The sequence below is a fragment of the Candoia aspera genome, chromosome 10 (assembly GCF_035149785.1).
Source record: "Candoia aspera isolate rCanAsp1 chromosome 10, rCanAsp1.hap2, whole genome shotgun sequence".
Taxonomy (NCBI): Eukaryota; Metazoa; Chordata; class Lepidosauria; order Squamata; family Boidae; genus Candoia; species Candoia aspera.
Window position 1 is genome coordinate 25,908,330 of NC_086162.1, and position 66,103 is coordinate 25,974,432.

The window sequence follows — 66,103 nt, forward strand, 5'->3', positions numbered from 1 at the left end:
CTCCAATGCCCCAAATTCCTAGCCAGCCTGATCGCTGGCCTGCCAGACCAGAGCCAGCCGATAAGAGTCTAAGTGTAACTTGCCAGCAGTTGAAAAAAGAGCAAAGGACAAGATAGGGAAGCAGCTGTAGGTGCTGGGGCTTTTATCAGGATCAGCAGCTTCTCCAAAAATCTCTGAAGAACAGGAGGGCTGGCTATGAAACCCTCATGCCCACTGGCACTCACGGGAATCCATGCCAAGCATCCCCCGCAGACAGTTGTCCAGCTTCTGCTCGAGCACTTCCAGCCACGGGGAGCCAGCCCACCAGCCCAAGAAATACACACCCGTTTTGGGAGTGCTGAAGACCTCTGCCTCCTCTGCGTCTGAGCCCTGGGGACGAAGGTCCAAAGGCACAGTCCAGCTTTGTGGCAGGAGAACAATGGGTCCTGGGATGCTCGTTTGCGGAGGAACAGAGAGCTTGTCAGGCCACAGGAGCCCTCGTACACAATGGAAACACACAGATGAAATACTGACGGGCCATTATTCATGGCCACTGAGCACATCACCGGGTTTTAAGGCAAACAGTTTGCTCTTGGTAGTGAGTCACCAGGAGAGGCCGGAACGGATCGGGAGGGAGGGCCGCTGGCCGCAGTTGAGGTGGCTTTGTCTCCTCAACCGTAGGCTTGCCTGGGGAGGGCCTTCTCTCAGCCCACCTCACAGCAAGAACATCCTGGCTTCGTTGGCCAGACCTTGGCCAGGCGCCTCTCCAAATGGTTGATTCCCTGTCGTTCAGAGGTAGGCTGCACTTGCCCCTGGAGGTTCCCTTCAGTGCTTCTAACCAAACATCCATCAAACATCACTTTCAGTGTTCTTTAGCGCCAGTGGGGATCCATCCTGCCAAAGGGAGAGGACTAGAAATGGGAAAGGGTGATCTTCCCTTACGCTGGAATGCACTGGCTGCAACTGGTGGAAGTAACACATGCATGTGCGTGCGCGCACACACACACACACACACACACACACTAATCCTTGCAATTTCCTGTTCTCGCTTCCAGCACGCCTGCTTCTCTCTCCCCAGCAGTGTGTTCAATCCCTTCCTCGGATCAAATTTCCGCTCCAAGGGAGGGCAGCTTTGGCTCCAACGCTCCCTTCAAAGGGCTGCTTCCGAAGGGCCTCTCTTCTCTGAGCTCCACATGGGCCCTCCACATGGACTTGCAGCTGCGGAGGACCCGAGGCTTTGGAGAGCTCACTTTCACCACGTCTCTTCTGAGCTGGCGTCTCAGCACACCTGCCAGTCCCCTTTGCTCGCTTGCTGGGTGCTGCCCCTTGGCCTGGCGGGCGGCTGGGGGATGCCTTCTGCCTGTGCTCCATCCCACGGCGTGGGCATTCCCTGGGCACAGGTGGGGAGGGCAGTTCAGGGGAAAGGCAGAAGCAGGGCGATCGCTAAGCATTCTCTCCTCACTGCTCCAGGACCAGGGCAGCTCAAGGGCAGATCTGCCTGGGATACCTTCAACCCTTGTCCAGATGCTGCCTTTGACTCTTGCATTTCGCATCTCATCTAGCCCAAAGAGGCTTCTGGGCATCACAGACGAGACCTCGCCAACTTTTCTCTCCAGATAGTTTGGGCTCCAACTCCCATTGCTGCAACCCGGGGGCATCCAAGAAGTCATGATAGCAGCTGGGACCACTTGATTAAATCCTGCCCCTTCTGTTACCTTCACGCAACATGCACATAAAAGGGGCGGGACTCCATTCATGTGACCATGGCTGCCATTGTGATAGTTTTCTCCCCCCTGCAGATACCCCTATTAACGCTGGCATACTTTATTCCTACACCCCAGAAAGAGTCATAAGATTCGGTACTCTTGCACATCTCCAGATGTTGCAAGCATGCCTGCTGGAGGACACATCCAGGGGTGCAACAAGCAGCCCCTCGCTGGCTGCTACTTTCCCTTCTCTGCCTGGCCCATCCTGCTTTTAGAGGGGTCTATGCAAAGCTTCACCTTGAAACCCCACCAGTTTACAGCTAAGCTCTGACAGTAACCCTCAACTCTTACAGATTCTTAACTGCCTGCTTCCAGAGTGGAACTGGCAGGAAACTGGCATGCATTTGGCAAGCAGGCCCCAGAACCCTGAAATGCTAAAGGCAAAGATGTGGTGGGAGGTTGCAACCCTGAGATCACTTAGGCCAAGGTCACCCTTTCTCCCCAGCAAAAGAGAATCCAGATGGGAAGGTGATCCAGTGACAGAGAACAAGCACGTGAGCTGCGGGTTCTGCATACATTGCGAGAGGCAGCCGGTGTGGGAAAGTCTTTGGCCTGAGTCTCTGAGCAATGGGGGTGAGAAGCCGTGGTCAGACTAAGGGCCGCAGAAGAGCCTGCTGGATCCTAGGGGAGACCCAGCCTTTCAGACAGCCAACCGGGTGCCCCAGCGAGAACGCACCGAGTTCCCTGCCCTGCCTATTCCCAGCACCACCTTCGGGCCCTGCAACCAACATGGAGCCCTACTAGCTCCTGAGAGCCTTTGATGGCTCCAGGTCATCCTGCCCCATCCAGGCCCCTCAAATAACCTGAATGTGGTCAAATTTCCCATTTAACACTGACCTGGGAAAGGGAGTTTCTTGCATTTTCCACCCTTCACATCCACGGCATGACTGAGGAGCGCAGATGGTCAGTGAGAGGGGGAAAGCCTTCTCAATGCTTCCTCTCAGCCTGCCATGCAGAGCCCACTGCTCTCACCCCCTCCCTATTTCTCCCAGCCAGCACCACCCATGTTCCTCACAGCCCCACGGTCCTTGGGCTGCCATTTCTGGCATCCTTTTCCATGCATGGTGACCCAGAACTGGATACAGTAAATGCAGACCTACCAAGGATTTGGGTAAAGAGTTGGAGCCTCTGCAGGGTATGGTCAAAAAAGTCAGGGTGGCTTCAGCTGTTTTTTACGATGTACCTAAAAAGCTGGCAGAGCTTTGAACATACCATCACGGCCATCTTGATGTTTTTGCCCAACAGACATCCCTAAGCATTAGTTACGGAAAAGAGCCCCTTAGCAGGATGATCTGATCCTCTGTGAGCCCAAATCTTGTGTGTGTGTTTGGGAGAAAGCAGGAGAGCACCAAGAATAAATGCAATTGTGGCCATCCTTTGTGCTTCGTCCTGGCTCATGCAACGGCTGACATGCGGAGTGCAAATTCTCGGGGGTGGAATTGCCATTTGCCACCCCTTATAAAGCCCCCTTCTCTGGGCCAGCCCCTTGGACCACCAGCTATCCAGAAGCCCCTTGCGGGATGATAATGCGAGGACCCAGCACAGCGCCCCCTGGCAGCCCACAGGAGATGGCCCCGCATCCTTGACCTGTGCCCCTCCTGCACGAAGAGCACTGAGCACTGAGCATGCGTCTCTCCCGGGGGAGAAGCCTAAAAGCAGAACTGGCGGCTGATCGCACGTGTACCAGGGACCAGGAACAGGTCGGAGCTCTGAAGAGGAAGCTTCCCACACTGCTGAAACTCCCCCCCCCACTTGCCTGGGGAGGGTGGCCACCCCCAAAAGCAAGCCAGAGAACAGCGCTGACGGGCGAGGCTGCTGCATAATTGCTTGCAACTGCTTTCCTATGCCATTGCATTAATCCCAATTATTCATTTGCTATTTTGGCGGGTTTATCAATGGGGCCGCCTGGCACCGCTCTTCAGGCACCGGGGTAGAAAGGGGCCCACCAGGTCTGGGGTGCTTTTGCAATGGGTGCCTTTGCGCACACACGCACACACACCCCGCAGATCAGGCAGGTAGCTTTTGCGTTATGCAGAATGCCTCCCCACCGATGGAGCAGCCGCCTGCTCCCCTCGGTGGAATTCCTCCAACACCAGCTTCAATCCACCCCAGCCAGCCAGCCAGAGGGAGTTCCCCCAACCAGGCACCTTCGGGTCTGCCCTGAATTTATGGCCAGTCCAGAATTCAAGTATTGATCTTCATCCTCTGTCAGCTGCGATGCATCATTTTGCAACCTCCTTCCATATTTCTGCCCCTATCTTGCTTTGCATGTTACAGTCCCCCCCGGGCTACTCGTGATGACAGGACCCTTTTGGGTGGCACCCACTCCACAGGCCCCGCTCCTGGCATGGTCCTGGCAGGTCTGCCTCGCCAGGCCTTTGGGAGATTGATGGCACTGGGGCTGGCTGGGGAAATCTCGGCCAGCGATCTGGAGAAGCATCGTGATTCTTCCTCGGATGCTCGGTCGCTCCCTTGCAGCCTTTCGCTTCCGCTGCTCGGCTCTTCTCAAGCGGCTTCACAGCGCCGCGGGTCTCCGACTTCCAGAGGATCGTTTTCAGGCTGACTGTCGCACCGAGGAAGCCTCGTGTGGCTTCTGGAGGGCCCTCTGGGCGCAGAAGGAGCGCGGGACGCCGGGCACGGTGTGCTGAGCATCGCCGCTGGCCCACTCGAAGGCAGAGCGACCCCCACCTCTCCCACATCAGACACGCTCTGGGGAAGGTCGTGGGCTGGGGGGGAAGCAGGCCAGGCTGGGGGTCTCCAGCCCCACCCGGCCCCCGGTCCTCTTTCCCAGGCTTCTGCCCGCCCAACTTCCTCCCCTTGGCCGCCGGAGAGTTCCCGGGAAGGCGGCTCGCTGGGCCTGGCTGGAAGGATCACTCCGGAATCTCAGGCGCTCCCCGCCGGCCCCTCCGCCTATTGCCCTCCCCCTCCCCCGGCCCGTTCCCCGCTCGCTCCTCCCCCCCGTTCGGTGCAGCAGCCGCAGCGCTACAGCCTTTCCAGGGTGAGCGACCTGTCTCCGCCTCCCGCTTGTTGCCCCGCCCCTTCGCCATCTGCAGAAAAGGGGCCGCCCCGCCCCGCCCGGCGCCCCCGCCGCCCCGAGCCGAAAGGGACGGGCCCAGGGCGGGGCGCTCCTCCAGCCGGGCGCCCCCGCCGCCGCCGCCGCCGCGTCCGGCCCGGCCCGGCCGCGCCAGCCCGCCCCGGGGCGGCGCTTCCGCGCGCTCCGCCTCTCCTCCCGCCGGCCGGCCGGCCCAGCCCAGCCCAGCCCAGCCCAGCCCGGGTTCCGCAGGGCTGGGAGACGGCGAGCGGCGGCAGCGGCGGCAGCGGCGGCGGCGGCGGCGGCGGCCCTTCTGCGCCCGAGCGCCGCGGCCCAGCCCGGCTGAGGGGCGCCCCCGGCCTCTTCGCGGGCCGCCGCCCGCCTCGCCTTTGTCTGCGGATCGCCGGATGGAGCCCGCGGGGGGCCGGCCCGGAGGCCCCAGGATGCCGCCGCCGCTCGGCTGAGAGAAGGCTGCTCCCGGGTGAGTGCCCGGCCGGCGGCGCTGCGGGGGGCCGCGGGGGGCGGGCGGGCGGGCGGCGAGGGGTCGCCGCGCGTGCGGGAGCCGGCTTCTCCGCGGCGGCGGCGGCGGCGGCGGGGGGGCGGCGCGGGGGGGGCAGGGCGAAGGGGCGGCCGCCGCCTGCCGGGGGGGCGGCGCGGGGGGCTTCCCGGCGCAGCGGGAGGGGCGGGAGACGCCTGAGCGGCGCGCGGAGCCGGGCGAGTTCGGATGCGCAAAGGCGGCGCAGCGCGGCGTGGCTGGCGGAGCGCCCGGCCCGGCGCCGGCCTCTCCCGCTTCGCCGGCCCGAGGGACTGCTCCGCGCCTGCTTTCGCCCACCCCGGCCGCTGCCGGGGCAGAAGCGCCTCGCGGAGCTCCCGGCGGCGGCGGCGGCTCCTTCTCCTCCTCCTGAGCGGGCAGCGGGCAGAGAGGACGGAGCCCCTCCGCCTGCACGACCCCCGGTGGAGCCGAGGGGCGCCGGGAAAGGCGCCGCGGCTCTGCGGGGCGGGCTCGGCTTCTCCCCGCCGCTCCCTGGAAGCAGCCGCCGGCGCGCCGGAGTCCTCCCGGCCGGGCGCTCGGAGGGAGGGGGCGGTTTGCCCGGGCAAGGAGACCCCGCTGGGGAAACGGGTGGCGGGGAGGAGGGGGTCGGCTTCGCTTCGCTTCGCTTCGGTCGCCCCCGATGCGCGTCCCTGCAGCCCCCGAGCAGAATGGCGGGGCGGGCTGGTCCTCCCCCATCCTCCCTGGCTGGTCCCCTCCTGCCCTCGGGCTGACGCCGGAGGCCTCGCAGAACGGGGCGGAGGGTGGGCGCCTGGCTGGGAGAGGGCCCAGGGGGGCTGCGGTCTTCTCCCCAAGAGCTGACCCCCCCCCCCCCGCCTCCTCCGGAAAGCCCCTGGAGCCCTGCTGGGATTGGCACCGCACGTCTGCAGCGTCCTTGCTTTCCTCGCTGCCCCCCGTCCCCCCCCCCCTCGCCAGGGAGAAAAACACATGCTCAGCTGCTTAACCCGCAGCCACGCACTTCAGCAGTAAAATATGCACGCGGTTAACACACCCACAGGCGTTTCAGGATGTGCCCAGAGCCCGGCCGGCCTTTGCTGCTCATTATTGTGGGTCCTGGTACTGGTGGCCTGTGGTAGAATAACATGAGCTAGAAGGGGAGAAAAATGAGGCATTGTGCACTCTGGGGAGGAGGGGGAGGGAGGCAGGTGGCACTGAGACCCCCTTTCCGTGGCAGGGTGGCCTCTCCATGTGTTGAGACAGCAACTCCCAGAATTCCCAGCAGAGCTAAAGGAATTCTGGGAGCCACAACTCAATGCATCTGGAAGGGGGCAGGGCATTATAACTGCTGGGTCAGTTTGGATGCCCCAAAGGGTTCCATGCAGGCCTCGAGACCCACCCAAACCCAGGCATTGCCGGTGGCAGAGTTGCGCAGGGCTGGCATGTCTAAGCTGAGGCTTGACAACCCAGCCTTCCTGTGTTGTTTCTGCACGTGGGCACCTGGATGTCTGCTCCTGTCTGTTTACATGGCCGAGCGCACTGGCCCTGCACTGATCCTTTCTGTTTAAATTGGCCCCTCCCTAAATAAAGGGATGATGGTCTCTCTCGCACGGACCTGGCTGCACCCTTTTTCATGCAGGGACCCTCTGGATCCTGTTTACTCACATGGAAACCCCGCTAGATGCATACAGTTTTCTCTTTCCAAACTGTAACTCTCCAGACCAATCTTCCATCGGGAAGATTTGTGGGGATGAAGTCCCAGTCGTTTGGAGGGACCCTGACCTACTGTAGCTATGTTCAGATGTAATAGTAAACCAGGGTTTTAAACAATCTTCTGTGGACAAGCCACAGTAGTCTGGTACATGCATAACACCAGACTCAAACCAATTGCAATATGTACTTAATATAAAAGATGCAGCTTTCCTTTCTATTTCCTTCTTGATTTGTATGTATACTATTCAGGGTAGCTAATGACAACGAAAACCACTACAAAGTTAGTATAATTTAAAAGACTCAGCTATTTCATCCAAACCAGTAGAAGAGAAGCCTACCCATTTGCAAACACATGTCTAATAAAAGAAGGCAGCTGACATTCAAGTAGCTTTGCATGTCTGGGGAAAGGCCTTCCTAAAGAGCAGATTCTTCTCCTGGTGGCAAAAGAGCACCAGCCTGGTCTCCTGAGGCAGGGAGTTCCATAGTTGAGACATGGCCCCCGCAAAGGCCTTTGCTTGTCTCTCCGCCCCACCCCCTGCCCGCCTTGTGCTTCTGCCAGGTTGGGGCAACAGAACAGGCAGGCTGGTAGGACAGACCGGGCCTTCCTGAACCCTGGGCTGGGCCTCATCTTGATTCTGGGTCCTGTCCCGGGGAGGGGAAGGCGCCCCTCCTTCTCTTCCGTCGCCCCTCCTGCTTCTCCTCAGGCAGCAGGTTGGTGTTGCACACTTGATTAGTGGCACAGCGTGTGCGGTCTTGCTGGGTTTGGGGCTGTTGTGCCCCCTTGTCGATGCTCTCCTTGTGCAAATGCCAGGCTTCGTGGGTGTCACCTGTGGGCATCGTGCCAAAAGCAGAAAGAACAGAATCTGAAGGGACTTTCCACACTGTCGCCCTGGTGGGTTTGCTCAAAACCAAAGGGCATCTTACTAACGTGCCCCGTGGCCAGGACGACCCTTGCCTTTCTTCCTGGGCTCCGGCAAAAAGGAGGCAGCCCGGGACAGTCCTTCTAGTGGCCTAACAGGTGCCTTGTGGGCTGTTTGCCTCCTCCGACCTCCAGATGGGCTGGACTACAAATCCCACAATCCTCGGGCGGAGAGGAGGGCCCCACGACTTGCAAAGCTGCCTATATGCCTGCTTTGGAAGAGGATGTCGCCAGTGTGCCCGTGTGCCTGTCTCTAAGAGAAGGGGGTCCCTGCAGTGAATGCCACAGTCCACTGGATCACTTGCTCGGGAGCAAAGCTCTGCAAGCAGAGGGGGAGAGGGAGGCTGCCAAAACCGGGGCAGGATGGTCTTCCTTGTGGGTGGGCGGAGGCGCAAGGGCTACAGCCCAGCTCTTGCTGACCAAGAAGCATCTGACTGTTGAAGGCTTGCAGAACCGGAGGAGCGTGGCCGCAGCAGAAAGGCCCCTTCCTCCATTACCTCCTTTCCACGGCTATTGGTGCCCCCCCAGGCAGCCGCTCCAGATGGTTCCGTAGGGAATTCTCTGCCAGCGTTTGACAGACAGCCTTGACTTCCCCTCCGCTTGGGCCCCCAATTCCCTCCGCTGTCAAAGCGCCAAGGAGCAGCAGTCAGTAAACCTGCGGGGTTTACTCTGGGGAGAGACAGGGCAGGCTCCCGGTTCGAGACCCAGAGATCTACATGGTCAAATGGCATCTTCTTTGCACATTCCTGTCGGAGGCTGTGGTGAGATGAGCAGGGGGTCTGCCTCATCTCCTTACTGAAATGGGTGTTCGTATTTACATTTCTAGGCTGGTTTTGAGGATAGCCTTCTCCCAAGCTGGTTTACAGCACATCTGACGCATAAGATCAAAATCTCAACAGTGCACTTTAGAATCGCCAAGTACACAGCTTGAGCTCTGAGGCTGGAATGCACGTTCCATCTTCCTGCTTGCAGGAAATCCCCATTTTGGTTGACTCCCGTTCTGCAAAATGACCGCCAAGCTGTAGAGCAGGGTCCCTCAACCTTGGCAACTCTAAGCTGTGAGGACTTCAACTCCCAGGAGCTGGCTGGGGAATTCTGGGAGTTGAAGTCCTCACAGCTTAGAGCTGCCAAGGTTGAGGGACCCTGCTGTAGAGGACTGGATGTGCTTCTGGGATGCCAGAGAAACCCTGCTCAAAACTTAATGTGTGTTCTAGTATTTAACCAGCAGCAGAAGGCTCTGGGTGAAACCAGGATCGGCAGAAGGTTATGAAAGCCCCCAGACCTCAGTTTGGATTTGCCCAGCCCTTAAGTCCTCAGGCTGGACTGACAAAACATGCTGCTTGCTTTGATATGTGCTGTTACCTGCCCAAACAAGATGTGATGGCCTGGCCCACCAATTGGGCCACCCCGTTTTAGCCTTGTTTGGTGTTTAAACTGGGTACTGAATGAATCCGTTCCTTGGCTTCACACAGTAGTCTCATCCAGTGACCTGCATTCACACGGCACGTCAGGCCACAAACAAAAGCTTACCAGGGTTGAAGCCAGCCAAGTTGAGTGTGTTGTGTGAGTGTAGCGGCTGGGCTTGCAAGCTGCACGGGTCAATGTCTGCTGTAACTCGGCCCCAGAATCCTTGAGTTCTTCTCTTTCCAGATAAGCAAATCTATTCAGCTGCACAATTTGGAGCACAGTGTTCCGAATGTCTTGGCTTTTTATGATTTTACAAATATCTATACCTTTTGAAACTAAGCTTATGCATCTGTGAGACTCCAGATATGCAGGAAAAAGGCTCAGTGATAGAGAATTTCTGTACAAACGAGGTCCTCCCCATCTTAACCCACCAGCTCTCTTTATTGTAGATCACCTGTTAAAAAGCAAATTGGCTAGCAGAGGAATGAGGCTTACAGGAAGTCCTCGCTTAATGACCATAACGGAGGGTCCAGATTACAGGAAGTCCTCGCTTAATGACCATAATTGTCATGAGTACTGATGGTGAGCAGGAGGGGGCCCCTATCCAGGGGGGAAAACGCATGCGTAGTTCAGAGGCTTTGAACTATCCTTCAAAAAAACTCAGAGCTGACCCGCCTTGAGTTTTGGGTTTATCTGTGTGGGTTTCCCACACTGTGGGAAGGATCAGTCTGGCAGGATTTTCTATCTACTAGAGCAGTTCAATGAACACTAGAGACCAACTCACTGTCCGGCATGGCTCTTCGCTCTAAGTTGGGACAATAATTGATGGAATGACCAGATTCCATCTCTTGTGGCCTTCTGAAAACAACTAAAAACCTGGTTCTGCCACCTGGAGATGGTTAGCACCCTAAATGGCTTCTTAGACATATGTGAATGATTTCCCAACTAGCATCGTCATCTGGATTTTATACTGTATTTATTTTTAATATTATATTTGTATTTATATTAGGGTATTTTAATGTTTTATCCTGGTTGTAAACTGCCCAGAGTCCTCCTTTGGGGGGAGATGGATGGTGGCAAAATTTGATAAATAAATAAAATAAATAATTGGGACCGGAATTTCAGTTGCTAAGTGAAGCAGTCATTAAACCCAATTTTATGACCTTTTTGCGGCGGGCATTAAGTGAATCACCTCGGGTGTAAAGCGAACCACAAAGTAGTTCACCAAATCACATGGTCCCCCATTGATTTTGCTTGTCAGAAGCCGGCCATGAAGGTTGAAAATGGTGATCACGTGACCATGGGACACTGCAATGGTCATAAATGTGAACCAGTTGCCAAGCGCCCAAATCATGATCGCGTGACTGTGGGGGAGTGCTGCGACGGGGTTAAGTGCAAGGACCAGTTGCAAGTTGGGTTTTTTCAGCACTGTTGTAAGTCTGAACCATCACTAAACGAATGGTTGTTAAGCGAGGACTACCTGTATTTGCCAAATCACATTGTAAAGTAGCCATCACACAGGGTGGCATCTCAGCCTCTCTGGAAAGTCAGCATTTCCCCCTTTCCTCCCAAAGCTGGCTGTTCTAAACTGTGTGCAATACACCCAGAGCTGCCAGGAACTCTTGCGTTGACTCACGGACTGTTGATCTGGATGAAAGGCAGAACCGGTCACCTGGGCGGCCCACTTCTCCTTGGACAGGTGGAAGGAGTGAGAGCCTTCCATGACAGTGTAGGCAAGGCTGCCAGAAGCAGGAAAGGCAGGCCACGGTAATTCGCCGTGTCCTGCGTGCAGGTGTTTTGTACATGTAAGGAATAACTTGTGTTCTGCTCTTCAGGGAGAAAAATCTGAAGCACGTGAGGGTGGGATTAAAATAGACTGGAGTTGCTATTCCTGATATCCCAGTGCATATTCTGACCCTCGCAATGCAGGAGCACCTTGCCTGCGCCAGGTGCAGCCAGTGTTCTGCCTTCTGCACCTCCGAGAGGGACAGTTGATGCTGGCGGTGGGAGGCCAGGTCTTCTGCCAAGTGGCCGCCCTTCAGGTCAGTTAGGAAGGCAGGAGGGGGATGTGGGGAGGAGCTGAGAACAGGTAGGAGGGCAGGATTGGCTGGTTCCCCCCTTTCTTCTCCCCATCCAAAAGGGAGGCCAGGTTGGAAAAAGCACACATCAGATGACAGACTTCTTGCTGTCTGCCTAGAACAGCTTTTATCTTTTTTTTTTATCTGGCCCAACAGTGGCACCAAAGCCCCCAGCCCCTCCCTTTGAGAAATTTGTCCAGCTTCTTTCAAATCCAGGGGTGAAATTTGCCCGTTACTGCTTGCTTTGCTCCCGGCCCTCTCCTCCTCTTCCATGGGCACCATCATCTGGTTGCTGCCCGGTGTGTTGGGGGGGGGCTCTTCCCCCCAGCCTAGGCTGCTTATGTGCTGGTTCTCTCATATTCTCCCTGACTTTATTTGCTCAGGGCTGGTTTTCCTCTACTTTCCGGATTCCAAATTTAAACCATTCCGCTTGGTGAGGGCACCGTCTCCTTATAAATCTGAGCAAACAAACGAATTTTGCACATGGGGTAAAACCCAGCCCGTTGCAGCAGAGGGGAGCTGGGCCCACGGGGTTTGGCACCCAGCTTGTGGTCTTCCTGGGAAATGCCCCTCTGGGAACTAATTCTGGGCCAGCTGGGACTTTTCCCTGCTCCATCAAGGCTCTTCTTGCATTCCTCCCACAGCAGGCGTGTCCCCAGGGTGGGGTCCAAAAAGTCAAGATGGTGGCTGTGGCAGCGTGGTCGAAGCTCTACCTGTGCAGGCAAGAAGCAGAACTTCTGCAACTGCCATCGTGACTGTTTTGGACCCCATCCCGGTCCCACGGCCTGCCTCCTGGGTGTTCCTGCCAAGCCAGAGAGGCGGGCATGGGCAGCTGTGTCCAGGAGCTTAGGCAAAGAGTCTGTGGGGGTGGTGGGGCCTGGGGCACCAGAGCAAGCAGAAGGGGAATGGACTCTCCCCAGCCCTGCTGCTGCCCCTTCTGGCCACACCGCCCTTGCAGAGCCAGGTTCCCGGGTGCGGACTGAGGATGGGACCTGGCTTAGCGTGGCCCTCTCCCCCCCACTTCCCAGGTTCTGCCCCGGAGACAGGAGAGGGACGGAAGCTGAGCTGAGGCCTCTGGAGCCGGGCGGGGGGGTGAGAAGGGCTTCCACTCCATGGTGTTCGGGGACAGCCCGGCCGATAGTCGTGGGCTTTTCACATGCACAGCCGGTCGGGCTCTCTAGTCTTTTAGCCTCAAGGTTGGGAGAAACCAGACTTGGTTCTCCGGGCTTCGGGAGCGGGAGGCTTTGCGGGGTTAAAAAGTAGGTCAAGTTTGCTTCCCACCATCTACCACGAAGAGGATCGGTTAGCCTTTTTTGAAAGAGATCTTTGAGTTTCCAGACGCAGGCCTTGTTTGCTGCTGTCAAATGTGACTTGAGATCCCCGGGGATGACAGCCACAGTCCAGCCTGCCTGACCTCCTGGGCTGGGAAGGTCCCTCCGTTCCTTCCCTCCCTCCTTCTCTTTCTTTTCCTTCCTGCCTGCCTTCTCTCTCTCCTATCCTCCCCACCCCCCCATCATTATTCCCCGCTTAATGCTTCCCCTTTTAAGGGAGGGGAAACGCTCCAGTGCGGCTGCTCCAGCCCTCCCCTGCCTCTGCGCGGGTCCCAGCTCCCAATTTAGTGGATTCAGAGGCCCTGGGCTCGGAGGCAGAGGGTCCTGCCCCCCAATGGCCCTGGGAAGGGCCACTGGGGGCTGCCTCCGTGGGCCCCTCCTCTGAAGACCGCAGCAGCTCTTGTTGGGGCCTCCCCTTCCAAGCCCGCTTGCATTTCAAGCCGCCACCGCTGTTTTCTGTGGCCTGCGTGAGGTGGCTTCCGGGGGAACGTGTGAGGCGTGCAAGTTAATTAAGAGCCTGCCAATGCTGTTTAATGGCTGCTCCTCCCGGGCCCCTCGGAGTGTTGGGTCTGCCGTTGCACGTTCTCCTTCCTGCGTCTTCCGGTTCTGTCGGCTGCCCTGCTGGGACGGTGAGCACGACCACCGGAAAGCCCCAGGTGGGGCGGGGGCTGCAGTGCCAAAGGGTTATGGCGGCTGCCCCTGTTTTCCTCCCACGTGCATGCCGTCCCCGTCTCCAGCTGCTGGTAGCAAACATCAGTGGCTGGCAGGGGCTTCCAAAGCAAGGCAAGGCCTTGGGATCGATGGTGCAGGAGCGCCAGCAGAGCCCGGCGGGGAAACAAATCAGGCCTCAAGACAAACTCACGGCAAAGGTTGGCCTTGCTCTCGGCTGTCCTCCGGGCCTCCCTTAGCTCCGCTCTAATCTTGGCGAGGCAGCCAGGCAGGGGGGTACGTGCATGCGTGTGCCCATGAGGATAAGTGCAGATGTTACGTAAAGGCCCAGATGTGAGTCCAGCTACTCTGTAACCCCAGGGCTGGGGCAATGAGGTGCAGGAAACTTCACATGGTAAGCAATCTGGACCACTCAGACCGCCAGGGTGGGACTCTTGTTTCCCAATCCTGCGCTACTTTCACAGAGAAGAACGGGGGCAAACTCCTGCAGGTAAATACGGTGCATTCTCTCTGGCCTAGCATCCGTGTTTCTGGAGTGCCTGGCAGGGATGATCTACAGCGAGAGGTTCCCTTGCCATCCAGCCCACCCTGATCTTTGCAGAGGTTGAGCACGTGCGGTCCTGCAGAGGGAAGTTGGGCCTAATGTGGGGGGGTGGATTTGCATGGCCAAAGGAATCAGGGCAAGCCAGAGCAGGCCTTACAAATCTGTGGCAGGCAATGGATATCACAGTGCCCAGAGGAGAGGAGCTGAAGAGCCCTCGATCCTGTGTCCGGGGATCTGGAAGCAAGCTTTGGTATGGCAAGCGACCGTCTACCCAGTCCTACCAGCCTGGCCAACATCTGGAGGACCATGGTTTCCTGTTCCCCCAAGACAGATATAGCTTCAGATCCTATTCACTTTCTGTGGAGCATTGCAGACAGGCCTACAATTAATTCAGAATCTACAATGGCCTTTATCAGGGCTGCCAAGTCAAATTCTTCACCCAATGAGATCGTGGAAAAACCAGGGGGAAGCAAGGAAGTTAGGCCAGATGTTTGGGCCACAATCATCCTGCAGCTAGAAGGCAGTCTGGAGAGGGAAGAAAGAAATTGGGCACATCTGCAGCAGCTGGAATGAGATTAGAGGAGAGCCCTGGCATGGGCTGTTCAGACAGGTAGAAATCATGATTATTGGGACTTTTTCTGCTGATAACTGGCACCTGGGTTATAGAGTGGCTGAGTCCATACAATGCCAGGAGACGAAAAAAACGTTGTGTTCGCATGATAGGCTGTGCCCAAGGAACTAAACCATGGTACATCCTAAGACAAGGGCTGGGCTCCCCGGCACGCTGAAGCCAAGCCCCCTATGTGAACCTGGCATACCTATCCTGGGAGGGAGGCAGGGAATTGCTAGCAAAAAATCTTGGCAGCAAAGCACCTTTTCCAGGCAGTTTAGAGAACTGGCATCGCCTTGCCACCTTCCTCTACATCTCCGTGAGAGCAGAACGACAGCTAGGCACTCTTGTTTGCAGGATGGCCTCAAAAGCCACCCAGGGCCTTCGGCCCAAAATATAGCAAATAAACTACGGCTTGATATGGATTGCTCACAAACAAGCAAAAAGCCAATTCAGAGGCAGGTTTTGTTTTGTTTTGGAAAAAAAAAAAACATAAAAAGAGAGCCAGTTTGGTCTAGTGGTTAAGGCGCCAGGCTAGAAAGCAGGAGGCGGTGAGTTCTAGTCCCGCCTTAGGCAAGAAAGCCGGCTGGGTGACCTTGGGCAGTCCCTCCCTCTCAGCCCAACCCGCCTCACAGTGATGTTGTTGTAGTGGGGAAAAGAGGAGGAGGAAGGAGGACTAGGTATGTTCCCTGCCTTTATAAAAAAAAAAATAAAGGCGGGACAGAAAATAAATAAATAAATGCATCGCTGTAATGTGCCTTGGCAAATCTAGTATTTTCTGTGGCTTTCCAATGAATCAGTCTGAGGGATCAGTGCCTGTTTGAATTTTGCTTTCAAGTGTTACTGTAAACCGCCAAGAGGCCTCTGTAGTCATAAGCGAAAGAAAGAGTTGGTATGGTACAGGACCGTCTACCCCAGGGTTTTTCAACCTCGGCAACTTGAAGAGGTGTGGGCTTCAACTCCCAGAATTCCACAGCCACCTGGGGAATTCTGGGAGTTGAAGTCCACATGTTGAAAAGGGTCCCCCTTTTCGAGGGAGATGGGGCAGTGTAAATAAATAAATAAACCTTCAAGTTGCCAGGGTTGAGAAACACTGGTCTACCCAGTTCTCTCAGCCTAGCCAACAACATCTGGAAGACCATGGTTTCCCGTAGGAATTGTGTCTGAAGAATCCCGTCTGTCTTCTCAGGTGAACTTTCCCATTTCCTGAGGTCTCCAAAAGGCCGTGGTTGTGGTCTCTGAGGACCGACCGTGGAGCGAGTGCTGGGTGAGGACCAGGGCCCTCAGGGCTGGCTGTGGTACCCTCTCTGTTCCTCAGAGTTCACCCAGGGCCTTTAGCTGAGGGGTCGCTGCTGATCCCCTGTGCTGAAATGTTACTGCGTCAATATTTTAAAGAGAGCTTGGGAATTCTGCTTTTTGTTAGATTTCTGCTTTATGCATGCTAGGCGCCTTTTGGAGGTTTCCCGCATCAGGCCTGGAGGACCCTGCAGCAAAAGTTTGAGACACACCCCCTCCCCCCATTCTTCACTGCTGTGTTTCATCTGCAAGGCTCCCAACATGCTCACTGGCCTTATCTACCAAGCCTGGCAGTCTCAAGTGTGTTGGGAATCTAGTCCAAAATTTCCAGGATGGGCAAGTTCCCAGCTAGCTGGCATGCTGTAGTGCCTCCCCCCAACAAATATCTGGAGGGCATCAGGTTGGGAAACATCCGCTGATTTAACCAGGAAGGTCATGAAAAAAAGAGGCTGAGTCCAGGGTGTCTTGAGTTTAAATCGAATCTCCGTTGCCACCTATCTATCAATTCCTTCCTAAAGAATTTCATTTGATTTTCTCCTTAGTAGGTTTTAACAGTCAGTTAAGACGTTAAAAAAAAAAAGCCCTGAGCTTTTGATCTTTGACACTCCAGTCTCTGCAGATGTTATTCCCTGCTCAGTTTTCCGGCATTTTAGCAAGATTTTGAGCTGCTTAAAAAGTCTTTTCTAGGGTAAGAAAGTGGCATATTAATGGATAAAGCTATATTAGTAAGTGTATAAATAAATATATTGCTAAATGTCAAGTAGCTGCTTAGCTGTATTTTAAAGAACACAGTCACACACACACCCCTCATCATTTATATATGATGCACAAAAGCTGCTTTTGTTATTATTGTCATCAGTCAAATGTGTGGTTACTATTTATCAATGCGTTGTACTCCCTCAATGAACAATAAAATGTTACTAGTTTCACACTTTTGTTTTCCTTTCTTGTTCTGCAATTTAGCAATAATTGCACATGAGTTCTCTTCAGTCTGTGATTTGTTTATGCTCTGTACATTTGCTAATTCCTGGGCTTTCTCTGTATATTCCGGCAGCACTAAGTGAAAAATCGCAAAAAGCTTTTGCTAAAATTGGGTTTTATGTTTTGTGAGAGGGCTACTGGGTCTTCCCGCAGGGCAGCCCGTGGGCTGAACTTCAGGAAGCGCCGAGACCCAGCTGCCCCCGCCCCATCCGAGGCTGACCATCCCAGCCTTCCTCATAGGGTTGCCCTGAAGGTAGCTAGGAAGCCCTTTGATTGCTCCATAAGTCTCAGCATGATCCTCATCAGTGTCCTATCAAATGTTGATGTTCCCCATTCCCTCTTTGGCATGTTGTATTTATGAACACAAGCTGACTGGATTTCTTCGTTCTGCTCAGGCGCCAGTTTGAATCCTTTTTAAAATGGGATTTCTGCCTGATTCTGACCGTTAGTCTACTCTCCCCCCCGCCCTGCAAAGATGGCAAGAATAATTAGTGGATTATGAGGATAGTGGGATTGCCTTAATGATGCTTCTTCCCTCCAGCTTCTTTGGAACAGGAATCCAAGGAGAGGGATTGGCGCTCTCTGCTGGAATCCGAAGGTGGGAGTTTGCATCGGCCCCGCAACCTGGAGGCTTGGCGAAACCCACCTGCCCAAGACCCCTGAGCCGCAGCCACCCAGGGGTCCTCCCTCTCGCTGCCCAGCTCTCCTCTGGGCCCACTGTCTTGGGGTGGCAAGGCAACGGCTGGATTTGTCCAGGCTGCTGTGCGTGAGCCTGCAGATGGCCAAGGCCAAGGCAAACTCTACCGAGTTGGGTGGAGGAAGGAGAGAAGCAGGCTGGCACATGTGTGAAACACAGCTGCCGGGACCTTTTGCAAAATAGTGTTGTTAATTGATGTCTGTCTACCCTGCTTGTCCATAGTAAACTTAACAAATAACGGTTCAGTGCAGAAATCACTGAAAAAGAAAATGAGGTGTTAGGAGCAGCCATTAAAATCTTACCAGTAGATTCCCAATCTAAATGTAGAATGAGATAAATATTTAGAAGGCAAGCAAAGAGCCTGAAAATGGGGGCCATCCCAGAATAGGCGCCATCACAGATGTTTCCAGGGTTGGGTGGCTCCTGGTACTACTAGGCTGCCGGTCTCCGACCTCTGACCTTTAGTAAGAGCAGTCAGAACTAGCTAGTTGAAGGTGAGAAGCATTCTGATGCTGGCACCGTGAGTTCATCATGGTTAGCCCCAAATCCCAGAGAAGTGGGATTTTGGAGAACCGCAGAAGTTGCCAGGAATTAGAATGAGAACAGAGGTGACTTGGTCATAAAGTGTGGTGACCATTAGCAGAACAACCCAGGGAGGCAGGAGGGCTGTGAGAGAAACTTGAGACTGCCCACTCGGCTCTCTCTGGCACCAGAGGGAGGGGAGGGAAGCGCTGCCAGGCCTGCCCGATTCTGCTCTGCCAGCCAAGATCCGAGAGGGAGAGTGCCAGTGTGGCTCTGGGGCCGGTTTCCTGACGCCGTCACCCTCCCCCTTGGGAATATTATTTGTTAGAAAGTGGGTGCTATCTGGGAAGTGCTGGGAATGCCACGTGGGGTCACAGATAACAGCCCCCACTTCCCTTTCCCCCAACATAGCTCTTTGGGATGGGCCTGAGGATTCCAGAAGGACCCTCTAGGCCAGTGTTCCTCAACCGTGGCAACTTTAAGATGGGTGGACTTCAACTCCCAGAATTCTCCTGCCCCCATGATCTGAGCAGGGCACCAACAGCACACACACATATGTTCGCCTCCTCTCCCAGCAAGACCCCCAGGTTGTACATGCTTTGCAGCCCAGTGATCTGGGCTCATTGAGACCTGCCCCGAAGGAGCCCTTAGACATGGGTGGGCAATCGGCCCATATCGCCATCCCCTTCCCTCCTCCATTCCCTAGGCAGGTGGAGGGCAGAGGGGCAGAGCTGGGAAGGGCAAGCCTCTGTGCATCAGAGAGATGCACGTCTTGGTGTGGGTGTTTCCTCTTGCCCTGAGATGCGGTGTTGGGAGCTCTAATAGGATTAATCCAGCACTCAATCAGTTCATTAATCACAGGTCAAAGGATGTGGTTTTAAAAGAGTGACTTTAAAAAGAAACTCCGCTGCTGGCTGTGTGGAGTGTGTCATGTTTGGGTACCGGTGGCTGAAAATTATTAGGGGCAAGTTGCAATATCATGAAATAAAAATTAAATTGTTATTAAAGGCAATCAGTCCAGTAGTGGAGGATGGATCTGCGTAAATTAGGAGAATTCAGCGGCCTCTGTTTTTTGTCTTCTTGCCCCCCCCCCCCAATCTGTGCTGCAGACCCCGAATCCAGCAGCCAGGAAAATCCTCTTCTCCAAGGCCTGAAATCCTGGTGGGAGGGAGCCAAGGTCGTTTTGCATCTGTTTGCTGCATCATTTATTTGACTCACGCTTGACAAAGCACCCAGCTCCCTCCCACCAACTCTGAGAACATGCACTAAATGTGTGCGGTTCCTTCCTGAGGCTGCCCAGTTGTGTTATTGTCAACAAGACGCAAAGGGGAGGTTTCCAGGGGCTGGTGTGTCTCTGGCAGGGCAGGGCCCGAGTCCCTTTGTGCCTGTGAGCCGAGGCAAGAAAGTAGGGTGGTCTTGGGAACGTAGATTGGGCACTGCTTTGGGTTTTGCAGATTTGCCGATGATGGGTCTTGCAAGGAGGCTCACTTGGGCTGCCGTCTTCTCCCTCGCAGTGGCTTGGATGGTTTTTCTGGTCAGTCTTTGGGGCAGGGTTGGGGTGTGACTGGGGTGGGGCTGCTTTTGTTCTGGCGCGAGACATGCATCACGGCCTGGATCTGGGAAACAGGTCTGCTCAGGACGATGTTCTGCAGCGGGTCGAGAGTCCAACTTCCACACACACACACACACACACACACACAAACACACACCCGTGGCAGATTTCCATTTCTCTCCACCCCACACACACACTTTTCTTGTGTCTGTTGTTAATCGGAAGGAGGTTCTGAGAAGAGGTTGCAAGCCCAGTGCAGGGGGAAGGCAGTGCTGTAATTACCTCTAACAGGAAAATAACTGGTATCGGCACTCATGTCAGCCCTCCGCCGGTTGTTCGCGAAGATTGCCAGAAGGGATCGTGCTTAGTCGCGGCAGAGGGCCAGGAGGGTGGCGGGGTCCTTGGCGCCCTTTGCTTCAGCCAGGGCCCCCAAGCAGCCCCCTGCCCATTCTCTGACCAGCTCATCCCCCAGCAAGTTCAGCTCTGCCTTTTCTGACCAGACCTGAAGGCAAAATCAATAGGCTTCTCTTGGCTTAACTGATGTTTAGAAGCTGCTTGTAACCAACGGGCACGTAGCTTATTTTTTATTCTCTGTTTTCCCCCGTTGGTGGTCTTTGCCGGGAGGGTACATACTTTTATTCATACTTTTCACCTAAGACTGATGTGTCGGAGAGACACACGGGGCCCGGTAAAGCTCTGGGATACAATCCCTGCCCAGCTCTGGCGTTCTTGGTAGTGGTCCCAATGCGGGTTCTTTCCCGTTGATGAAGTGGGAGTCTGGGGTCCTTCCATCTGGTTGCGTGGCCTCCCTGCTCCCCATCCCGAGGCCGACAGATGAGGGCCTCCGACCCATTTTCCAAAGCAGAGTTTGTCTGCGGTCTGTTGCACCCACAGGGAATGTTCTGCATGTTCAGTCCTGGCTTCCTTGAACAATCGTAAAGATTACCTTCCTGTCTTCTGGCTGCTGCTTCGAAATTCAGCCTGTTTTTCCTGGTCACGTATTAAAAGAAGGAAACCCTTTAAACATTCTTCTGGAGGAGGTTTCTCCCCCCACAACTGCAGAAAGGAGTGGCAGGTAACAGCCAGAAACCCTCCCTCCCTCCCTTGGCAGAGGCCGAATCAGCAAGCGGAGCGTCCCAAAAGGGACCTCCTCTGGGACTGGCCAGTCCCACAACTGGAGTAGTTTTTTTGAAAATCTGGCCCTTGCCTCTGAGCATGGGCAGACACCTTTCCTCAGACAGGAAAGAATGCATTTCTTAAAACTGGAGGAAAGTGCCCAGGTGAGTGTGCACATCTACTCCAAGGCAACTGCTGTTGAAGAGGGAGGGGAAGTTGAGCTGCACACGCGCCTGAGTGGTGCAGAGGCCTAAGGCGAAGGTCTGAAAAGGGGCTTAGGTGTGTTCAGCCCAAGGTATCTTTAGATCTGTCGGTTTCACCCCCAGAGCCTTCTCTGGGCAGCAACTTCCATTCTTGGGGGGGTGGGGGGGCATGGGGGGTGCCTTCCAACCCTTCCTCCTGCCCCCGACTGGCCTTAATTGCCCTGCTTTGCTCCCTGGCACTTGACTGCCTCCGCTTTGCTTCTGTATTTGCCCTCATGGTTAAGACTGCTGCCATATTGCCCAGTTTGCCCAGGGGGTGCCCACATGCCCTGTCACCTGGCTCAGATTCCCAAGGTAACCCTCTAGTCCTGCTGCAACCAGAGACACCAAGCAAAGTGCACAAACAATGATTTTGCCCATCTCTTTTGTGAAAAATGGGTGTGATTTTAATGCGGGCCACGGCACTGGCGGCATGGAGGGGGAGGTTGGGGGTCCTGCTTTGTTTCGGAAGTACAGCAGAGGAGCATGGTCCTCATATGTAGTTTCTGAGGAAGAGTTTTTCTTTTCATGCATTTTGGCCTTTTCGAGAGGGTTGACTTTGGCTTTCTTTGGTGGAAAGATGTGAAACGTTTGCCGCTGCCAAGAAATAATTGAGAAGTGCAAAATGCTGGTCAGACTGTCCCTTCTGCTATCAGCTGGGCACATGTGCATACACAACCTCGCTTCCTTGGACAAAACCCCCGGGCCACTTGTCTGGGCCGGGAGACGGCGCCTTCAGACCTGCATGGAAGCCGCAGTGATCCAGCCTTCCTCCAATTCCTCCTCCTCTTTTCCAAACACCTTGGGGGACTGGCAAAGGGTCACTGGGGCCGAGAGGCCGTTCCCCCCAGCCCCAGGGCCCTCCCAGCCAAGATCTCCGGCCCAGGGGTCAAAGCTGACCTCTGACCTTGGCCACGAGGTTCACCAAGCTTCTTCCGCAGAGCCTCCACGAGCTGCTTTCTGAGGCTGACGGGGAGGCAGCAGCTTATTCTGTGGAGAAAGAAAGGCTGGGTGGGCCCAACCTGGCCAGCTCCCCAGACAGGAGGGACTTGTTTGCGGCTCGCAGTGGCATACAAGCCCAGCCAGGGTGATTAATTTATGGCCAGGGTCTCATGCCAACCAACCGACTGGGTTAATTAAGTCAAGTCTGGTGCAAGGAGCCGGGGTTTAGCGTGTGGCACAAACCTAGCCATTGCAAAGGTCCTGCAGACTGGCCAAGCTGGTGCTGACTGTCCAATTTCCTCCCCCCCATCCAGAAGGCCAGCTCGTGATGGCAAGGGGGGCCTGCTCCCAAGAAGCTGTGTAGGATAATGGCAACTCTGGGGCCACATGGGGAGGTGCAAGAGAATCTGCAGCTCCCAGAAGGAAGGTGATTGAAAACCACCCTCAGCCAGCAGACTCACCGGGCTCAGCCTGACCAACCCCACAGGGTTGTTGTGGGGAGGGAAGTGAGCAGGGAAGACGCAGGCCATTTGTGCCAATTGCCTTGCTGCTGAAAGGAAAGCCAGTGCCCAGAGAGGCTGGATGTAATAAGCGTAAACCGAGAAAGTTGCCGACTCTGCATCTTGGGAATGGTGTGCGGAGAATCAACAAGGCTAGAAGTCTTGGTTATAAGAGGCTTGCAAAGTACTTTTAATGTTCTGGCTTTCCATTATCCTGTTCGGGGAGCCGGGTGAAACAAGGAACATAAGAATCTAATGAGCACACTCCTCTGCTGGCTGGCTTGCAAACCAAGCTAATGTTGGTGTGCGAATGATTCCTGAGATAGGGAGATTGTCTTATCGACACAGTCCCCAAATGCCAAAATCTGCCAGATGGTGGGTGCAGCATTGCAATCCAAGTCCTGCCCCATATTGTTTAAGCTCTACATGCAGCTGCTGGGATGGGGGTCGGGGGGGGGGAGCATCGTCAGCATAGCCAGTTCTCTCTCTCTGCTTGGGAGGAACTGACTAAGGCCCCCTCCCGACCAGGCAGACCGACTGCCATCTTAAGCTCTGGGTGGGGATTGAGGACACCCACCCTTGGGGGTTCTCCTCAGGATGCAGGGGGAGGCTGTGGCCAGGGGAGCTGCTGCAACTGCGCTCGCCATTCTTGGAGCATCACGTGCTGCCCGCAGCCATTCGTGACTCTGTTGCCTGGTGCTTGGACTACTGCAATTTGCTCTGTGTGGGGCTAGCCTTGGAGACACTGCAGCTGCTGTGAAATAGAGCTGCCTGCTTGCTAACGGCGGAGAGCCAATACGGGCGAGCGGCGCTTGCCGGTCCTTACCTGCCAAGCCCCACGAGGGTTGGGGCCTTGTAGTGTCTGCCCCTCTGAGATGAACCTGCACAGCACAGGTCTCACCCTTGGGGAGGGTTGGAGACCGAAACCAGGCCTTCACCCCCTGGAATACTCGCCCCTCCCGCCAAGTTACAGTGGTTCCCTCCCTGTTAATGTTCAGGAGGGTGGTTAAAAGGCTGTTCCTCCTCAGGTCCTTTGGGAATGAACGCTGGTATGATTTCTGAGCTACAAGTCTGATATCCGGCCTGGTTTTATGTGCTTGTGTTAATTGTTACAGTACTTTTTTCTCTGCTATTGATTAGCGATCTGTTGATTTGATGATTATTGGTTGTCATTTTGTTCTGTCTGTTTTACAGTATTAGTTGGAAAGTGCTTGGCGTCTTTGATCAAAGTGCATGCAAATGTTGCAAATTAGGAGAAGCGAATAAATGGGCTTGGCACAACAGAGCTGCTTTCCATTTGTCTTTCTCCCCCGTCCCATAACCTCCTTTTCCAGTTTGATTTTGAGCTGATTTGAGTTGGTGCAGGAAGCCTGGGCAGGTGACCCCTTGCAAGGCTTCTCTGCTTCGGCATCAGGACCTGCTGAGCTTGTCTGGGGAGGCTGTGCATTGAGCTGAACACTCCACGACAGAAAATCTATAGCTTTCCTTCAGTCATTCCCAGAAGAGCCGATGGCAAGAAGTTCCTGTGAATTCCCTCCTTGCAGAGCAGGATGGGCAGCTGTTCTCTTTCAGAGATGGTCTTGTTTTCCTAAATTAGCCGGCTGGGGACCCGGATGGGCCGGGCGGAGAGGCTGATCCGGCCTTAGAGGCCTTGTTTCATTGCAGTTCTTGGTAGAGAACTCAGATCCACCAAACTAGGAAGCAGGGGGTGGGCGGGCACCCCAGAGTGCCCTTGCCAGAAGGGGAGAGCCTCCCCCATCAAGAGCAGTGGTGGATGGGCAGAAGTGGGGCAGGGCGGCTGGCAGGCTGGAGCAGACCCACTCCACCTGTGCCCCGTTGGTAGAGTGTTGGGCAACTAGCATCCTGCTCTTGGCCTGGGAAGGTCGAAGGAGGAAGGCAGGGCGGAAGGCAACCTTAATATGTCCCAGGCATAGGGCAGTTGGTGGGGCCAGGGGGGTCTTCGGGCATCTTGACTCGGGCAGCCTTTGCAGCGACCAGGAGGGAGGGGCCTTAGAGTGGAGTGGGTCTGCTCCAGCCTGCCAGCTGCCCTGCCCCATTTCTGCCAAGGCCAGGGGAGGGGAGCCAGGAAAGGGGGCTGTTGTTGGGGGAGGTCTCTAGTAGCATTAAGTAACTGGGGCAATTGGAGAAAGGAGGTGGCTGCCGGGGCATTAATCCAAGGCAGTGCAATTAGGAGAGGTGCATAGGAAGGGACTTGTCCTCCTCTTCTATTTTTTGCTAAAACTACTCTCTAGGGCTCCAATTGCAATCCTTTTCCCAGTTTAATTTTGTAATGTATTGTTGCTCCATCAAGGAGTTTTGTAGAACTTAGCTGGGAAGAGGAGGGGAGCACTGATGTTTTTGGACAAATCCAGCTGTAAACTGGCCTTGCCTCAATTGCCTTGATTCCCATTTTGTGCTGCTCCTGTTAAATCTTCTCACCTTGGGGTCCCTGCCTCCCTGGCAATCCATCCCGTCACGCTGGAGCTTAAGCCTCGGAGACATTATGTCCCGTTATTGGATTATGATCAGGGCCTAATGCAAAGCTTGCTGGCGGAGGCCTTAATAAAGAAGTGCTGAGGAACTATCCAGAAAAGCTGAACAGCTAGATAGCTTGGATCTAATATCTCACGAGGTGATCTTTTCTTGTGTGTGAGCCTTAAAGCTGAGCTCCCAGACAATTTACCAAAGCCGGCAATGATGCTGGTGGGGAGCCCAAATCAAAGGGAAAATTAAGAGACCTTTCTGGGCTCAGGAGGGAAAATGATCTATATTGTAACCGAGCTGCTCTCGCCCAGATCCAAAGCTTTTCTGCCTCCTGAAAAGGAGAATCCAGGAAAGTCTGAGGGGAAGGAAAGAAGAGAGAATGCTTTTGACTCATGGGGGTAGCTTGGGAGCTGGGAGATGAAAAGTTGGTCAAGGACAGGAAGTGCCTGGTGAAACAGGTGGAAATGCCAGGCTCATATTCTTTGGGGTTAGGGCAGGTTTTTGGTGATGAAGGGGTGAAGCGAAAGCCTGAAGGAGACCCCAGTTCTTCAGAATGTGGATGGCTTGGAGCCTGGGTGGTGACACTCAAGAAAGGCATTAATTATTGTGGAATTAAAATTGGATCTGGGGTCAATCCAAATTCTGCTCCAAGGAACACTTTTTTGTCTATTTTGTGCACACATGCTTATCTCTCACACTTCCTGGCCATCATAATTTCTTTGGACTCGGAAGAAGGAGTCCAAGGGTGTCCGGAGGGGGTTGGTCAAAAAGATGGCAGACATAACTTGGTTTTTATGTGGTGGTGTTGTGTTGCCTTCCTGATTTTTCTGGACCACATCTTGCAGAGACCCTTGAAGGGGTTGTTCAAGATACGGAAGGACCATGACAGCAGGCCTTCTTCAACCATCTCTTACCTTCTGGAGGGTCTCCTAATGGCATTGCCTGCATATGTGCAAGGATAGGCTTTGTAGCAAAGAAAAACTAGACGCATTTTTCAAGCAGAATTTTCTTGTGCTACATGCTGATGCTGAATCTAGGGTCCTCCAGTCGGTCAGTCTGTTGTAGCCAGCAGGAATGTGAGTCCAGAAACCAAGGGGAGGTGTCAGCCTGCCCATGCCCTGGATTCACCTTCCCTTCTGGGCCAGTGGGAAGGAAGACAGCCTTCTATAGATCACTGTATTTCAGACTTGGCAACTTGAAGATGGCTGGCTGGGGAATTCTGGGAGTTGAAGTCCACACATCTTCAAGTTGCCAAGTTTGAAAAACACTGTATTAGGTGTTTCAGGAGGTGTGTCCAGGGACCGGGAATGATCCTGAGTGAGGGCTGGGCTACACAACATCCCTTGTTTGGATTTAGGGCACTGCATGTCTGAAAAGAGGCATGGTGAGTCAGGGAGGTAGGATGGCTTTCATTGCTTGTTTGTAACTATGGGCCGCATCAACATTTCACTAAAGGAGAGGAAGGGAAGGAAAAGGTTCCTTGATGCCAGCTGGTTAAGAGGGAGGGAGGGGAAGATTCTCCCTCCCTTACTCTTGCACAGCCAAAGGGTATTGCCAGGCAGCCCAAGCAGAGGGAGGGCAAGGCTTTCTGCCCTTCCAGTTACGTCACATGGTTTCGTACAGCTGTGATCTAGCCAGCTTTGAGCACCTACCCAGAATAATTACAGAATGAAACCCACAAAAGGACAAAAGGGTTGCCCCCTTGTTTGGGCCGCCAATGGAGGGCGGAGCCCCAGTGGGAAGCAGAGGCTGTCCCAGTGCAGTTGGTGGATGCTTTGTGCTTGCTCCAAGGGCCACACCAAGGGCCCTCTCTCTGCAGCCGGAAATGAGTCAGCCAAGTTAGAGAGGTCCCTCTGGGCCCCTGCGAAGGGACCAGGGCCATTTTTGGCCTTCAGCAGCAGGATGCTGTGGATAAATCTCCCCTTGAGCGTGACATGGCGGAGGGCTCTGAGTTTCCCTGATAAGCCCAGCACAGAAGGACGTGTCCTCTATCAGCTTCTCAGGGCTGGCATGGAAGTGGTCGTCCCTGGCCAGAAACGCGGGCAGCGAGATAGCCTCCCTTCGCCCGGGTGTAGCTGAAGGGCAGGAGATGGAGCTGTAGAGCAGAGCATAAATCTCAGCAGCAGGTGGCTGAGATAAGGCCATGCAAGGAGAGAACAGCCTGGCCAGAGGTTGCCCACCCCACCCCAGCAGCATGACGGGCCAAAGATCGTGACTTGCAGTTGGGACATGGATGGAAGGCAAGCCATGGAAGATGCTTGACGGGAAGACTTCCTGAAAAAGAAACGATAAAATGAAGATGGAAGGGACAAGGTAGCAAGAGAGACACCCCTGCAGATTTGGGGGTAGACGCACGCAGCATTCAGGAGCGGCCGGCTGCGTCTTTGTCGGGATGGGCGACAGCAGGGCCACGCTTTCCCAGCGGTCGGGTTTGGGCGAGCCAAAAAGGGCAGCGCAGGGCTTGGAGCTACACAGAACCCTTCCTCAGTTTGAGGCGTTTAGACCTTTGGCTTTCAGCCTCTGAGATCCACCCGGGGAAGCTGGCTGGGAGGGTCGATCAGGTTTGCCCCTGGACAAGAGGAGGAGCTGAGTCCAGGTTGCCTTTTGGGGAGAGGTGTTTGTGTGGCGCTTGTACTTTGACGCCGCTGCGGGTGCCCGAAAGGGAATCGGATGAAGCCCAGCCCATTCTTGGAAGACGGTGCCGTGCAATGGCCATAGCAGCACCCGGGTGGCGTGCGTGGCTGCCCCAGAGACCGCCTGGCTCAGGGCAGCCAGGAAAGGGAGTCGGGGGCACCCGCCTGGAGGAGACTGCCTTGGGACCTGAGGGCGCAGCTGGGTTCGGGCCTCGTTGTCCGGTGGCACGGACTGCTTTGGAGCAGTTCCAGAACCCAGTCTCTGGATAAAGAGAGCCTCTGCTGGCAAGTCCAGCGCACCGTCCTGCTGGTGCCAGGCTCAGGAGGGCCCTGGGGGGCGTGGGCTGTTCCCTTCTGTGCTGGGAACCACCTCCCTTTCCAAGGATGGGCCCCGAGCCGGGCTCCAGCCCTCCGGGTCCCCCAAATGCCTCTGGATGCCAAACCGCCCACACAAATCCAATGCTGGCTGTGCACTTGGCATCACTGGACACGGGAACCCATCCCTGGGCCTTCGATAGCATTCAGTGATCTGTCGGCATCCGGCGGTCGATCCTGCACAGCACGTGACCGCCAGCTGGGCATCCGGAGGCCCAGGAGACGCTGCTGCTGGCTCTGACATTTTGCACCTGTGCATTGACTCCGGGGGGCCTCAGCGGCTTGAGCCGTTCCAGCTTGCGAGCGGTTGCTCTTCTGCCGCTCTGTGCGGGGTCTCTGCCCGGGTGGGCCTTTCCCCTCTCTCCCCGCCACTTCCCCGGCCTCTCCCTCTCCGCAGTTGCTCTGCCCAGACGGCTCGCTATGTGCCGGATGGGTACGCCAGACACCCGCATTATCACGGCGTGTTCGTTGGCTCCACGCCTGCAGCAGCAGCAGCAGCAGCAGCCACCGCCGCTGTCTTCCCAGCCGCAAGCAGAGCTGCGGATGGATGGTGCACGCTTCCCTGAGAGAGCTGCCATCCAGGCGGGCAGGCGGGCAAAAGGGGCTGGCAGGCTGCTCCTTGCTGGGGGGCAGCAAGGAAGCCTGGGCCGCCTCCTGCACCGGGGATGGTGGGGGATGAACTGGGGCCCGAGGGGAATCCAGGGGCGGGGGGGACAGCTGACTCTGGTCATCCCCTACCATAGGAGTACCAGCTGCGGTAACGTGAGAGTGATTCAGGAAGCAGGCGGCCTCTGCAAAGTGTCTCTTACCTGTGGAATTACAACAGCCAGCCTTTCAGGACTGGGGGAAACGTGTGGTAAGAGGGGGGAAATCTACGGCCCTCCTGAAATGCTCGGACTCCGATAGCAGAGAAAAGGCTGTCTTGTCAGGGATGGTGGGAGTTGCAGTTGGGCAATACTCAGAGGGCCACAGATTCCCCATCCTTTGGGGCCGCACATTTCTTCACTTTTAGTCAGTAGTCGTTTATTTGATTGCCTACGGCGACCCAAGTCCACTTCCAAGAGACCAGACTCCAGAGCGTTGAAAAACAGAGGTTTCCGCCACTGCCGCCACCTTCCTGGAACGGCTGATGTGCCGCAAGCATACGGAGGCCAGTTGGCAAGGAAACACTTGTTTGGATTTGCAGCATCCGTCGGTCCCGCCTCTGGAAGTCCCCCCTCTCCTGCTGCATCCCGGTTTGCTCTTTACAGCTTCCTTGACTTTACGCCTGCCTTGTTGTTTTTACGCCTTGTATACCTGCTTGTAGTCTGTTTTGTTGACATAACTTCTTAAAGGCAGGATGTGTACTGATACAATACGGTTTGCAGTCTACGCTGGTAAAGCAAACACAGATGAAATTAACGGTACAGCAAATGCAGGGCAAAGGACCTCAGAGGAGCGTACGGCCCCTCCGGAGAAGAGCCGTTTCCTTTGAACCCGCCTAACCCAGAGGTCAGTCACAAAGGTGGCTGAATGATAAAAGTCTGAAAAGATTGATCCCAGCAGAGAGAGAGGGAAACAGCAGAACAGGTAGATGCACGTCTTGCCTTGGGGTTAACTCTGCCGAATTTGGACAGATACCTGTACCTTAACTCGCTTTTTCTTTTCTTTTTTCTTTTTTCTTTTGTGATTATCACTGGGATCCGAATCCTGAAGGCTGTTACTAAAACCAGCTTAACAATGGGTAAATACTTAAAATATAGCCAAGGAAAGAGGGGACAGTTTAGGACCTTCCTTTCAAGTCAGAGAACTGGAAAGCATTGTCAAAATTAGATTCTTCAGACTTAAAGAAAAAACCCTGAAATAATTTGGCTGCTGCAAGGAAGAGTCTGCTTCGCTCCTTTTCCGACGTTCTTGGGGGATGTCATTTGGCCTGGAGACCAGAATGCCTTTGGCATCTCTATCAAGTCGAGGGCTGAAGACGTGAGGACCTCGATGGGAAGGAGGTCAGCGTCGCTCTCCTTTCCCGATAGTGGGCCAGTCAGATAATAAGCAGTTGACAGTTTATGGGGACTGTAGCACAAAGGATGCTTAAAGTGGATGTACAAAGCAATCCAAGAAGCTGTAATTATCAAGGATAATGTAGTACATTATTCAGTTCAGTGAGAGAAAGGCATGGAGTTAAGAGATTGGCAGAGGACATGGGAGAAGTTTTCAAGAAGTGATTGATTCACTTTATCCATTGTGCAGCTCAGAGGCTCTTGCTGTGGAAAGCCAGAATTTTGCAAGTTTTCCGCCAAAGCAAACAGGGAGCGAAATGCAGCGTTCACAGAGAGAGACATGCACATGTGCTAAGGGGGAGCACCTTTTGCACAGGAACCATTTCATTTGGCAGTGGAGAAATGAATACAGAAATGTTTCCAGCTGGCAGACCAAAAGTGGGGGGGGGGGTGTACCTTTTTTCTGCAGCTTCTGCACAAATGTTCTGATCCTCAGCCGGGCTGCTTCGGGACCCAGAGGCTGGGTTTCCAAAGCCTAGGAAGGCAGTCGGCTGGAAGTAGATTGGACCAGCCCTGCAAGGCCCAAGAGCCTCCCTGGGGCTGCAGTTCAGGTCCAACTCAGTGGACACCCCAGAGAGGACGCCGCCTCCATGAGGTCACCCTGGCTGGGCTCTGCAAGGGGGCTGAAAGACGTTTCTCTCTGGGTGGGAAAAGCAAAAGTTTCCGCTAGTATTGCTACTCCAGGTCATCGGACCTAGAAAAAATGAGGGGCAGTGGCCCCAGGCTCGGAGCAAGGCCGTCCCGCTCGCGCGATGGAAGCGTGTCTTGGGTTAGCGTGAACCAAGCGTCTGGGTGCTGATTTGAGTGCAGCGAAAGGGACACCTGAAGCCTTTGGGTGAGTGTGGCACGACCGACCGAGTCGGCCGCTTCCCTGGCAACTGACTCACCCCCTGCACAAGCAGGGCAGGATCGGGGCTGATGCGGGGGGGCTGTTCTGGAAGCCCTCCCAGCTGCCTTGCCTGAAAGGAGTCTGAGGGGCTCTCAAATCTGGATTGCCCCCTCCCAGCCTTGGCACAACAACAAAATAGAAACAACTGCAGTAGCCCGGTGGAAAGAAATGCCACTGCACAGCCACTCTGGTGACTTCCTCCTCGCCTCTCCATGGCATCGTCCTGAAGTGACTGGAAGTCCACACCTTCCGGGTGGCTAGGTTGCTACTGCCGTCTCATCCAGCCTTGGGGCCGTCAAGGATGATGGGCGTTGGAACTTGGCAGGTTCGCTGCCCCCAGGGCGCTGCTCTGAAGCTCAGGATCCCAGAAGAGCAGGGCAGGGAAGACTTTGGGCATGTGGGGAGTTTTGAAAAGCGCGGATGGGCCCCGTCCCCAAAGGGCTGCTGCAGTGACAGACGCAGCCGGTCCAAAGCCCTTGCTGGCTGGACGGTAAACCGGCAGACCCCCAAGATACTCCCCCCCACTGTCTTCCCTTGGCCCTACTCTTCCGGGTGGGCAACCTTCCAGACAGGGCCAAGCCTTGCAGCTCCCCCTTGCCCCCCACCAATCATTTTTATCTTCTAAGGAAAATAAATTTTGCAGCAAGCAAGCAAGCGTTTCATTTCATCTCTTGGTTCTTCCTAAACGACTCTAAAATGAATTCGCCCAAGTCGAGTGGGACAAGGCAAGAGAAGTGTCCATGGGGCCTCTCGAGCTGGCTGGCCCTTCGGTGGGTTGGGCCCCCTCTCCCTTGTCTTTCTCCCCCTCCCGGGAGCCTGATCTCATTTTCCTAGAGGCTCCTTTTCCAGGCAGCCACCTTCCCTTCTTGCAAGTCTACGAGGAGAAAAGTTATATTTAGAGATCTTTAGCAGCTCTTTTGGGTGTGTGATTTATTTATTTGCTGAAGGGAGGGGCAAAAAACGGTGCTGCATTTCTGGGGTGTGTGTGTTGCCTTGAAGGAGCATGGCTGCTGCCTGGCATTCCTGAGCACAGGAACATCCTCACTCCTTGATCCTTGGAAGTGGCATTCTCCCTGCGGGGTGAGTGCCCACAGCTCACTGAGCAATCTGGCCACTGTAGTTTGTGAGCCAGGGTTAATGGCCCAGGGATGTTGCAGTTGGGGTGAGTCAGATGAAAACCACCGCTTCGGCCTGACGCCTGACACGTGAACCATGTCACTCCACTGGCCGCAGCATGGCGTACAGCGGCTCTTGGTCTCCCTCTTCTGGGGGTCCTGGGAAGTAGATATAGGATGAGGGCAAATTGCTGAGACAGAGGAGGGACGCAGCAGGACCTTGCGCACCACTTTTGTTTTTTTTGTAGCGTGGGGGGGACGGGCTGGCTGACATCCAGGGCAATCTGGAGGGTTTCTGGCAGCCTCTGAAAAATAGAAGGGATTTTGGTTTGATGTAGAGTAAGGGATTGACTATGGAAATTGCTGTATATTCTTGCTGTTGAAAGTCGGAAGTCACCTTTGTATGTAATCTCTCAAATTCTTTTTTCTGTGTTCTACGCTTTTTATTTTTATTTTTTCTTTCTTTTTGTAGTTTTTTTTTTTTTTTTTTTTGCTTTTTTGTAGTTTTTATCTTTGTTTCAAATTCAATAAAATTCTTATAAAAAAATGAAAGATAGAAGGGCCTGGCAGGAAATGGCATTTCCGAACATTTTCAGAAGTGTCAAGTCCTCTTCTGCTACAGGCCGGCAAGGAGACCAACCATCTGGCCCCACCCGCTGCATTTGTAAGGGAGCTGGGCCTCCCAAGAGCATGCGTTTTGGCACCTGTTTCTGCTTTCCTTGCTGGGGAGGGAGAGTCGAAAATACCACCTATTGCCTATATTCCTTGGGGATATTTGCAGCGCTTTGCCATCCTTGCAAATCCTTGAAACGGGTAGCAAAGAGGAAGTACGGGGGGGGGGGCATTGGGATGGTGCAGCAAAGCCAAGATGGTGCCCATGATTGTGGGACAGAAGCCCCACCCCTTTTTGTGTGTGTCACAAAGCTGGCATAACTGAACCTTTCGAAGAACAAGCTCCACAAGCGAAGGATCAGCACGGCTTGTGCAAATTGTGGCCTGGCCTGCCTGCCTTCTTCAGGCTGCCCGTGAGCACGTGGGCATGCTGAATGGTGGCCTCTTCCAGTCTTCTCCACATGGAGGCCCTGCCTGGCATTTACTCTGAGACTGTTTTGAGACCAGACTAAACTCACTTGGGGGGGGCGGGATCCATAGCTTTTTAAGGGGTTTTGGTTGTTTGATCTTTGCACTGTCTCTGGGCTGCTTTAATCTCTTTTAATGGATATATTTTTAGCTTGTCCTGCTTCTTTTGTTATAAATTACCCAGAGAACCTGGAGGCGTAAAAATATTTGAAGTAGACAGATAATATAATGTGAAAACAATGTGTGCCTGTTGGATCTTGGTGGGTACAAAGCTGATTACCTCTTGGGGGGTAATTGATCCTGCTGGCAAGATGTTTCTGGGCCCTCCCAACGTGCAGCACATCTGGCCCCTGCCTGGGAGCTGTCCGTAGGTGCCAGGGCCCCAGGAAATCTCCGTGATGTCAGCAGCAGCCGGTCTGCTCCAATGCTACAGGCAGATGCTGCAGCTGAAAAGAGCTGCAGAAAAGGGGGGTGGGGGGAGCACAGTGCTAGGACAGGTGCATGGAAAGAGGCTGAGCCCAGAGAAAAGCCAAGCCAGGAGCAGAGAACCTGGGGGGAGACCCCACAAGAAGCAGGAAGGGAGGTGGCCAGGAACATTCAGGCATTTCGGCAGTGTGATCTCCCCCTCTTGATTTGGGAATGGGTCAGAAGCTGGCCGGGGGCTGAGCCTTCCATTATGGAGTTCATGGCCACTATGTCAGCTGGCCTGGCCTGGGTGCTCCAGAAGCATAGGTTGAGAGCTCCCATCATCCACAGCCAGCAGGACCACTGGGATTTGATCCAGCTGGAGGACCTGCTGCCATCGCTTGACGTCCCCTTGGCGGGCTCGGGTGTCCCTTGCTTGGAGCATTCCTTTGAGAGCCCCTCAGCCCTTGCAGAGGGGAGCTCCGCGGAGCGTTCCACCCCCAAAGCGGCCACAGGTGTCAGGCCCAGCCTAAGAACGACCGAGAACCAGTCCAGCCAAACTCCAGTTCTTTATTTGCCACACTGACAGAATCTTGCCAGACTCAGCAACTCTGCCTAACCAGAGGGGGAATAACCTGGGAAGCTCCAGGGTGGGGCTCACCTGAACCTCTTGGTTTTCCCACCACTGCTTCCACCTTCTGGGAATGTGCTCCCTCCTTCCTGAGAACCAGCGGCACTGCCGAAATCCACCGCAGCAAGTGAGCCGAGAGGGTGCCTGCTCTGTTACTGCTAAGCCATTCCAGTGAGATGCCTGCTCTTGGGAAGGGCACGGTGGGATAAGCTGAGGTGCAAGAAAATTCCGGCAGCCTCCGCACCTGTCTCAGTCTCCATCCCCTTCATAACGTGTGGAATGCTACAAATCTGCAGTTTAATGGCAACTAGGGGGGAGGGATACAGGTGTGGCTAAAGGGGGGGGGAGCCATGCAGGTTGCCCCTCCCCATCTCAGCAAGAGCGGGGGCTCCCTCGTCCTCCCTTTGCTCAGCTGAACCAGCTTCTCTGGTTGGAGAGGGTTGGCCCCCCAGCTCTGCCGCTGGTTCCTGGAGAGTCTGGACGAGGCTCTGGATTTCTCCTGAGCACCTTCCGGGCCAGGCGGCCGAAGAGGGAACGCTGTTGCTTGGGTGTGGGAGAAAGGCGGGGGGCCTCTATGCAGAAAGGGTGTCTAAATGCATGTGAAAGGGGGGGCGAATAGGAGAGAGGCCAGGACTGGGGTGCGCCCGGATTTTTCTTTCTTGAGCGGTATCACGAATGGCATCTCAGTCACAAGTAATTTTGTCAAAATGAGAGGAAGCATCCAAGTTGGAGCCAAGATTGGTTCCCCCTCTTGGAGAAAATGAAGGCGGCCAAATAGCTGACCTCCACAGCTCTTGCTACACCCTCAAATCGAGCTGAATTTCTGCACGGCACTGAGATGGAAAAGGAGAGGTGACCGCTTGGTATTGCAGCCACCGTATGTGGGGAAAAGGGCCAGGGCACAGCATCTTTCTGAGCCAGCGAGGCTCGGAGATGCTTAGATTTCCTTCCCCATCTGAAAATGGAAAGCCCAGTTTGGGTTCACAGCTGAACCAAAGAGCCTCCAGCCCCAGGAGGGGGTCAGCTGGCTGCAGAAGGGATGATGAGGGTGGCTCCCTTCAGCTTGGGCTGTGCAGTAAACCCTCAATTTCATAGACCCACCGGGGGACTTCAGATGCAGCACACAAAATCTGTCTGTACCCAGTATGTTTCTCCGTATATGCAAAATCCTGTCTGCCACCTTACCCATGAGGAAAATGCATAAAATACCCATGTATAACATCCCATTCAGATTTAACAGACATTTGGTTTTAACACACCCCCTTTCCCCACTATTAGTCTGTTAAATCAAAAGGTTACTGTAATTCTTGGGATGCTGATTTTTGTTCTTTCCAGAATTGTGCAGTGAATTTGCCTGCTCCTTCTGGGATCTGAACCCTCATTGGAGGCCAGTGTTTTCCTCCTCCCAGCTCCTTTTCCCTGAATCCAGCACAAGCAAATTAAACCCGCCCCTCCCCCTCCCCCTCCCCCTCCCCCCCCAGTCTCGTTGCTGGTGCCAGGCATCTGGGCAGCCTCCCTGCCTCTGCTTTGCCTGTCAGCCCCTTCCATTCAAGCCCAAGGCCTGGAGCCCAACCCTGACCTTTCTCCCTTCCAACTCCGCCACTGTGCTGCCTCTCCCCCTTTCCAGTTGCTGGGCAGACTTAAACCTGAAAGCGTTTTGCATCTCTTTCTCCAAAGAGTCGGTGCCTGAGCCTCTCTCTCGCCCCCCCACGCCGCCTTCCCTTTAAGCAGATAGAGATGGTTCGGAGACAAGGAGAGAGAAATCGTGTTCAATTGCAAGGCATGGAAATGATGCCGAGAGCACTCAGACACGCGGCAGACGTGGTGGGGCGAAGAGGATGTGAGATGCTCAGAAGAGCTGCTGGCCAAGGACCCAACAGTTGAAGAGTAAACTGGGGATGAACGCGGGACCCCTCTGAAGAAGCTGCCGGATGAGGCTTCATTTGGGGAGCCAAGAACAGGGGGCGAAGCCACGCAGGCGCTCCCCCATGCAGGTATCCTTAGAGACCTCTCAGGCGTCTCTGAATGGCTGACTTCCATCTCAGAAATAAGCCACGGTCTGGTCCATTAACTCCTCAGGGAGCGCCCCGGGGGGGCTTTTGCTCTGTGGCCCAGGAGGGCATCAACCCGGCTCCGAGGCCTGGGGGTGCGTGGGCAGTTTGTGTGCTTCGCGCACCTTCTTTCCCTCCTCCAGCTGGTCCTGTCTCTATGACCAACCGCTGGCCAGGGGTGAGAAGAGCCCCAGGGGGTGGGTGAGGGCCCTCATCTCAAGGCCTTAAGTGAACTGGGATTTCATTAGAACAGTTCGGCACCTGAAGGCTGCTGGTGGGTGATGCAGCTGGAATTCAGCGCGTCTGGCAGGCAGAAGGCGGCTGAAGTTCTCCTGGTCCCCTTCCCGATTCCTTGCCTCAGCTTTGTCCCCCCACCTGCTGAGCCACCTAACCACAACATCTTCACTTTAGTACGAGAAAGTCAGGATGGAGGCCTGAAAACCTGATTTCCAGGGTGGGGTGTGAGCGTGTGTGTTGCAGAGCTGGGAGCACGTGCAATAATGGTTGTAGTGTCGTGACAGCCTTTTGGGGGATTCTGGCCTTGGGAGGTCTTCATGTCACCTGAAATTCTGTTTCTCCCTCTGATGGGTTCTGTTCCTGAGGTTCTGTTTGGGGGGCGGGGGGAAAAAAAGAAGGCCTTAAGACGTCCGAACCGGCAAACAGGACGTACGATTTCTCTGTGAGCCGAGATTGAAAATCGGGAGTCACTCTCTCATGCCAAACCACGGTTTGACATGGCTTGCTGCCTTTATGAGGCTGCCATCAGGAAGACTGAGCAGAGGTCCTCGAGGCTCTTAAGAATGAATATTCCGTCTAAATAAAGCTTGGAGTGCTAATTATTACCGGTTGAAAGCTTGGAGGGCACACCAGATCGCCTAGCCCCGTCTGGCACCCTCTCGGCATTGTTCACGCCATCGGTGCTTGTGACTCCTCCCTGCCTTCCTTCAGCATCTGGGCCCATCTGGGAACCAGCAGCTGTGGCAGCTGCGTGAGGTGCTGGTTTGAAAGATTCTGGGCCTGTTGCTCCTGTCAGCATCTTCGGCAGCCACAACAGGCTGGGCTTGAGCCCCCTGGAGCCCCCCTGCTTCCTGATCGGATGTTTTATTTTTGCTGACTGATGGGAAAGAATCACCAGAATGAGCGGACTTTTCCTCATTTGCCCCGTCCTTTGCTGCAGAGAGGCAGGCAGCCTTGTCTCAGCTTCCCCCCCAATCAGTCCTTCAAGCTTTCAGCCATTGATTGATTATCTGCCTGAAATCACCAGGAACTTAAAAAAAAAAAAATTAAAACCTCTGACTTCCAGTGGGGACATGGCAGACTGAACAGCTGTGCCGGCAGGCTCAGCAGGCAGAACTGACAGTGCGGCAGTCTTTTTGGGCTCAGGCAGGTTTTTCCTGAAGCCCGGGAGTGTTTTTCCAGAAAAAGGAAAACACCTGGAATCACCCCATCTGTCCTCCGGATGGCTGCTTGCATCCAGAAGATCACAAACAGCATTCACACTCAACTAGTAAGAGCAGCTGGGAGGCTGGGACATCACCATTTTCCAAGCCACACTGTGGCCTTAAAGGGACACTAAGACTGGCCACCCCATTTCTGAATCACCCAATTTATATTTCTTTTAAGTAATCATACCCTAAGAGAGGCTTTCTACAGCAAGGAGAAGCGGGTTCTCTTAGTGCTTATCGTTATTTTTGGGATCAATTTTTTTTTAAAAAAAATCTTTTTAAGTTTTGGACTTTTTTTCCATCCAAATATTAAGGAGGATTGAGAGTAAATAATTCTCTCCCTGTTACTATTTTTGTACTAAATTTGAAGATACTAGCATTTTCTACACGTTGAATCAGCTTTTTTGAACTTTCGGTTTTCTGCTTCTACTTTCCCTGGGGAATTATCTCACTTTCACTTGTGTAAACACATTCCGGAATTCTTTCATATCTTCGACTTTCGCTGGTTAAGCTCCTGGGGGTGCCATAAGCTACTGCATGAGACATGGAGGATTTTAAACAGACTTTCTCTGACTTCCACCAAGATTTTAAACAGATTCTGACTCCTACCAAGTTTTTATGCAAGGCATTCAGGACATTGTGGAAAATATGAGGTCTAAAATGTGTCATCCGGTTGGGGATGTCATGGATGAAACTAAGGAATTTAACAGTGACGGAAATGTCTCTTCTAAGAGTGAGATCGGGACTTCTGTTGAAATGCTGTATGAAGATCGGATAGTCAAGTTGAAGAAATTAGAGGGAGAGATCAAGTTGCATGCCATAAGTGAAATTGATCTTCTGATGGAATGCTGTGGAAAAGGGGTCATTGTGTATGGGAGGTCTCCTGAAGAGAAGTCCGAGTTTTTGAGGGCGGCAGTTGGGCTGTTCGATTTTTTAAAGAAAAAAGCTCTGTGCACATTGTGGGGATATGAAAATGCTCTGGTTTATTTTGACACTTCAAAATAATAAGGTTAAGGGTTTAAGAATATCTGGATTGCTTTTAGGGTTCATCTGATTTCATCTATCTTTAACTATTTGTATTAAGATTATTAAGATTATTAAGGTATAATAAAAAATAATAAATGTCTGGTTTGGGGGTTAATATGATTAAGATTATTAAAATTGTTGTATTAAGTACAATGGCAGGCAATTTATATTTTTTAGTTTGATCTTTATTATAGTAGCCAGGAATGTATAGAATAGTAGGAAAGAAATCATTAAATAAATATTATCTTTGGGGGGAAGTTGATTAGGAGGTGCATGTGTGTGTGTGTATTCTTTTAATATAAGGGGAGGGAGCAACTGTATTTAGGTGATTTTTATCATGTGCCAGTGGATTGATTTATAGAAATAACGTGATTTTGGTTTAATATAGAGTAAGGGATTGATTATGGAAAATTGTTGTATATCCTTGCTGTTAAAAATCAGAAATCACCTCTTTTTGTAATTTTGAAAATTTTTCTCTTGTGTTTCTACATTTTTTAAAAAAAATTTCTTTGTAGTTTTTTGTTTTTCTGTAGCTTTTATCTTTGCTTGAAACTTAATAAAATTCTTATTTAAAAAAATGTTAAAAACCCCTGAAGTTAGGGATGACGATGAATCCCTGAGTAGGGAATTTTCTGAAGCCGTCATAGGTTTGCAAAGAGATGTTCTTGTTGTTTATTCGTTGAGTCGCTTCTGACCCTTCGTGACTTCATGGACCAGCCCACGCCAGAGCTTCCTGTTGGTTGTCAACACCCCCAGCTCCCCCAGGGACGAGTCCGTCACCCCTAGAATGTCATCTGTCCACCTTGCCCTTGGTCGGCCCCTCTTCCTTTTGCCCTCCACTCTCCCCAGCATCAGCACCTTCTCCAGGATGACCTGTCTTCTCATTACGTGGCCAAAGTATTTCAGTTTTGCCTTTAATATCACTCCCTCAAGGGAGCAGTCTGGCTTGATTTCCTGGAGGATGGACTGGTTGGATCTCCTTGCAGTCCAAGGCGCGCTCAGGATTTTCCTCCAACATGATGCTCTTCCAAAATCAAGCCTTTCCAGGGGCACCACAAATGATGTGCAAATCTCCTTGCTCATTCTCTCCCCCCACCATCCTTAACCATTAGGAACAGTTTTTTCCCTCCTGATTACCAGCTCCCTCAATCAACTGAGGGGCCTCCTTTAGAAGGTTGTCATTCCCCCAGTTAATCAGCACTCCTAAACCTTTTCTTTTTTTGAAGTTTTTATTCCCTTCACTTATAGGAAGAAAAGAATAGAGCTGGGCGGCAACTCGCACGCCAGTCACCCAGTGGGCGCCCAGGCGCCCATCGGTCCTTCAAGGCTGCAGTCAAAAGGCAGATCCTGCATGGCGAGGGAGGTGGGACCGGCACTCTGCTTGACGCGCACGACGGATATTCAAGGAGGCTGAGGGTTATCCCAGAATCGTTCTGCCTTCCCAGAAAATCAGCCTGTCCTTATGGAAGGAGTTTGGGGCAGCGCTGTGGTGCTTGGCACAGTGCAGGGGCCCAGGCTCAGTCCTCCGAGTCTGGCAGGGCTGTTCCCCCGGGCACCGAGTCTCCCCCAGGCTGGCCGGCCTGCTCATTCCACAGCCGTGCTGCCCGTTCCCACCTGGGCATTTCCAACGGATTTGTCCAGCGGAGTTACTCTTGCATGCCGGAAAGGCTGGACCTGCGGGCATTGATGCCAGTGCGGGTTCAGGGCCAGCTGGCTCCCTACTGGGGAAAGCGAACGCTGTGCCAGGAAGCCCGCCTGGGGTCGGCTCCCTTCCCTGGCCCCGATGCCCCTTGGAGACCGGCTGGCCACCAACCCTCAGCACTCCCGGGTGCCTAGAAAGGGTCCCCAGGAAGTTGCGCTCTCACTAAGTAGCTTGTGGTGCCCACTTGCTTCCTTTTCCCCTGCTGCTTCCTGTGGGTTTTTTAAATGATTATTGTTGTTATTTTCTCCTCGGCTTCTGCCCAGTAATTGCTGTCGCTCAGTCAACCCACCGCTGCTAACGAGGGGCTGTTAAGTGAGCGAAACTCTAACAAGCCTTTCTTAGCAGGAGCTGAGCTTGATCCCATTTCTTGGAAGCCTGCCCAGTTAGGAACGTTCCAGGGCTGGGGCGGGGGGGGGTGTCCTTGCAGTCAAGATGGCCCCTCCCAGGTCCCCACCCCCACCCCCAGCAGAACCTCGTGCGCCACCAGGCCTTTTCAGTGTGGCTGCCCCCTGCTGTGGAATTGTCCCCTCCCTGCTGATGTGCAAACCCGGGTTTTTCAACAGGCCTCGTGGGGGGATGTGGGGGCCGTCTCCCACCTGGAGCCCAAGGAATGCAGAGTCGTATATCCTGGGTGCTGCGTTTTCTACTGTACTGTTATCCCTGCGTTAGGCTTTGCGCTTTTTACCTCCATTTACGCAAGCAGCGTGTGTAAGCTGCTCGGAGTCCGTCTTGACTGCAGCAGCACAGAAGCCATGCGAATAAATCCAACGGGTAAAAATGTGGCCTCCCGAACGGCCTTTTGAGGGGGGGCTTGTATCAGTTCCGTAATTCTCAGCCCGTGGCGGGCAGGCTGAGGCGCAGCCCAGCTTGCGGGGAGAGTGGTTTCCTGTGAACTGCAGAGTGCAAAGTTTTATTTCTTTGTTTATTATTTAGGCAGTTCACCCAACACTTCAAATCCTCATGGGTTTGGGGCCATTCTGCCAGCTTCACTGAATAGAGGCATCCGCAGAGAGGGTCAAAAAAGTCAAAATGGCAGCCTCAACAATGCAATCAAAGTTCCCCCCTTCTTCCATGGATTCTAGGGTTTTGATTGGGCATTTGTGGTTCTGGCTGCCACCCTGTTTTGGTTTGTTTTTTACCCACTCACCCACCCACCCAAGGATGCCCCAGACACTGAACTTTCTGCCAACTCAGCTTCTCGTGTAAATAGTTCAACCCCCCACTCAAGAGCACTCCGGATATGCCAGTGTTTCTCAACCTCAGCAACTTTAAGATGGGTGGACTTCAAGGCTGGTCCGATTGCAGTGGGGCTTATAATTAATTGATCACAGTCAGTTACAGACGGGCGGACTTCAACTCCCAGAATTCCCCAGCCAGCATCCACCCATCTTTAAGTTGCTGAGGCTGAGAAACACTGGCATATAAGAATCCAAGTGTTGCTGGACCAGAAAAACTGTACAATTGAACTTTCTGCCTTTTCCACCCAATTATCCTCCCTCTGGACCTCCAATTAGGAAGGTTGTGAACAGACAGGCTGCCAAGCCTCTTTTTGATGGAAGACCCCCATGCGCACACGCCCCGTGCATTGCTTCCTCTGATATAAAGAGAAGATAGAGGGGGGAACGTAATGAGTAGGAAGGGATATGTCAACTTTCAGCATAATCAGGACTAGAATCGTGCTGAGATTAAAAAGGCCACCGTGTGCAAGAGAAGCCACCTTCCTCGCCATCCTCTCTCCACCCGATTATTTTCCCAGTCCACTTGGGGTCAAAACAACACCCCCCTCGGGAGTGAAAGATGGGCCAGACCCACCTGCTTCTTTCCAGATTTCTCAGATCCTGTTGGGCATGTCAAGAGCCAAATTCTTGGCTCCAGAAGGTTCCAGACAGAGCACGCTGGAAACCATCCAAGGGGTGCCCCCAATGCACCCCTCGTGTGGCTCTCAGCAGCCCACCCCACCTCCCACCTGCTGGTGGTGGTGGGAGCCCCTGAAAGAGCGCTCCCTGCTTCCCCGAGGCAGGGTCCCTGGAGAGCAGAGTCAGCCGCTGCAGCCGGACGTCCACAGAGCAATTCACGGTGAAGGTCAGCAGACAGAGGACCCAGCTGGGCTCTGCAGCAGAGACGCGGAGGAGGGCAGTGCTGCCTCTTTCTGGTGCTCAGCTCCCTGCCTGCTCTAGCCAAAAAATTCAGCAAGGAGGCGGGAGAAATCCCTTACAGAAGAGGAAGCATAACTCTGTCATCTTCTTTCACGTTGTACAAAATTATATCCAGATCTTGCAGATGGAGACTGCACGGGGTTTTCCAGCTGAATGGCCATCTGGTCCAAAAGGAAGGCAGGATCGGCCAGAGCTACTGTGGGCTGAGCGCAGCTCCGATTCCAGTTACATCGATCAGCCTACCTGGCAGGTCCAGGCTGGGGAAGGGACGATGTTTTGGAAACCTTCCCCAGGTCCCTTCCCCAACCTGGACCCCCCTGCCAGGTGCGAGGTGAGCTGAGAGGGGCCGTCTTGCAGACCAGAGGTGCCTCGGTCCCCTGAAAGGCCGCCTTCTCCACATGCTCGCCTGCAAGGAGGACTGCGGGCAAACGAACCCCTCTTGTGCAAATCCTTGCAAAAGTTGCGACTTTCCAGGTAACTGATTATGTTTAACGATCCTGCTACAGTGGGCAAGAAAATTGCCATCCCGTCTTCTCGTCTCCTGGGCCAATCTAATTTCAGGGAGACCTCGTTCCTCAGAAGGGTTTTCCAGCTCCACTCCTCTGAGCAGAAGCAGGAGAGGGAAAAGGCCTTGCTTCGTTTGGCTCCCTGGAATGAGGGAAAGGGAGCCGATGCCATCGCCCCGCCACTCCCCCGGAGTCCTGCTGTCCTAGGCAGCCGCCCACGCCCTGCGCTGCAGCCGACTGCTTAGCGGGTCTTCCCCTGTGGAAAAGCTCTGTGTCATGTTGCCAGGCTGGGAAGCTGCCTTCCTGTATAAAGCAGCTTGCCTGGAGCAAGTTCCTGGAAAATGTGCCATGGAGTGATTCCGCAGTTACCCCCATTTAGTCCTTGGGTGCAGCTGAAAAAAATAGGGCTTTCTTTGAGATTAGCAGGCAAGGTTGCAATGCATTCTGGCATGCACCTCTTTAGCAACACCATTACACACACACACACACACACCACTCTGGTTGCAGGAGGCTCATCGGGACATCTCTTTGCAGCCTGCCATTTGCTTCTGCATCATCCCTTTGCAAAGCATCTGTGAAGTGCCTCCTTGCAAGAAAAGACCTTGAGAGGGGTGTGAAATTGGTGTTCTTTGAGGCAGCCCGGCTTCTCTGAACCAAGGAGGAGGCGGCAGGCAGGCAGGAGACAATGGCAGAGTGAATGGGAGGGAGCGGGCTGCAAGGCCTTCCTCAACCTGTGCACAGATGCATATAGAGAGCCCCCCCACCCCGACTCAGTGACAAAATATCCAGAGTTATCTGTTTGCTGCATGCAAAAAAGCGCACCGCCTGCCGACATTTCTTGCTTTCTTGATCTTCTGAGAATGTTCCATGACATCAGCAGGAGCTCAGCCGGCAAATTTGTGGGAACTGCGTGTTCTGCAGACCTCGCTCAGCCTCTCTAGAAAGAGTGGTCCTTTGGGGGTTAGTAGCCCTGAAGCATTCCTTGCTTCCCCACCCCCGATGAATATCAAGCCAGGCTACCATTCCTTCCAGCCTGGGCTTAGCTGTGCCTCTGAGGTGAGCATCTGTTCACAGCCAACCTCGAAGAAGCAGTTCGGTCTGATTTGGGACCCAACAGAAGTGAAGCTAGGCATCCTTCTCATTGCTCTGGAACTAATCTGGATCTTCTAAAGCCATGGTCCTCAAGTTTGGCAGCTTGAAGATGGGTGGACTTCCAGAATTCCCCCACCAGGGAAGCCTCCTCCATGCCCACCTGATGCCCTGAGCTTCAGGCCCCCGTAATTTCCTTGCTGGCTGGGGAATTCTGGGAGTGGAAGTCACCCATCTTCAGGCTGCCAAGGCTGAGAGACACTGCTCTAAAGCCTCTGTAGCAAATTGGTGTTCTGGAAGATGTGCTGATGATGCATCTCCAAAAATGCACCAGTCAGAAGAGCAGAGAGGTTCCTAGCAATAATGGGGGAAACTCAGGTGGTCCTGAACACGGTTGACCTTCTTAGAACAGTGCTTGATTGAGCTGGGGCCTGGGGCACGTGTGTGTGTGTGAAAACACCAAGACGGCAGCTGCAGCTGCACAGAGCTCTTCCCCCTTTTAAAACGCGTGCCGTGTGTTCAGAGGGGCAGATCTTCCCTTGTGCAGTTTGTGCCTTTAAAACCGATGATCGCCCCTGTCTTTGCAACCTTTCAAATAGGTTTGAAAAGGTACTTATTCTCAGGAGCACTCTCCTGAAGATTTTGCAGGCCCAGTGAAAAGCATGTGTTTTTGACTTACAAGTTTGGCTTGATTTAGGCATACTTTTATTCGTTATTAAGTTGTCAATAGCACTCTTGCTTCATTATTGATACTGTATGAACGCGATAAGCTATCTTGAGAGGGCTTTTTTATCCTCTAAGCGTTGTTAAATAAACATAATAATTACCCTCACTTTGTTTTTTTCTTTCCATCATCAACTTTGAAAACACCTTGTGCAAGAGTCCCTGGATCTGTTCTTCTAAAACGGTGCAAGTTTCTTCATGAGCAGCACGTGGGGAGTTTAGAAAAATCAGCCCCCCAAAACAGAGAAGCAGCAAGTCCTTTTTAAAGCCCATAAAATGCTGTTGCATAAAATCCCTGCTGCCAAAATGCCTGATATTTAGCACCTTCATCCATCACTGCTGCAAAGGCGACTATTTTTGAAATTATCGCTTGATTGTGTCAGATTTTTCTTTTTCAAAAAAATAGCCATTGGTTGATTCCTCATGATAATCAACAGGAAGGCACAAAGAAAGCATCAGCTTTCCTGAAGCTAACTCCAGATACAGATCCCAGTCAGATTGCCTCTCACACGTCGCGTCTGTATCAGCGGCTTCTTGGTTGGGGGTGTTCTTGGGGATGGACGTCTGGATGTCGCTCGATTCAAGGCAGGGTTCAGCTAAAGCTACAGTGGAGCTGGCGGTTGGTGGGAGGCCTGCCGTCACCCGAACACGTGCTGTGGCATAGGCCAGGATACAAAGCCGTAATGTGGTCTGTGTGTGAGGGCAAAGCTGGCCTGCTAACCAGAGTTCAGAGCATTGTGTGAACTCTGTAGCCCATCTGGATAGAGGGGCTGGCTGTCGGGAGCCCCTTTCCTCTGCTCCATCAACATTAGGTGAGCACCCAGCCTGGAGAGGCCCACCTGCACAGGCTCCAGACAGAGGGAATGTGAAGCCCCCCAGGTTCCTCCAGAACCCTAACCCTTCATGTTGGGGGCTTGACTTGCTTAAGAAGGTGCCCCTTCCCCAACCTCCACTGCCACTCCCTTCTCAAGTCCCCGGTGCTTTCAGCCCCTTTCTCCAGCTGAACCTCATTTCTTGGGGGTGGGGGCAAAGGCTGTTGAGGAAGCCCAGAAAGCTTTTGTTGGAAAGGCATCGTGTTCTGAACCGAGCCCCCTGGTTGGATAATAAGCACCGCCATCTTAATAATCACCATGCTAGGAAGCAAAAAGGGTCTTCCGTGTCGGGGTTCCTTGACCCCCTTGTCCATCGCCATGGCCCTTGGGCTTCTGAGACCCTCTCGAGCAAGCAGATAAAACCACGTGTGAATAAGCACAGAATGGCCCTTGCAAAGGTGGTTTTGCTTTACCGTAGCCCAGGGCTGGGAAGGAAGACCTTCTCCACAACCCTAACCCTTTGCTAGTTGCCTGGGACTGCAGACTCAGCATCATGCGGAGAAGGTCTTTCTGGAGAGGCAATGCTGGAGGACACCACCTGGCCTCAAGGGCCTGTTCTCCAGGTGAATTGGACTTTTGATCCCATAATTCCCACCCAGCATGGCCCATGACCTCGCTTAGCACCTTGGGTCCCACTGTGGTCAAACACACGCACAAGCTTGGAAGAAGAGGAATGGCCACCTCCCACTGTTGCTCTGAGGGTTCAGAGATGCATGGCCTTTTTCAGAAAGCCACAGAGATTTCCCCTTAAAGGCTTCTGGTGCTCTTGAGTTCTCATGGGCAGCAGTGAATTCCCTACAATTAGGGCTGAGGACAGCTAGCACTCATTTTATGCCAAATCATTTGGATTTAGGACAGTTCTGAGAAGCTTGGTGAGAGCAAGGGGGAGAGATGCTGTCAAACCACATTTTTGACCTTTTGCTGCTTAATTTTGTCCCCAGGGCCTCCCTAGCTACGGAGTGCGCCAGTATCATGGAAAAGCTTTTCTTGCCTCTTCTGATGCTTGGCACCATGGCAAAAGCTCAGCACTGCCCTGGCCGCTGCATCTGCCAGAACATCTCCCCAACGTTGACCATGCTGTGTGCCAAGACGGGCCTCCTGTTCGTGCCACCAACCATTGACCGGCGCACGGTGGAGCTGCGCCTGACGGACAACTTCATCACCGTCATCCGCCGGAAGGACTTCTCCAACATGACCAACTTGGTGCACCTCACCCTCTCCCGGAACACCATCAGCCAGATCCTGCCCTACGCCTTCGCCGACCTGCGTGCCTTACGGGCTTTGCACATGAACAGCAATCGTTTGGCAGTCCTGAAGAATGAGCACTTCCGAGGACTGGGCAACCTCCGGCACCTCATCCTGGGGAACAATCAGATCAGCCTCATTGAGTCTTCGTGTTTTGATGAGTTCCTCTCCACCGTGGAAGACCTGGACCTCTCCTATAACAACTTGGAGGCCTTGCCATGGGAGGCCATTGGCCAGATGGTGAGTCTCAACACTCTTACTCTGGACCACAACCTCATTGACCATATTGCTGAGGGCACTTTCTCCCAGCTCCAGAAGCTGGTACGGTTGGACATGACATCTAACCGGCTGCAGAAGCTGCCCCCGGACAACCTCTTCTTGAGGGCTCAAGTGTTGGCCAATGTCCATGGGACACACCCTTCCACCCTGACCATCAGCTTTGGGGGCAACCCACTGCACTGCAACTGTGAGCTTCTCTGGCTGCGGAGACTCACGCGGGAGGATGACCTGGAGACCTGTGCCTCCCCAGAACATTTGATGGATAAGTATTTTTGGTCGATCCCCGAAGAGGAGTTCATCTGTGAACCTCCACTCATCACCCGCCAATATTCCAGCAAGGCGTTCATCATGGAAGGCCAAGGCGTGAGCCTCAAATGCAAAGCAGTGGGTGACCCAGAACCTTCCATCCACTGGATTGCGCCTGACGGCAAGCTAATCCACAACACCACCCGCGCAACCATCTACGACAACGGCACGCTGGACATCCTCATTACTACCTTAAAGGACAACGGGGTCTTCACCTGCATCGCCTCCAATGCGGCAGGAGAGGCCACCGCCCCTGTCGAAATCTGTATTGTACCTCTGCCCTTGCTGGTTAACCATACTGGCCACGTGAAGGAGCCTGACCCTGGCTCATCCGACATCACCACCTCTGCCAAATCGGGCGCCAACGAAACCAAGAATCACCAGGACAGGAAGATTATAGCCACTGACCTGACATCTACTTCGGTGGTCATCCACTGGCCCTCGGAACGGCACATCCCTGGCATTCGTATGTACCAGATCCAGTATAACAGCTCCTTGGATGACTCTCTGGTCTACAGGTGAGTGGGAAGATCCAGCCTTGCGGTAATTAGGTCATTTGGCTCTGCATGCAGCTCTCGGATTGCAGCCCGCGAGGCCCCCTGGTTTAATGCCTCACAGCCCCTGAAGCGTGACGGCACCCGTGTCAGGGCGGGAGCCAAACACCCCTACCTGTTTGGATACACAGTTTTGCATGTCTTCTAGGTAAATATCAGCCCTGCTGTCTGGATCGCAAAGAGGAGAAATTAGTTTCTGTGGGAGATAAAGAGTCATGGGAAGAGGGGTCAAGACATGGGAGGGAGGGAGGGAGGGAGGGAGGGAGTGTGGTTGCACACGTAGAACGATTGAGTGTGAATTAGTGCAAGAGCAAGGCAGAGTAGTGTGTGTATGTGAGAAGAGGCAGGGTTATGAAGAGGAAGAAGGGCAAGTGGAGAAATCCAGAAGTTTCCAGCTTCAGGGACCCTTCAAGAAAGAGTCTTGCGGATTAGAAGAGGGAACGATGATTCAAAAAAGTGGCCAACAATCAATTTGGTTCTTGGATGATCAGTGTAACACTCAGGGAATCTCTTCCTTTTAAAAAGTCAAGGCACGCACCTTCAAGTTTACCTGCAAGGTGGAGACCTGGCTCTGGTATGAGGAATATGAATGCAACAGTGATGTGCTGAGCGTTCAGAATGAGTCAGGTGCAGATGGACTCCTAGCAGAGGGCAGTGCATGGACATAGGCTGTATGTGTGGCTTTCCCCCCGTCGGCTGTGCATTTTCTGCTTCCCGCTTCGTGTCCGTGTGAGTTGCCCTCCTCTTGTGACAGCTGCACCCTCCTGCCTCTCAACTCTGAGGCAAGAGGGAACAGGCTGCCCACCCACTGCCCGCTGCCTCTCCTCACAGCAAAGGTCAGTTGGAGAAACGGGTGTGTTGCTGAAGGAGAGGAACCTGGAGGAGAAGGGAAAATGGGGAGGTAGCCAAGCGACCAGAAAGGCCGTGTCTCATTCCAAGCATTGGGGGAGACCCAGGATGCTGTGCAGGCTTGATCTGGAGCAAGAAGGAGGGGTAGAGAGCCTCCAGGACCAAGAACATCCTCCTGAGAGGCCAGTCTGCTGGCCTGTTGGAACCCAGTTCTTGTAATTCCCAGCCGGCGTTACTGGCACTCCACCGACTGTTGCAGGTTGAAGTCATGGTCCATCCCGAGGGCCCGGGGTCGGAAAAGGCTGGTTGCCTGGAGTGTGGGATTCCAGTAGTTCCCTGCAACCTCAGCAGGGCTTCTCTGCTGCTCTCCCCACTGCCTGGGTTAGGTCGCCGGCATGTGGAGAACGGATCTTCCACCTTTCCCACTGCGGAAGCCTTCTAGCTCTGAAACGTACAGTAAGCAAGATGGTGCCATTCCCATCTGAAGGAAAGGGGGAGGACGTGCTCTGGGGAGGGGTTCTAAAGGGCTGCTTGTTAGTCTCTCTCCCCACTTCCCAGATAAAAAAACTTCAGGCTGTAGGTTTCCCAGAATGAGATCTTGTACCTGGGCAACTGTTTGAAGCGGGTTCCGAGCTGAGCCCCATCTGCGCTCCAGCCTCTGCTTTGAAGTCCTGGGGTGATAATCTTTCAAGGCCCAAAAGGTTGCACACTCCTTAACGGGAGCTGGCACCCTGCACATGCTCCTAGTTTGGACCTTGTCTTCCCTACAATCGGACACGGCCCCGCTTGCGCAGGGGGAACCGAGTGGAGACTTCCCAAGCACCAGGCGCAGCCGGGTGGGTGAGCAGCAGGCCCTGTTGAGAAAAAGACAGCAGGTGGGATCACTGGATGGTCCTTTGCCTCTGAACGACAGCCGGGACGCAGGCATTTGGGTGCCACAGCACAAACACATCTCCATGAGCAGGGACAGTCTATCTCTGAGTTCCAGATGTTGGGGGGTTCCAGATGTTGCCCTTCCAGGGGCACCTGGTCAGTGACTTTGGAAGGGTTCTGGACACAGCAGCTATGCTGGATGAACGCAGCAGGGCTGCTCTAAGATCTCAGATTTCACCTTTCTCTCCTTCCACCTCAATTTCTGCCCTTGAAAACAACACTCCTACTCAGTCTCTGCAAGCTCCAAAGTAGACGCGGCACTCATTTTTGCACAAGGTGTCTGGAAGCACAGGGGGGCCAGGAAAAGACCGTCCGCCCCGTACCCACTGCTGGTGTGCAGGCGAAGCCCCTTGAGCTGCTGAGGTGCCCTGGTTCAAGATAACTCAGACTGGCTGGGAAGTGCCCTGCTCTCACAGCGGTGATGGTGGCGGGGCTTGGATGCGGGTCTCTGAGGGCGAGGAGGAAAGTGGCGTGTTTTCTCTAGGTGATTGATCTGCTGGTTCCAAGCCGGGGTTGCTCCAGCAGCAGAAAATGAGTGCTGGGTCCTGGTGAGACCTCAGTGGGATCTTCCTTCTTTCCCAGTCAGCTGTGGCTGGCCATTCTTGCTGCCAGCACGACAGTTCCAGCGCTTGCCAAGATCAGATCAATTTGTCTTCCCTCTGTGTCGATGGTGCCCACGTGATCTGCCCCCAGGCCAAGTTGTTCTGTCTTCCCCATCCCACCCCCGGAAAATTGCAGCTGCCGGTTACACGGTCCTGTGATTCTTGGCTAGCTGCCGCCTGCTCTTCTGCCTCTCCACCCCCTGCCTGCTAATTGACTACTCGGCAGAAGTGCCATCCTCTTGTGCCATGGACCACTCACCCAGTCCCTGCTCCTGGCCGAGTCTTTTCCTGGATCACGAGCGTCTTGGCCTGTGGAGGTGCTGGGTGTTTCTGCCAAGACTGGCTCTGAGGCAGAACAGGAGAAGGGTCTTCCAGGTAGGCGGGTGGGAAAATAGTTTGCAGCAGAAATGGCCCTCATTGGAGAAAGCCCTCTTCTGGGGTCCATCGCTGTGCCCCAAAGCATGTGACTTCATATGGCAAAAAAAAAAAAAAATCAGACACCAGAAGCACCGAGACACCATCAGAAACAGGTTGCTAATCCTTGTGAAGAGCTGTCTACTCTCTAGTCCTAGGGCCAGAAGGAAGGAGGGCCATCTGCAAAGGACCGAGTGCCCAGAAGCAGCTGAGACCCTCCCCATTCCTGTCATCTAAATCCAGGTGTCCTCCAACAGGGTTGGGGAAGATGGGAACTGTATGCCCAGGCACGTCTGTAGAAAACAGCTGGGGGGAGGCAGATGTAGATTAGGACTGGCACGAGATGCCAATGGAAGCAACAGAGGGAGACCCAACGCACGTGGCTTCCTTCCCCCGTGATTTAGAGAGGAGCAGCTGAGGACTAGAGCGTGGGGTTGCTTTTAAGCTGCGGTGGTCTCACTCCCATTCTCTGGCCCCGCAGGATGATTCCCTCGTCCAGCAAGACCTTCTTGGTGAACGACTTGGCAGCAGGCCGGGAGTATGACCTGTGTGTCTTGGCAGTGTATGACGATGGCGTGACGTCCCTCACAGCGACCCGGGTGGTGGGTTGCGTGCAATTCACCACTGAGGGGGAGGGCGCCCAGTGCCACTCGCTCCACACCCAGTTCCTGGGGGGCACCATGATCATCATCATCGGGGGCATCATCGTGGCCTCGGTGCTGGTCTTCATCATCATCCTCATGATCCGATACAAGGTGTACAGCGGCCAGGAGGAGCAGAAGAAAGCCAAGGTCAGCAACGTCTACTCCCAGACCAACGGGGGCCATCCGCCCACCGCGACCGCGTTGCCCCCCTCGGCCTTCAAAGCCGGGGAGGACAGGTATGAAACTCTCCAAGAGATCACTTCCAAGGGCCCCAGGCCCAGTGGGGAAACCAAGTTCGACGCCCCCCACGGGCAAGACATCCCCTTGACTGAGCCGGATAAAAGGGCAACTCGGATGTCCACTGACCTCCAAACAGTGGCTGTCTTGACTTCTGACGAAGGGCAGACGGAGGTCAGGAGGGCCGGCTCGTTGGTCTCCCTGTGCCTCCTCGAGGACCCTGGGGGGACCCCCCAGCTCCGGGCCAAGTCAGGCAGCAGCGAGTCGGGGGCTTTCCCTCGTGAACTGTCCAGGACTCACCACCACCGCCATTCCTTCGACGGGGATTACTCGCTCTTCCAGAGTTACAGCTATCCCCGCCGCACACGGACAAAAAGGCACATGTCCAGTTCCCAGTTGAACTCGGAGGAGCATCCCTTGAGCCACAGACGGGTCACTTTTAACAGCACGGAGTGGATGCTTGAAAGCACAGTCTGAGGGGGTGGAACAGGGGCTGCCAGACGCACAAGTTTGGGGCACAGCAACCAGGAAGGAGCGGGGAAAGGAGAGAAGTGGGAGAGTAGGCTGAGAGGCTTGTGGGGGGGATCTGGCGCATCCCCGTCTCTTCCCCAAACCACCGCTGGTTTGCAGAGTTTCGGCAGGGGTGCCTTAGCCCAGCCCCTCCCAGAAGGAAGAGAAAGCAAGGAGGGGGGCGGGGCGGGGTGGGGCTGCAGTGCCCAGTGGCACTGGAAGAGGGGAGGGGCTGGGGTGGGGAAGCCAAGGAGAGGCGCATATGCACAGAAGATGTGAAATTAAGCGAAGATTTCTCTTTATGCATTAATCACTGCTCCAACTAAAAAAGGAGGCGAGTATAAACCTACATCAGGAGAGGAACAAGCAAAAACCACGGGGCATTCAGGTGGCCGGAGGTAAAGGAGGGGGCTCTTCCCGTTCACCCGGCGCCCTGCCCAGGATCCGGTGAGACTCTTCAGTTACTATATTTATTGTATCTGGCTGGTCTAGATAAAAAAAAAATATATGTGTTCGACGTGTTCATTATCAGAAAAGTCATTTGAACCCTTGGACGCCCCCCCCTCATTTCCTCTTGTGGTGCCCCCTCCCCTTTTTCCTAAACTCTGTTCTCCCAGAACTGCAGGTGTCGTTTCAGTCCCCACTTGAAACGCAGATGACGTTGGTCCCGCCGGTCCCCTCCGTCACTCCTTTGAAATGCACCTTCTCTCCTCCCCGATGCGTCCCGAATACCCAGAGCGTTTCCTAGCACAAGAAGACCCCCTTCCCTTCTTCTGTCTCCAACTTCCAATTCCCTTTGACCCCTGAAAGACACCCAGTTTTGCCCCATCATCCCTGGCTTCCCATACAAAATCCTGAGGTTTTTAAAGGTCATCCCAGAAGTTCAAGTATTGAACGCTTTTCATTCACAACCCGTACCAGTGTCTCTGCCCACCCCGTTTCCCTCCCCTTGCCCCCTCCCCCAGTTATCCCCAGCACCACCCCCTTCCCACTTCCTCCATCACAGGGTGCGGCTGCTTTTTGGAGGTGATTAAATCTTTTGTGTGTGAACTGCAGCCCGTCTGATCATGTTTTTCCGGAGGGGGGGGATTCTAGTGGGGAATTAAGACCCAGTGGGCCTGGAGGGGAACGGGCAGCTTGGAGGCAGAGGGGGCGACCACATGAGAGATGCCAAAGTGGGCGTGGAAAAGGCTGGAAAATGTGTTGATTTTAATGTAGCAAAATGATAAAGTGTGTTTTTGCATTGCCTAAGCCAGTGTTTCTCAACCTTGGCCACTTTAAGATGTGTGGACTTCAACTCCCACAATTCCCAGTCTGGGGAATTCTGGGAGTTGAAGTCCACCCATTTTCAAGTCGCCAAGGTTGAGAAACACTGGCTTAAGCACTCCAATTAATGTAGCCAACAGATTTTGGATGCGTGGAAGACATGTATCTACCCACCGCAGATACATCTCATAGATCGGGTGGTTCTATGGAGGGGCTATCCGTCAATGTTCAGGAGCGTGGTTGCCCTGATGCCTTGATCCAACTCAGTTTGCTGGCCCCCTGACGTGGCTGTCTCGCGGGTTTCTCGTTCCAGTGCTCCTTAGGCACCCTGATTTCTTACAGATCTTATGGATTTCTTAGAGTGCAACATAGATGCAGCCCTGCCGATTAAGACTATATTTCCCAGTTATCAAAACCAGAAGAGTTTTAGTCAGCCAGTCTGCTGGTTAAATCCTCTGACCCCCTTTGTAACCCTTGATTTAAAAATCCCAACCAGTTACAGGGTGCAGGGATGCTCAGAGCAGCCGTTTACTATGCAATAGACAATAAATACGGCCTCTGCACAGAGGAGCTGAGCCCTGTTCTGCACACTTACCAGCAAAGCTGGCCACCTGGGGCATTAAATGTTTGCACTTGCACAATTTGTTTAACTCGGTTCCACTGAACATAAACTGACCCAACCAGCTGAGTTTGTACCACAGGTTCAGCCACACACAGGCAAAAAGCATCCAAACAAAGGTGTTTGCCAGGTTTTTACCTGAATGAGTTAAGGGCGCTGCGTGAACACAGCCAAGAATGCTGGAAGGGTCCGATCTTTATGCATTCTGGTACTGAACGACTTGATCCCTTCTTCTGCGACTAAAAGGCTGGCCAGAACCTAGCCGTCCTTCAATTTTTGCATGACTGAAATATATATTCAAGTACATTTTTAAAATGCCCCTTTGGGGTCAGATCTATAGCTTCTTTAAAAATGCAGATTTGTTGGTAGCCTGAGCAGTCTGTGTTTGCAAGGATGCAGAAAGATGCTCAGCTGGGCAAAGCTCAGGGACACTTTTTAAACTCTTCTGCTCGCCCCCTCGCTTAAAAGCGTCTTCAGCATTGTTTTCCTTAAGGGAAAGGAGCATGAATCATGGTGGTGTATTGCTTGCTTCATAGTCCCGGCCAGCTAGGTCAAACTGCCAGCATGAAGATGTCAGGGCATTTCATAGCTAAGCGGGACTAGCCCTCTGGTAACATTATGAAGCCAATTCGGAGCAAGGGCTGTGAGAAGAAAATACCCAGGATGAACCGTTTGCTAAGAGCACCTCTTCAAGGAGAAGAGGAGAAGTCCACCTTTCCTTTGCCAAATAGGTCTTTATGAGACCTCGGCAACATTAAGGTGGGTGGACTTCCACTCCCAGAATTCCCCAGCCAGCTGTGCTGGCTGGGGAATTCTGGGAGTGGAAGTCCACCCATCTTAAAGTTGCTGAGGTTGAGGAACACTGCTGCACAGGCTTGTGGCTTTTGTCGTCCTTGCTCTACATCCAACAGCTTCTGGCTTCCCCGCATTGCTGGCCTCTGTTTGTCAGGGGAGCTGCTAATGACTCTCTTGAAATTGCCATTTTCATGCTGGCTCTGCAGCTTCTGTGAAATGCGTTTTCCCATTATCAGAGGGGCCAGCCGGAGAGGCACTGCAGAACTTACTCATCCTTAGAAAAGAGGGCTGCCATCAGCTTGGTTTGCAGCTGACCAGAGGCAGAAGGGGCCGGAGTCTGTTTGGTCTTTCTAAGAGGTCCCCTGGCTGCGGGTATTCAGAGCTGAAGCGAAGGCACAAGCCAGAACCAGTCCGGGGATTCCCAGGCATTTGCTGCCTCGCTCCTAGAGGATGCGCCACAGAAGTAGGTACGTTCCTCATTTTCGCTTTTGTCCTTTTCTCACCAGGCCAGCTGTGGCTAGCGGGGGTCGTCTTTTCAAGAGCCTTGCAAGCTCAGCACAAAGGAGATGGGGAGACGTAGAAAGTCGCTGTGCCCATCCCGCAGGGAAGCCTTTAGGATTCAGAGCGGGCTCTGCCAAGCCCCTTGTGGGGAAAGGGGAAGTGTTTCCAGGGACTCCTGCGTCAGTCGTCCCCCCACCACAGCCAAGGGGTCCTTTCCCCCTTTGGCAGGCCTGGCTCGGCCAAGAGGTCAGTTCGGAACCCCTCAGGCTGCCTGACCCTCAGACCTTTCAGCCTGGTCTTGCTTCTGCTCAGGCTAGCAAAGACTCTGTGTGTGTGTGTGTGTGTGTGAGGACAGCTCATTCACATCCTTTGTAAAGAGACATGCTAGGGCTTGAATGAGAAGGTGCTGACAGGGACCCTCTCCAGGCAGGGCCCGCATTCTGCCCTGTGCTGAGCTCCCTCTCAAGCATGCAGTAGGTGCCAAGCCAGTGGCTCATCTTGCCAGCTTTCCTGATGCTGGTGGGCAGCGCCCAGTAAAGCTCCGTTTCAGCCTTCTTCATCCAGGGCCTCTTGGGAAAGGTCGGGAAACGCCCGCTCTCATGAAGGGCGTCTCGCTGGGACTCTGGTGCAGGAGTGGAGCAGGCTGTGTACAGAAGATGCTCGGAAGGGAAAGGAGCATTGGGGGAAGCACACGAGGCAGTGACCAAGGCATCAAAGGCTGAGAGAGGCACTGTGCCTGGTTTGGGTCCTGTTTTATCTGTTCCTGTGTGCCAGGGAGAGAAGGCAGGAAGCATCCAGAGATGCATTGTTCCCAGCTTGGCACACTTGAGCTTGGCGAATCTTTGTGTTCATACTGAAGCGGAGAGGCACAAATACTGCTTATTGCCTATATTTTTGCCCATGAAAGGCTGAAGATATGCAGGGGACCTGAGATTCAGGTTCTCAGCCTGATGTTTAAAGCCTCTAATCCTGTCTGTCTGTCTGTCTGTCTGAATTGCCCTTGGCCCCAGGAGTAAAATCAGTAAAATCTCATTCCTGTCCAAGGTTGAATGCTATGGCATATTACCACATACATCTTTTGTGTGTGAACTGCAGCGGTGGGAGTCAAATACTAAAATCAGCATCAGAAGGCAGAGATCTCAAATACCACAAGATGGAGTTTTCTGGGCGTTACTGATAGTAAGGATTGCAGGAGGAAACTACAAAGCGCAATCATTTCAGCTTCAGCTGGGGAATTCTGGGAGTTGAAGTCCACGCATCTTAAAGTTGCTCAGATGGATAAACATGATCTCCAGGGCCAGCTCGGTCAGGCATGTGTCTCCTGTCTCAAGAACAGGAATGACAGAGCTTAAGAGACAAAACGAAATGGCTGGAAGGCCAAGCCTGTCACACTGTCACACGCCGAGCCAACCTGCCTTGGCTGCCGACCCTCTCCGAAGACCCCATAGAGCGAGGCTTCTGCTGTGCCCATCAGGCATAGAATCAGAGACCTTGGCACCTGAGAGTGGCACATTTGCACAGTTGTGCAAGCAGGGGCTGTCGCTCAGCACAATCCCGATTCCTTCCTGTGGTGCTGCTGGCAGTGCAGGAAGGCTGCTGCTCCCTGGAGAAAGCGCGAGGCCCATCCTCGCTCAGTGCCAGAGGCAACCCATGGTCTATGTGCAAAGGAGGATGTGACTTTTCCTGCCAAAACTCAGGCAGGTGAGATCCAGGAAGACCAAAGGCCCATGAAAGTGCTCCAGCTTGGCCCAAAGGAAAGATGGGCATAGGAGTGTCTCCCAACCCTGCATCTGGCCCTTGTCTTGGGGAGGGATCCCGCACATACCTGTCCCCTTGCAGAAGGCAAGGCGAAACACTTCCGCAGCCATACGCCTCCTGCTGCCTGTCCCAAAGGAATTCCAGAGTCCTGGGGCAGGAGGACTGGGAAGGGGTGTCTGATCCTAGCCAGGCATTTGGGTAGGAAGAAGGGGCCAAAATGCAAGGACTCTAGGAAGTCTTGAAGCCCTGGCACATCTGCAGGTGCCAGCTGGGGAAGGCTGCCCGAGTTACTGCCCGCCTGGCTTTATCTTCTCCCAGGACTGTTCTGTGTTGCATATTCTGGCTCCGGGAGGGCCAAAGACTTGCCATTCCTCGGGATTCCCTGAGCTGCTCTCTTAAGGAGAATAACAGGAGCCCCGGGCTGCGCTTTGCAAAGCGAGCTGCTGTTTGCTTGTTTTTTTTTTTCTTGGGCTTCCCAAAAGTTAAATCTCCATGGTGACAAAGAGCAGGGTTGGTCCTCCAATCTGGCACCAGCCCCAAAGAGCAGCTCCCTTTCGGGGAAGGCCTCGGCGGCACCCTCCGTGACAAAGCTCCAGGCTGTGAATGGCCAAGATGGTGAGGGGGGGTGCACCATTTCCCAAGCCTCATTTGTGGGCCAGGGAAGAACTGGGCACTCTGAGGGGCAGCTGGCTTCCTCCCTGTTTCAGAAGGGGGTCCCTGAAGCCAAGGGCTTTCCAAGGGTCTGCGGGGGGGGGTGATCCCTGGAAACCAGGCTTGTCCTTTAGGAAAAAGGCTTCCCAGCTGTATACAAGTCAGGTGCAGCAAGACAGGCGGGCAGGGCAGGTGGGCGAGTGATCCGGGTACATTGGCCTCAGGGGCCCACAAAAACCTGCCAGGAGGGCCAGCCGGAGGGAGCCCCAGCCACCCCCAAGAGCCACTTCCACTAGGGTTAATCATTGCCTCTCCTCTGGGCTGGCTTCAGCAGAGGCCCACTGGTTCTCCAGGGGCTCCGAGGATATGGCACCAGCTTTCTCAAGAAAAATTAAAGATTGGGATGAGACAGCAGCAAGGATCCACTTGCACTTCGGCATTCAAATGAGCTAATTGGTATGCTAATGAGGCCTCATAATGAGCTCATGGTGGTGGCAATTTGCTTATTGTTATGCTGATAAGCAGGCAAAAGGAGTCCCTTGTTATAGTAGTTAGCTTGTTACAGCAAAAGGCTCGTTATTATGCTAATGACACCATGCGGTAATTAACTTATGCTAGCAAGTATGTTGTTATAATTACTATGACGTTGTTGTTGTTGTTGCTTTAGTATGCCACTTTTTGACCATGTTTGTACAAATGTAAATTCATCAGGGTTGAGTGTTGGGATAAAGGCCAGTAGCAGCCAGGGTCTCAAAACATGTGCAAAGTGCCGTCCTTGCTGCAACCAGAGTCACACCTCAGTAGTAGACATTTAAAATCTGGTGTCACTCAGTTCCTTGAAAAACCTGCAGCTTTTAGTGCATTAGGGTGCATAATTCTGCAACCCATGTATGCATATCCCCAGAGCTGGTGTCTGTGTCTTCTTGCATCTTTTAAAGGACTCCAAACTGGTGAAAATTCAACCAGTAGATTTCTGTCTGCCCCATCACTGCATCTCCATGGTGGGTCCCATCTGCATCAGTTGGGGCAGAGGGGAGGGGGGCTCACCTTGCCCCATGGCTGTTTTTCCTGTTGCCCTTGGGAACCCTATAGCTTTTGCTGGGGGGTGAGGGGCGTTTGGTTCCCCCTGCTTGGGGAAGCCAGATCTCACCTAGGGAAGGCCCCAGGCAGGTGTGGAAATCTGTGCTGCCCCTTGTCCTGCAGGGGCAGTTAGGAGAGGGCTGGGCTTGCGCTGGCAAGACATGGGTCGAGTTGGTCTGCCACCATGGAAGCTTTGGGTCAGTCTGAGACCAACCTTCCTCTGGAGGTGCCTGCAGAGTTTGGAGACCCCATATTATCCTTTATTGGGAGTTGACTGAACCAGCAAGGAGGACACCCAGGAAGAGCAGAGTGAGGTAGGGGGAGGTTCAGGGTACCTGGAAAGACCAGATCTCATCCGTCTTGGGTACCATTGTCCAGAGTTCTGTCCAGCGGAAGTCAAAGTCATAGGCTCAGCAGGAGAGGAAGGGCCCAGGAGAGCAAGTTGGCAACGTTGAGGCAGCCCGGCTCCCCTTCCTGGGTCTGCTAGCAGGGCCCTCAACCTTCAGCAAGGCTCCCTCCTAAAGGTCCCTCTGGGGTGGGATGCTTCATGTGCTGATGCCTTCCAATGAGTCTCAGTCTTGTGGGGAGTGTGGCAATTGTGATGGAGCAGGTAAGGACCACCTCTGGAGATGGGATCCTCAGAGCTCCGTGGTGTCTCCTGGATGGTTTATGAAGGCCACCCTGCTCAGGGGCTCCTTCGGAGCAGGAGGTCTTCTCGAATTCCATCTTGAGCTGGCAGCCAGAAGAACATCCCACTGGATCTGCCTCTCCTGCTTACGGGCCAGCGGTTAGGCTGCAGAAGGTCTCCAGGGAGGCCCTGCCTGGGCTCAGAGACCATTCAGATGCAAAGCTCACCCTTCCCCACCACCACCTCCTCTCCAAACCTTCCAGAAGTCAGGATTTATTGCAAATTATCCCCGGCTTGAACAGCTTTCAATTTGGACTCAGCTGATGGTGTCATGAATGAGGAAGAAAAACAAGAAAGCAGGGGCGGGGGGGAGGAGAAGTGACACTTAAAAGAACAAAGTCAATCAATTTGCAGCCAATGCGCAACATGTGCAGTCTGTCTCCAGGAGCTGGGAAAAGCAGGCAGCTAAAATGCAGAGTTGGAGGGCGAGGGGTGGGGAGCTTACTGAAATCCTGAGCAGCTTGTCAGGTGCAGAAAAACACAGGACGTCTCACTTGGCGTTGGTAGTTCCATGAACACTGAATCTCCTCCTCTTCCTCTTCCTCTTCCTCTGCAGCTGCATCATGCGCAGCTTGAGATCAACTGCAACTCAGAGCTGCTTTTGATTTATTTTCCCAACCTGGGAATTTATATGTCTGCATCTAATCTGTGCTGTGTATATTCAGGGTGCCTCGCATTTGTCCCTGTTGAACTTCTCTGCATAAATGTTGGCCCAGTTTTCCCGTTTGGATTCTATTCCTGTCTTCTGAGGTGACAATTATCATTTCTAATTAAGTTTTCTCTTCTCCTTTGGTTCTGCCAACCCCACCCTCCTTGGTGCTTTCCAGATGTCACATCCAGATTACAGTTCCCATCAGCCATAGCCAGGATGATTAAGCCCAACTCCTCTGGGGAACACTGGGGCGGCAAGGAGAGATGTGGGGAGCCCTGGGCCTTGCTTTGCTCCCTCTGAGCCTCTGTCCCCTTCCAGGAGACGTCCTTGGGGAGCCCTCATTTTCCACCCCGCTGTGCCCCCCGCCCCCGATGGTTCTGTTGCTAGCCAAAGCTTCCAGCCACGTCTGTCCCACCTTGGCTGAAATCAAGGTAATTCCACCCAGGGGCCGTGACGTTGGCACCAAACCAAAAGGGAGACCAAACTCTTTGGGCCAGATTTCTGCCCCTGCCTGGCAGCTGTTGCCAGACTGACCTGGTCTAGAATCTCTCTCCCATTCAGTTCCTGGTTCCTCTTTTTCCCCGTTTTGCAGGTGGGAGTATTTGGGAGACCCCACGCATCCTCTACGTTTTCTCAGCCCTGGAGATAGGAAGCACGTCTAATGTGGGGAGCTAAGCCACAAAAGCATCCCATGCCGGGGGGGGGGGAGGGGGGCATTGCATGGGACGCTTTTGTGGCAAAGCCCACCATTCACATCTTTAGCTCACGCCAGGAGCCATTTCCAGAGCGAGGGTGACCAAAAACCAACCTGCTCCAAAAGTGCTCAGCAACCCGGATTCCGCTCGGATTTCCCCCACCTCCAACATTTCTTGGCCTTCTAGATGAAACCTCGCAACCCTGGAGTTTCCCAAGAAATGGGTCATTTTAGGACGATCTCTCATCTCAGGAGGAGGGAGCAGCAAAGACGTCTTGAGCAGTGCGGGGGGAGCAGGATTCTGGTGCCCCCTCCCACCGGCAACCTGGTTCCAGCCACGCCAGAGTCTCCCTGTGCTCAGGCAGGCCAGGCGGACGGGGCCGTCCCTCCTGGGAGGACGCAGTGGTCGCCACCAGCCGTCCAAAGCCATCGAGCAAGCGGCTTTCTTCCGTCATCCTTTGATACCTTGGAACCGCACCCCAACGACCCCTTCGCCTTTTCAAAGTGTACCCTTTCATACTCTGCCTGCCAGAGGCTTTCTTAAATCTTGAACCTCGGAAGAAAGATGCTTGCGACACCCCCTGATTCTCTTTCAGGGAAAAATGCTAGAAGAACAATCAAGGATTGAAAGGCAAAACCATTTATTTATCTCATCCTACCCCAGTTCTCAGGGTCTTAATTTGTTTCCTGTTTGCCCACCATCCCTGCAGGCTTATTTAATAAAAATCTTCATGCTGGGTGGGGAGAGGAGAGGAGAGGAGGGAGAGGCACTCAAAAGAGGCCCCCTTAAAATCCGAACAAGAGGACCTTTCTCATGAGATCAATTTCTTCGGCTTCTTGAATCATCTTTGAGGGCATGTTTGAAAATAGATTTCCAGAACTATTGAGGAAAGCGGGGGGGGGGGAGATGAGTGGGGAGGAGAGGGGGGGGACCCATCCTTACTCTGAATTTCCTTCTAATGAAAAGGGCAATCACCCTCCTCCACCAAGGGGCAACCTGGACTTCTTCCAGAACACACGGGCAGGAAACAGCAATGAAAATCCAAGCCGACCATATGGATTAAGTTTTCTGGTGACGGATAGACCCTTTCAGCCCAGTGCTACAGAAGGCTACTAAAAAAGATCAATTATTCCAATTGAGGGGCTGGAAAAAATTCAAGGTGTTAGCTGCATATCACCTTCTTCAGCGAGAGGGGCCAACCCACAGAAGAGAAAAGCTCCAGGCTGGAGTTGGGGGGAAAGGATGGGGCTGTGCTCCTCCCCATTTCTCCCAGAGGCTGGAGGCCAGGCCAGGCGGGGGAAGCACAGCCACTGGTGAGGGCTGCTGTTCTCCTCCTCCTCAAGTGAGCAAGGCAGCAGCCTCCTCACTGGGAGGAGCAGGGTGTGTTGTGTGTGTTTTTGTGTGGCAAGGATAACACGTGGGGCAGAAGGGGGAAGAGGCCCCGCTGCCAGCACTAACAGGCCAGCAGCCCCACTGCAAAGCTTAGGCACGTTCAGCCCTCCTTCCGAATGCCTCCCATGGTGGGGAGGGGGGCCGTCGTTCTACCTGCCACCGCACCTTCAAGATCTGCCCCTCTTCCGTGGCTAGATCCTCCCCAGGCAGAGGGGCAGCGTGGGGGATCTGGTGCCCTTCTCAGCTCTGGCAAGTGGGTCCAGAGTCTTGGAGCAGAGGAGGAGCATCTTCAGCAGGACTTGCTGGCTCCTCCTGATCCCGTCTGGGTTTGGGGGACGATTAAACCGAGTTGGAGGTGTAACCTGGTTGCTCTCAGCTGTCCTCTTGCACAGACTGAAATCAGAGTCACTCCTGTTCAGATAAGAGCCAGAAGGAGGGAGAGAACATCTGGGCTAAATGAACTGAGCCCTCAACGGACGCCCACCAGTTCTGGGAAAGGCTGCTGGCAGCATGGGAACCCCTCTCGCTTCCCTCATGGCAGCATCCACAGATCACTTGGGGAGCTGAGGGGGTCCCTGAGCTTCTGCTGGGAAGCCCCAAAGCAGCCCCCCCTCCAGCAGAGGAGATACCACCACCTTAGATGGCTTGAAAGTGGGGACAGGCTGACCTGGAGCAAAGGAGATCTAAGGATGCCAGCCTCTCCGGATGGTTCAGCCAGAAACCGCATGTACCTGAAAAGGCTTGCCTGTCAGCAGACAAATGCAGAGAAGGGCTCTCTCATTCATCCTCTTTGTGGGTCTTCTGGAAACACTGGCTGGCGACAGCAGAAAAGCAGACGGCCTTCAACAACCCTGTTCTGGTGTTCCTACAAAGGGGAGGCCTTGCTATCTTCAGGGACAAGGCCTCTTTGGGGCCCTCAGCAGGTTGGGATCCCATCGTGACAGTTACATGTGGGATCCGCAAGACACAAAATGATGTCTCAAAGCTGCATGGCGCCCCGCCCAGACTGGGACTGCAGTGCCCAGCGAGCGCCAACAATTGCTACCCAACTCTTTATGAGATGGCAGGGAAAGCAGTAAAATACATGACTGGGGAGCCATCGTGTTCATAAGGTTTAATTAAATGTCAGTGCAAAGGAAAAAATCAAATTTAGGTCTCATCCTGGCCCCATCGACAACTTTGGGGGTCCCAGGAAGCCTCTGCAAAGCACGTGCAGCCACAGCCCAGGAGAAGCTGCGGCTTCTGCAGGAAACCCGCCCCCCTTTTCGAAAGCCAACGGTTCTCAGAGGAAGCAGCGCAGCTGCGGCTGATGCGCCCACTCACTCCCCTGCAATCCAGGTCCGACCCCTGACAGGTATGCCGAGTCATGATATTTCTGCAAAAAAGAGGGAAAAAACTAAATCTCAGGAGCTTTTTCTAGCACAAACCCTGAAACCCTGTAATTTAAAAATTATCACAGCTCATTTTCTTGTCTCGATGAGGCCCCGCACTTAGTGTCAGGTTTTCTCTCTAAGTACAGCTATTAGCCAGGTCAGGTGAAAATGAGAATCCTCTTTTTTCTCCCCCAGCTGAGGAGATCAGCAGAGTGGGGAGGGGGTGGCATCCTGTTCGTGGCTTCCTTGCGAGGACCTGAAGTGCAGAAATCCAGGAGCTGCTGGGAGTGCCAATCTGCCCTACAAAGGATCAGCATCCTCTTTATTTTTAAAGTAAAATGGATTGCTATGGTAACCTTGGGCAGGCAGCAAGAGGCAGAGCCCAGGCGTTTTCACAGCCTGGCAGGGCGGAGAGGAGACGGGCAGAGGTTGAAGCCAACTGGCACCTCCCGGCAGTGGCAAGGGGTGAAAAGGGGCCATGCCAGCAGCAGACACAAAAGCCTTCCATTTCTTGGATGCTCAGCCTGCTCTACCTGCGCTGGCTCAGTCGGTCATGCCTGCAGGGTGTCTGCCTGTGCCCCTTTGCTCTGCTTTTCAGTCCTGCAAAGCGACCCTGAGAAGGCTCCAGAGGCCGTTAAAACGTTGCCCGCTTGGAAGGTGAGAAGGTGGGGGAAAGACTCACCCCCAAGCTGTGAGGGGGGGGGCTGCTGCCTTGGCCCCGGAGGGATGTAAGAGCCACGTTCCCCCTTTTTGTTCATTCTCTTGCTCCTTGGCCAGCTTCCCCTGGAACCGATAAGAGGGCACCGGCAGGGTCCCAGTTTAACGTGGCCTCTTGTAAGCAGGTCCTCCTCCCAAGCAGTTTGAAACTTGCCAGGTGGATTTCTGGAAGGACGAAGGCAGCGCCCCTGAGGTTGGGGGCCTGCTGGCATGGAAGCCCGGGAGGTGTTCGTGGCTCCCACAAGCAAGCGCAGCACAGAAAGGAGATTAGGAGAATGAAATAGCAAGGAAAGTGGCTGCGACCTTAAAGACTGACTACATAAATGACAGAGGGGCACTGATGTCAGTGGAGACTGGCATGGGGGCAAGCGATGCCAAAGGAGCTGAGCCAGGGAAGAAAAGGCCTCTCAGTGTGTGGGTGGTGTGGGGGCAGGGGCAAGCCTGCCTGGCAACACCTTGAACAGTTTTCTCAACCTGGGCAACTTTAAGATGTGTGGACTTCAACTCCCAGAATTCCCCAGCCAGCATTCCCCAGAATTCTGGGAGTTGAAGCCCACACGTCTTAAAGTTGCCCAGGATGAGAAACACTGGCCTTGAAGGCCCCCATCTAAGCCAAGAAGGGAAGAAGAGCCTGCCCGGGAGCAGAGACCAGCTGCCACTGCTGGGAGGGGTTCTGCCGGCAGAATGGCCATGCCAGCAAAGTGCGCCCCCGCACAAGCCAGCCTGTGGCTGGGAAGGGGCTGGTGGGAATCTCCAAAATGCCCTCCAGGAACCTTTGGGGAGGTAGTGATGTTCAGGGTGGATTCGGCCCATGTGGATTTAGTGCCAAAACCGTTACAGCACTGTTTTTTTTTAATTATTGCTTTTTAAATTGTATTTATTTTAAAACATTTAAAGAATAAAATAAATTTGTACATCAAGGAAGAAAGTGAGAAAGGACATAGTGGATGGAAAATAAAATATCAGTTAATAAACAGAATTGATCATTGTCATGACATTTAAAATTCACGTCTTTGTGCCAAAACTATTTTGCTCTGCTGGTATCAGCCCTTCGAGGCGGGCCAGGCCAGGACACTGGCCCCAGAGCCGCACCGGCACTCCCCCTCTCGGATCTTGGCCAGCAGAGCAGAATCGGGCAGGCCTGGCAGCACTTCCCTCCCCTCCCTCTGGTGCCAGAGAGGGCCAAGCGGGGGCCTTGAGTTCTCTCACGGCCCCCCTGCCTCCCTGGGCTGAGAGGTCGTCTCTGGGGGTCTCTGCAACTGGGACCGCCTTGGGAAAGGAGCGCCCAGCATGCTGGGCACAACAGGCCCTGTTCCTTGAAGAGCCAGGCTGGGGTAGGAGGTGCATCCCCCCTGCAGTCCACCTGCCATAAATGGGGGGGGGGGCAGTAATTGCTGGACCTTCGAGGGGGACCCCCTCCCTTTCACGGTGCAAGACCAGGGAGGCTTCTCCTCTGTGGAGAAGAGGCCATCTTGACGCCAGGAGCTCCTGACCCACCAGGGCAATGGAAGCCGACTCACGGCAACCCCCAAATGCTCAGCCAATGGCGATTTCCCCCCGTCTGCTACTTTCTGCTTGCTCTGCTTGCAGGTGCGTTCAGACAACTACCTGGTCCCAGGCTCTTCCTCTTCCTGCACTGCAGGGGTGTCAGGGCAGGTGGAGAGAAACAGCCGCCGGGAGTCCTGGGGATGCACTTTTGGAGTGGGAAAGGACCTTCGGGCCTAGGTGGCTGCGTTTCCG

At 53.9% G+C, this 66,103-nt stretch overlaps 1 protein-coding gene and 1 long non-coding RNA gene across 3 annotated transcripts; one reads left to right on the forward strand and one right to left on the reverse strand.

The window, feature by feature from the left end:
• Positions 1-5,238: 5,238 nt before the first annotated feature.
• Positions 5,239-52,195, forward strand: LRFN1 (leucine rich repeat and fibronectin type III domain containing 1). 2 transcript variants are annotated; one of them, XM_063312065.1, is made up of 3 exons: positions 5,239-5,257; positions 46,545-47,951; positions 51,267-52,195. In XM_063312065.1, the coding sequence occupies exons 2-3, from the start codon at positions 46,576-46,578 to the stop codon at positions 52,141-52,143; spliced, it is 2,253 nt and encodes a 750-aa protein (XP_063168135.1). In that variant the 5' UTR covers positions 5,239-5,257; positions 46,545-46,575; the 3' UTR covers positions 52,144-52,195. The 2 variants fall into 2 exon arrangements, with proteins under 2 accessions (XP_063168135.1, XP_063168134.1); XM_063312064.1 differs by lacking the exon at positions 5,239-5,257 and having other exon boundaries at positions 46,468-47,951.
• An 11,177-nt stretch (positions 52,196-63,372) lies between these two features.
• LOC134503539 (uncharacterized) lies at positions 63,373-64,102 on the reverse strand. Its single transcript, XR_010068553.1, has 2 exons — positions 63,731-64,102; positions 63,373-63,648 (listed from the first exon to the last, which is right to left on the reverse strand). It is a non-coding gene; the product is annotated as an uncharacterized LOC134503539 (long non-coding RNA).
• Between the last annotated feature and the right edge of the window lie 2,001 nt (positions 64,103-66,103).

Coding starts and splice junctions, on each gene's coding strand:
- LRFN1 (XM_063312064.1), top strand. CDS start 46,495: ATGCTGTCAAACCACATTTTTGACCTTTTGCTGCTTAATTTTGTCCCC. Junction 47,952..51,266: donor GATGACTCTCTGGTCTACAG/GTGAGTGGGAAG, acceptor CTGGCCCCGCAG/GATGATTCCCTCGTCCAGCA.